This window comes from Anser anser (assembly GCF_964211835.1).
Source record: "Anser anser genome assembly, chromosome: 2".
NCBI lineage: Eukaryota > Metazoa > Chordata > Aves > Anseriformes > Anatidae > Anser > Anser anser.
In genome coordinates, this window is record NC_139721.1 from 29,484,839 (window position 1) to 29,556,927 (window position 72,089).

Sequence of the window (72,089 nt, forward strand, 5' to 3'; positions counted from 1 at the left end):
CTTTGTCATATATAACATGAGGAGTTCTTTATATTTATAACTAAGAGGAAAATAGAAGCAAAGAAAAAAAGGAACTTCAGTCTTTAACTACCATCTGTCAAAATAGATTTTTTTTCCTGTTTTTAAGGCTTTCCAAGATTAACTCATTGTGAAGGTATTGATAACAGATTATGTATTTTAGTCTCTGGTAGCTCTGAGATTCTTTTTTCAGTTAACTTTCATCACAATAAACAGTGTTTTGTATAAAACTGGTTCCAGTTCTATTGCAGAGGTTAGTCCAGAACGAAATGCTTCCATGTCTTAAAATTAATCTTTAATTCATGCTTCTGTGATAACTTCTATAGCTCATCTATGTTTTGTTGATTTTATTTCTTCTTTGATACTTTCATCTTGTCTTGGGAATCCGATTGGATTACAAAATTTGTCTCAATTTTGCCATATTGTTTGACTCCCTGTAAAGCCATTATACTGATTTAGTTGGGAATCATAGTCTGGAGTCAAGAGAGTCTGTAATATCTAAATACAACCATGAAATGAAAACCTACATAAGGCATCTACAATTCTTCTCACAGAACCACTGGTGATCTAAAATAAATGCTATCCTAAGTCACAAGCTAGAAACACCAAAATTTGCTTCATCTTTCTCAAAATCTGTGGCACTAAAGGCAAGTCTGAAATTGTATCAATAAGAACTGCAGTTCTGGATCCACCAATGAATTTTTAGAAAAGAATAAGATGGCTTCATCTTCTTCCATCTTTCCACTAACTTTCTGGGTGGAGCACAAACACAGAAGTATTCTTTACAAAGACCTACCTGACTTCTGATGTGGGTTGACCCTGGGCAGCAGACAAGCACCAACATAGCCACTCACTCTTTCCTTTCCCCCATTAAGCAGAGAAGGGAATAGGAAGAGCAAACTTGAGGGAAATTTTGGGTCAAGATAAAGACTGTAAAGGAAACAAACAAACATAAAACACCAAGTGATGCAAAGGTAACCCCTTACTACATTTCACAAGCAGCTTAATGCTCAGTCAGTCTAAAACAATGGGAACTTTGAAATCCAAAAATCTCCTACAACCTTTTTACTCTCTTCCAGTTTTTATTCCTGAGCATGGAATATACCTTTGTCTTCTTCAGTCCCAGCTGTGTACCCTCACAGCTTTTTGTGCATCCCCAGTCTACTTGTTGCAGCAGTGGCAAACTCCGGAACTGTTGCAGTATCAGAACTCACAAGTCAGATGGGGAGTTTCAACATCAAATGAAGCTTCAAGTAATGCTTAAGCACAGCACCAGCAACCACATTTTCTCAGGACCCGAGTCCTACTATATATTTCTTCATTTTTAAAAATTTCCTATCTGACATTGGGGATCTTTTATTTCTCAGCAAGAAAAGGTAACGCTAGGACTAGATGATCCTGGAGGTTTTTTCCAACCTTAATGATTCTACAATTCTATGGCAAGCCCTCAATTGGTCTAAACTCTACTCATATGTTAGAATAACTATGCCATCACATTTTAGGTTGTGCCTTTGAAACATTTGAACATTTACAATGCTACACATGCTGAACATGTCTCTATTCTCATCAAAGACATTTAAACTATTCAGAAGTAGACTGAATTTATATATATTTTTTAATAATTAATAAAAAATATGTCTTCCTTTGATTCTTTCAACTCTGCTGCATCAATGTTGCTGTGTGTTCTGGTCCAGATTGCTTTTCTGGAAGAGTAGGGAGTGTCAGGATTACATGCAAATGAAGTTTATTTAAAAGGACAAAGATACTTTTTATGTCTAGAGAACAAATTTAACTAGTCACAATGAGGAAGCTGTGGGAGACAGTCCTCATCTTCTTTCAACATTACCATCAAGAGTAAGGAAAAGAACAATGAGGAACAAGTGTCACAGATATGGTCTCTTAAAGTAAGTGTAATTTCAGTTCTGCAGTTTTAAGCTCAGTTTTATTTCATTTCATTCCCTCCTTTCTCCCCTGCCATCCTTTCCACCTTTCCTTACTCCTTCCCCCTCCCCCTTTATGTATTTTCAGTTTATGTAGTCTACAGCTTCTTCCAGCTTTTGAAGTGTTTAATATCCTGATATGTATATTCCACATGCAGTTTATGGAATTTACAGGCTCTTCAATCTTGAAAAGAGAGAAGCAGAGCTTGTAAATTTTTATAAACTAGTGAGTGTATATTTCACTAACTATATTTAGATATGTATTTTTACAGTTGCAGACATGTTGTGCAGTTGCAGAAGGCAGAGTTGCTGAAGACAGACCTCTGTCTTAATCTGAAGATTTCCATACATAAATTAGCCGATTGTTCTAGGTAAGATCAGGTAGCAGATGAACTAGTATATAGACCCAATCTCATAGTTTTTATATATTAAACCTCTCTCACAGTATTATTTTATCTAATATCTATACAGTTCTAAGATGAGGTAATTCCATTTTTTGTGGGGAAATTCTGTCATATAGACACCTCCAAGTGACTTATAAGAGAGGGAAGAGATGCATTGCCTTTTCTTTTAGGTTCGATACTAACTTCATAATTGAACTAATTGGTACCTGGTCCAAATTTATTGAGACATATAACATCCACTATCATGAACAATTCCCAGGCTGGTGAATGCCACTGCTTCTTGCCTACTTGAGTTTCCTTAGTTTAACATTAATTCTTCCCTTCCTCTCACTGAATTATTTTTGTTTGTTTGCTTGTTTGTTTGTTTTTGGTATTTTTCTTTCATTTAATTAACCAATTATTTTTTTCACTCTGCAATACTCCATCTCTAAAATCAACTGCCTAGTATGGAGTGTCAAGGAGCTTCTTTCTGAAATTATTAGTTAAATAGAGCCACCAACCCTCACAGTGACAATTTGGTTTGAACAATTGCTCCAAAGAGAGACAAATATGTCACTTTTGTTTTCCCTCTCAACATTTTGAAATCATCATCCTGGTAAGAGAAAAGAGGCAAATGCATTAATAATTGCTTTAAGTATAATCTCTTCTGGTGATGAAGTTTAATTGAGTGTCACTGTTCCACTTTTTAAATTTGATCCTGATTTACTAGAATTAGATATAATAAAAAAGAAAATTATGGATAAGAGAAAACATGGATCGATATGTTCTTCAAACAGGGAAGAATAGATCATAAAAGCATCTATATTACTAAAAGATCAACCATCTGGAATTCCAAATCTAGAAACTATCTACTATTTACTATAGTAGAAGTCTCCTTGCATTCATTGATTTCAACAGGTCTGTACAGGGACTGATTGCTGGATTCCAGCAGCTGAATGAAACAAGGTTGACTCAGTTCATTTCCTAGCCTAGTAGTCCAACAGGAGAGAAAGATGGAGTTAAGTTTAATTGTTACCTATTAACCTTGACTAACACTTTACAGGAATATCACAAATATACATTATAGTACCTTTTCCCTGTCCTTGCAGTCTGAATTATAGATGTAGTTTAAATCCCATTGACTTTCAGTACAATGAATTCTCACAAGTCCATTAGGCTTTGCTGATCTGAGCTATGCATTTCTACAAGACTTTCTTAAAAAAAAAAAAAAAAAAACTTTATTCACATTATTAAAACATTACAATCCACTTCACATGAGACAACCTAGACAGAACTCTCCTGGACTATTCCTGCTGAAAGGAAAAGTTGGACTTGCTCAAATTGAGAGAAAAAAATATATATATATACCAAAACTAATTGAGAAATTATTGTGGATGTTACCTCTATTTTCACAAAGTTAGGAACCTGTGAGTTGGTATGGGAAAAAGAAAAAGAAAGAAATAGAAAAAAGAAAAAGAAATAGAAAAAAGAAATAGAAAAAAGAAAAAGAAATAGAAAAAAAGAAAAAGAAAAAGAAAAAGAAAAAGAAAAAGAAAAAGAAAAAGAAAAAGAAAAAGAAAAAGAAAAAGAAAAAGAAAAAGAAAAAGAAAAAGAAAAAGAAAAAGAAAAAGAAAAAGAAAAAGAAAAAGAAAAAGAAAAAGAAAAAGAAAAAGAAAAAGAAAAAGAAAAAGAAAAAGAAAAAGAAAAAGAAAAAGAAAAAGAAAAAGAAAAAGAAAAAGAAAAAGAAAAAGAAAAAGAAAAAGAAAAAGAAAAAGAAAAAGAAAAAGAAAAAGAAAAAGAAAAAGAAAAAGAAAAAGAAAAAGAAAAAGAAAAAGAAAAAGAAAAAGAAAAAGAAAAAGAAAAAGAAAAAGAAAAAGAAAAAGAAAAAGAAAAAGAAAAAGAAAAAGAAAAAGAAAAAGAAAAAGAAAAAGAAAAAGAAAAAGAGATAGAGAGGGAGGGAGAGAGAGAGAGAAACAAAAAAGAAAAGCTTAACTATAACTTATATTAAACATGCGAAACCAGAAAACCAGTAACGACAAACAACACGACTCTGAGCCCCTCTATTTGTAGAGTAATACTGTAGAACTGATGGGCTACGAAGCCAGTGAAGGGCCCAGAACACAAGTCCTATGAGGAGCAGCTAAGGGAACTGGGGTTTTTCAGTCTGGAGAAGACGAGTCTCAGGGGAGACTTTACTGCTCTCTATAACTACCTGAAAGGAAGTTGTGGGGAGCAGGGGGTTAGCCTCTTCTCACAGGTAACTAGTGATAGGACTAGAGGGAATGGCCTCAAGTTGCACCAGGGGAGGTTTAGGCTGGAAATTAGGAGACATTTCTCAGAAGAAGCAGTCAGGCATTCAAACGGGTTGACCAGGGAAGTGGTGACATCACCGTCCCTGGGAGTGTTCAAGGAAAGGTTGGACGTGGTGCTTAGGGACATGGTTTAGTAGGGTGACATTGGTGGTAGGGGAATGGTTGGGCCAGATGATCTTGGAAGTCTTTTCCAACCCTAATGACTCTATGATTCTATAAATACTTCCAGAGGAATCATGCAGGGGTTAACTGTACAATGGATAAGTTTGCCCAATTAAGGGAGTTTTTTAGAAGTTCAAATCTTCTTGTTATTTTAGTAAACTACTTATTTACATTTTAGTTTTTTGTTTCATTTTTCTGTTTCATATGTTTATGTATACACAGCCCAAAATATCTGTTTGTGCAGAGAGAAAAATTTATAAAGGAAGATTTCAACAAAATTAACTAATATGTAAAATCTCAAGTTGCCTTTACCTCCTCTAGTAAGCTTTTTTTTGTAGTTCTCTACTAAGAATCCCAATGTCTTACAAAAATATAATACACTTTAGCCTTTTATTTTTTTTTCCCCCAGAAATCTTTTCATTGCTATATATACATTCTTATTCCTATGAAGTTCTTAAAATACAACAGCCATGTTGTATTTGTACACAGTCTTGCTGCATAGAAAACATGGAAGCTTTAAAATTGGTTTTCTTATTAAATAATAATAATAATTGTTTATATAATTATTAAAGGCATTAAAAATAATTAGGTAAAGCTCTAAACTTCCACAAAAAATAAAAAATAAAAAAATCTAGAATTCTGGCCCATATTCTTTTAACTCACTAACATTACTACTGTATTAAAACTAAGACCTATTTTTTTCTAAAACTCTGTTGCTACCTACATAGTACTAGCAAGTTTTTAAGAAATAATTTCCTTCCATCAGTATTAATGAAATATGTATATATTTATATTTATATATATACATATATATATTAAATATGAATATATATATTTATGTATATTAACCTGCATCAGCTTTCCACATTATAATCATGTGGAACATATTCATTTACAAGTACAGGAAGAAGAGAAAAACACACGAAATTTTAAACAGATGTTGTAATTGCATATTGAATTAATTTTCCCTGACAGAAAATCCATAGCCATAGTGGACACTTCCACAGTGGAATTTTCAATTCTTTCTCTTGCCCAAGAAATAAACTCCCTAAAATTTCTGTAAGATCATTGAGTAGATGGTTTAATAGGTTTTGACAGCAATTCAATAGCTATATCTGAAAGGCCTGTTGTTTGAAATTATTTCTTGGTGTGTGACAAGAGATTAATTTAGAATTCATTTAATATGAAAAAACTCAGTCCTACCTCAAGAGGTAAGCCACTTCTCATACTGTATTTCCTCCACAATTGTAGGTAGTCAATCAACATCTGAATCAATGTCAAAAACAAGGTCAGAATAGACACTGAAGCATTTCAGGTAGTCTCCAGTGGCAAATATACTACATAACATAAAATAGATATCTAACATTAAAAATAGATAATCTTGAAGGTTCCACATTTGCCCCTATCTTGCCACAATATGGATAACCTGAAATGTTTTAAAGGTAACATTGAATGTTGAATAGTGTAGGTTACCACATTTAGCAAAGGCATTTCTGATAACTTTTCAAATGACATAGACATCTTCGCCCAAGTTCTTTTCTGCTGAAATATGTTGACCAAGTAATTGGGACAATCCCATTGCTTTTCAGATTAGAAAGCTTTCTATCCCATGATGCAGACAAGATACTCTCTTCAAAACTACTCAAATCCATTGTTTCTTCTAATCAAATGGTTCTTGCCACCCTTTTCCTCTGCTGTGTCTCTGCTGCACAGTGCAATCCACAAAACCATGTCATCACATCATGAATGTACTCCCACATGACATACAGATCAACTGTATCACGTTACAGTCTGTTAATCCCACACACTGAGAAAGTAGCATGCTACTGTACCAAGTAGGCTGAAAGTCTTGGCCCTCATAAGCATATACTTAACTGTCCAGAGAATAGAAAAACCTAAAGAAAAGTATTTTGAATATTTAGTATCAATTACAATCTCAGTTAAACATATGCAGCTTTTCACAGTTTGTGAGGCACAGTATGTTGCAAGCGTTTCAAAAACAAAAAGAATGAAAAAAGTTTTGCAGTAGGTCTCGGCTTTCCTTTCAATTATATTATTTCAAGCCAAGAAACTGATTTTCACAACAACTTTATGCACCTGCCTTTTCAGGAGTGAGGTCACAAGACTACTTGTCCAGGTTAGAAGACTATGCAGTATCTGCTAACCAAATTCAAATTCTATTGTGTTTTGCTGAGCTATGACAAGTGAATTTGAAAATTGGCATTGACAGGTCACATATGAAAATGGGTAAAGTAACATTTTGTTTTCAGAATTTAATTTCAATATATTACATTTTTTTTACAAAGATGTCTTGAAAGATTGATTTATTTATTTTGTGAGCTTTGCAATGCATGTTTTTGAGCAGGATAAGGAAGAGTTGTCTATACATAAACATATATATAAATAAATAAAATAATAATTATAAAAAAAAAAAAAGAGCAAAAAGAGCAAGTCCAATAACCTAAGGTTCTCCAAAACTTTTTTCATGCTTGTTTTCAATTTGAATAGAAAAGGTAACAAAATTGAATTAGGTTCCTCCAGTTAAAGTGTTCTCATAATAAAGCAGTACATTTCTGTACTCTATTCTCTACATAGCTCTGTCTCTCTGCAAACTTCATTGGTTTCACTTGAATTAATTGCTGCAGAATAAGAAAACCTTTTAAGAATCTTCTTGGAAGAATCTTCTTGGAGATCTCTGGCAGTTGGAAAATAAATTATATTTGTCAATCCTAGCATGAAAATTTGTAAAAAAAAAAAAAAAAAAAAGGTTCAGGATAGATATTGGTGAAGTGATTTCTTTGCCTTCTTACTCACTGGTGATTTCAAATTCTCAGCAGAAACTCTAATGAAATAATTACTGAAGTTAGAATATATTCCACTGACAAAATAATATGCATAAATAAACATGGAAGCCTTCTGTTTTTAAATATTCCTCAAATTAAATCTCTGTTTCTATTTCAATTCTTCCTCAATAGCATAAAACATTATCTCACAGATAGAATATGAGATCTGTAATTCAAAAATGATAGTATCTTCATCTGTCACTGAATATAGTTGAATGAGCTTGAGTAAAAAAATTTTGTGCAATTCAGTGCCCAGTTAAGTCATCAGAGGGAGTCTCACTGACTTCAGAATGGCATTGGATCAGATCCATTACATTTTTACACTTCAGCAACTCTGTATCTAACATGAGATGGCAATCTATAGGTGAAAACAACAAATGTTGCATATTGCTCAATAGCCTATATGACAAGTAATAAAATCTCTCGTTTTCTGACACAAATTATTGTCACCAACAGCTCAGAACTTACCCATGTGTCCCTGACGTATCTACTAGGCTGTTTTCCATCTCCTGATTTCCTTAGTTGTAATAGTTTGAAAAACCATGAGTAAGAGAACTCTAAAGCATTAATGCAATTAAAAGCTCATCTTCATTTGTTCTTGGCCTCAAGCAACTTCACTCAACTCAGTTCTTCTAATATAATTTATTTCCAGTGTGGTGTCTTGAAAGGTTCTCTAGGATGCTCAAATATAGTCTGTAAAACAGTTTTCTTATTGCTGAAATGCAAACATTTAATTTTTTTGGAAAGTGGCAACTGCTTGATAGTAACACACAGTGCTACACAGTCTCTTAGCTGTACCTCTTGTATTTACATGGAAAAAGTCTACAGAATGAGAAAAATTTGGATTGTTCTTTGTCAGAGGCTGGCATTTATCTATAGCCACATAGGAAGTCTTAAATTAGCTTTCTCTTTCTTGTCTTAGATAGATTCAGCAACCAAAAATTACATAAACCACAATAAATTACTTGTTTGTGAAAAGTCAAGCAGGAAATCAAATCTGGGGTACAATCTCCTGGAACTGAAGTTCTTCTCTTAATTCTTATCCGTTCTTTCCTCTCTCTGATTACAGCTTGTTGTACTGGTAAGTAATGCATTCTTCCTGTTAGGAGTGATTTGTTTCTGCAAAAAGCCTATGTGGTGAATGAACTAATTTCTTCTTATTAATACATTATTATTTTGCTATGCATGTCTACAAAGTTTGTTCAGTGTCTCTCTGGCTTTATTTCAGCTCTATCTTTTCAATCACGAGAAGAGAGAAAGGATGACTATAAAGAACAGAAATCAAGAGACTTCTACTTCCCTGAATTTAATGCAGAGCAGGCTGTCTCATTAGAGTGGTCTTACAGGTGAAAAGAATGGAATTGAAAGTTTTTTTTATTTCACTTCAGAATTCTGAGAGCAAGTATGATTACCCTATAAAGTCACTAACTCAGGTTTGTTGGAAATAATCAACAAAACCAAAACTCTGCAACATATTTGAGATTAGTTGGTTTAGCACTTTTATTAGTTCCTTGTATAAAACATGGCTATGGAAAAGAATATGTCTTCTCAGTGCAAAAGAGACTATGGTGATGTAGGAAGACGGACCTACGGTTTACTATCACTGCAGTGTGAGGAAAAAATTTAGTCTTAATTTTCAGGTCTCTGTGTTTGCCAAATAGGCAATATTCCTGATAGTAAAGAAATGGACAAGTACAAACATAAAGCAAAGTGTCTCACTGATCTCTAGACAAGCAAAGAATGAATCCAGTCTAGTTCTCTTTTGGTGGAGAAGTGAAACAGAAAAAAAAAAATGGGAGCACAATAGAGAGACAAATATATCTTGCATAGTTTTTAATGACATTTTAGCTATATTTGTTGTGTGGGCATGAAGAATCATGGTCATCTGTGACAAAGAGCTGTTTGGAAAACCAGCTGATACCAGCCACCATATGCACCAGTTTAGCACCCTTTCAGAGGTAAAAAGCTTTCCCTGATCTGTTCCTTTTAGCCACTGTATCCACAAAAAGGAGAGAATACTTGGTCCCATATGAGACAATACACATTATTAACCACCTGCAAGCAGTATTTAAAAATTTACATGGACTTCTGTAGACTTTAAGCCAACAGTAGAACTTTGTGCCTAAATGGTTATATCTTTATCTCTAATCCTTTTTACCTCTAACAGGGCCTCTTTCAGCAAAACTGGAGTGCCAGTGGATTTTGCAGGAGCTCATGGATAGACTGAAAGGAACATACAGTAACACTCTGAACTTTAGTTGTGCCTGTGTTTGGCCATCTACTGTTTAAACATTTCTAACTGTTGATTCACCACAGTAACTTCTGAAAATATATGGTGAAATGTGTTGGAAATGCATTGATGTATTTGATGTTGAGAAATTGAATGATATGAGAAAAAAATCAATATGATTTAACTGTAAGAGTGAGCATGTCATCACTATCCTTGGCTGTATGCGAAATTATTAAGGGTTATTTCAGTGGGCACAAAATGGAACAAAATAGGTTCCATTTAAACATCAGGAAGCAGTTCTTTGCAGAGCGTTGGAACAGCTTTCTCAGATAGGTTGTGGAGTCTCCCTCTTTGGAGATCTTCAAAAGCTGCCTGGACATGGGCAGCCTCCTCCAGGTGGCCCTAATTGTGCAGGGAGTTGGACCACATGACCTCCAGAGGTCTCTGTCAACCTCAGCCATTATCAGATTCTATTAAGGTATACACAGGAAAATATAGGAAAGCATTAAAAAGCTGCTGGGTATGCATAGATTTTTTACACTGTGGATCTATATTTGTCAATTGACAATCATCTATTAAAAAAAAAAATATGTGAGAACATGCACAACCTTCTCTAATTCATATTAAGTGGTATGTCCACTACTCTAATCTGAACACTCTTTAATATTTCAGTGATATTAGTGGTGATTTATTGACCAGCCATGAATCCAGTAATGTGTCCAGCCATTACAATACTAAGACTTCTGTTAAGAAGTTCTTGAGTATTTTGAATGAATTTAGGAACTGTTAAGATATCTAATTTAAACCTCTCTGATGAGAAAGTGTATAAACGTAATCAGTGAGTTTAAATGAGCTATATTGATCATTAGAAAGCTTTTTTGCTGCTTGATGTCGATGTCATCTGTAAATATGGAAGGCAGCACTGGATATAGATTTTCTTGCTCATATAATTGAATCAGTTAGGATTATTTATAGCAATCAACACTAACTACTCTCTGTGAATAAAGAAGAAAATGTCAAAGCTGATGTCAGAAGATAAACTGATCTTTGGGCCCCATTTTCATCTGTTGAAGCTGACCAAACCCTATCAAAGCCAAAAGAGTTACCAGAAAACAGTCCAAGCAATTAGATTTCAAGACCAAGTTGTTGTTGTTCATCATCATCATCATCGTCATCGTCATCGTCATCGTCGTCGTCATCATCATCATTTCCTGTGCACAGAAACACTTAAATCATGGAACCATAGAATCATAGACTGTTTTGGATTGCAAGGGACCTTAAAGATCATCTAATTCCAACCCCCCCCCCCCCCCCCCCCTCCCCGCAACATGGGCAGAGACACCTCCTACTAGACCAGGTTGTTCTGAACCCCATCCAACAATGGGAAAACAGACAAGCTAAAAATCTTGCCTAGTATAAAGATAAAATATTAGGTAAAACTCTATTATCTAGCTTCTCTCCTAAATCTATCCTATACATAAGAGGACTCTTGCAATTACTAGTCCAGGCATTCCTTTTCAGTGAGAAAGTCTTGGTTTTAATGCTGTGATCTACCATTGACTTGTAGGAAGATATACTATTTCAATGCATATATCACCTCTATATATTCTGGCAACAGCCTGAGCTAGAAGCTAAAAGATTATTCCTCATTCTGTATACTCAGTTCGCTCTGTTTTCTCAAACATGTAATTGAGGTTTTTTATGTACAATGTAGCGATACTAAGACTTAGCTGTCTTGGGTGAGTAATTCCACTTGTATCTATCTATACATGACTACATCTGTATCGAGATCTAGTAAATTCCTTCCAGAATTATTCAAATAAAGACAGCTTTCTAAAAATAAATAAAAAAAATAAAATAAAATAAAATAAAAATTAAAAGTAAAATAAAATAAAATAAATAAATAAATAAAATAAAATAAAATAAAATAAAATAAAATAAAATAAAATAAAATAAATAATAAATAAATAATAAATTGTTTTTGTATAGGAAAAAAAATCTGAATAGAGAAAAAGTCGTTCAACAAAGTAAATACTGAGTTCTAAAAGCATAATTCACTTAAAATCATGAAGTGTTTTGGTGGTTCTGTGAAATCTCATGGCATTTCTGTAATAAAAAAAAATAATAATTAAAATTCCAACAGTAAAAACAAAAAACAATAGCTGAGAACCGGGTACTTATCAGGCTTTCCACACCTGGACACCAAGTATTGTGCTATGAAAGGGAAATTCTGAGACAGGTCACTTTCATGTTATCCTTAGGTTGGCAGCACCTAAATCAAAGTGTTAGTGCCTGTACCTCTTTACCTAGCTGTCCCCTATTACATATTTTACCTTATTCAGTAACTGGAACAAACAGATGTATTCCAAGAAGCCTAAAGTGGAAATCAGACCAGCACACTCTGAGCAGGGTGTTCTGGTTACTGACTTGCTACTTAAGTTGTTTTCCACTCATCCTACTTCTGTCCACATAAATATTGCATCATATGCTACATATAGGTCAGCTTCAGCAAGATAACTCTGATGTATTCTGAACAGGGACATTAAAGACTGGTTTTAATTCCTCTAATGCTGCAGCAGCCCGGAAACCTTTTTTTTTTTTCTTTTCTTTCTTCCTTCAGTGAGAAGGAAGTACTGGGGTCCCCCAGACGTACTGGGGGAAAAAAAAAAAAAAAGGAAAAAAAAAATCACCTGAGTGATTTAAATCCATGTTAAATCCATAAATCCATGTTCTTCTTTAAAGTTTTCTCCTCAGGACTGGGTCCTGAAAAGGGATGATGATGAAGGTATCTAATGGATATCTTTAAATTAGATGCCAAAACTTCAGAAAGGGGCAGAAGTTCAGATACACTGTTTTCGTTTCATATCTGCTAGAGAAATGGCCCTCTAAATACTAAGCTACAATGATACTACTTTCTCTAAGTACCGAACATTAATATTTGAGATCTATGAACACCATAGGTTCATGGACTGATTCAGATTACATGAGTCACAGACTGCAAAAGATGCTGTGCTAAAAGTTCAATTACAGAAAATGATGAACATTAAGAATATAATAAAATTATGAAATTCATTCTGGAATGGCTCAATTGTATCATCTTAAGTCTCCTGATACTGCTGCATAATTGATGTATTATGATTTTATTTTTAAGATTTTATCATCTTGCCTGAAACCTTAAATGAAAATCCAGCTGATTCTTTGGAACATTATTTAAAGAATAAATATACCTGGGGAGATTTTGTGAACAGAAACTTCCTTTTATGTAAGAGTGGACTATGTTAATGTGCCTGAACATGCTAGATATTAGAAGAAGGGATGACTGATCTAGGTTTTGTGGTAAATCCACATCATGTAGAGAAAACTAGAAGTCTTGGACATTGTTATTTTTGGTATTTCCTTTTTTTTCCTCCTTCAACTCAAAATGTTTGCAATAAGAGTCATTTTAATGAGATTCCCTGTTAGCTTTTGAACTCCTGTGTGTTTTCACACGGTTGCTGTCTTCTAATTTAAAACACAGACTGAAGATTTCTGTGCTTCTGAATTTCTGTCAGTCCATATCCATAACACCAGGATTCAATGTACACATTTTTTGTGGATGTATACGGACTTATATCTGGTAAAAGTAAAATTGTCGTTCCCTATCAACCCCACTGTATCAGAGACGGAATTTGCAAGACAAAAAATAGTTAAGAGAAATTTTCAGTAGGCTTTTTTAAATTTCCAGAGAATTTAACCCTGAAGAAATGAGCTTTTCTGCTCATTTATTGAAGAACAAAGGTTCTTCAATTTCTATTCCTGTGAAGTCCACCATTCACTTTTATTTTTCTTCACCTCCATCCACAAATTTGTTTCAGAATCTATTCCCCAGCACACTACATTGTCTCCGTTGACTAAGTCTCATCTTATTTTCTTCACTGGTGTAGTTAATACACCTTGCACTTTTTTCGCTTGGTTTACCAAGGTAATTCTGGTGTTTGAGGGATTTTTATCCTTCCCCCTCCACACACTAGGTTTTTTGTTTTGGTTTGTTTGTTTGTTTTCTGGCTTTCCCAGTAAACACTCTCATCTTTGTTCTCAAATTCATCTTCCAATAGCTAGTCCTTTATAGTTCTTTTCTTTGGAGCAGAGAAGGTCCCACTAAATATGCATGAGAGACCTACAACTATGGAAATGAAGAAGGTGTTCTGAGTGTAGTGAAGGCACAGCGAAGTAAATCATCAGGTTTTCTGCTGCTTGCTGACAAAGTATATTTGTGGGCCACTTCCAGTGGGATGGTTGAAAGAGCTTTAGCGGAAACACAAATAAAGAGAGAAATACTGAAAACATTTTGTGATGCAAACCAGCCTGATCTCTATTTCCTTGCTACAATGTGTGTAGTGTTACTGGATCAGGACTGAAAAAAATAAAAAAATAAAAATGAGAACATGAAGATTCTTTTTCCACAACTAGTGAAAGGAGCAAGTAAACCAAGATCATTATGTCATCAGTAAGATATAAAACATGAAAATGAGAAGACATATACAATACACTAGAATCCTGTCAGAAAATTATACTGTGAGTAATAGGAAGCTGCAAAGCCTTTTCATTCAATGGAGAAGCTGACACAGTCACTGACTAGAAAAAGTCACATAATGATTCCTAAGTACGCAAACAGGAAAACAGTTTCTTTAAATTTACCATAATGGTGGCTTTAACCACTAATTAAAAAAGGTACTGACTACTGAGAGATTTTGAGCATGGCTTAAAGCTGCTATCTTGATCTCAGCCTTGATGGGGTACTGAAAAGGACTGAACTGTTAGAAATTATATTACAGGCAGAAATAGTCTGAGGAAAGTTAACTATCCCAATAAGATACTGCATTAATACCAGTCACTTTTGTCTATCAAATCTGTATGGTACATCTTATTACAACACCATAAGCATGAGCCAGTGATAATTAAATATTATTCTCCTGGCTGCTTGGATCAGCATTTCAATCTGAAACTTTTAAATACATTGAGGTTAAATTCCTTAAAAATTACTGAGCTTTCTAAGGTTTAGATATCTACAATTTTTATTTATTTATTTATTATATACACAAATGTCTTTTATCCTCATTGGTACTTATAATCTTCTCCAAATACTTTGGAAACTAATAGTTCTTCTGGCAAAGAATTAAAATAAATGTAATGTGTTCCCTGTGTGCAGTGTTCTAGCAACATTTTTCTCCTTTTCACTATTTTTTTTCTGACAGATTCAAGCACTGAAACAGTGTGTAGGAAGTAATGGGGCATAGCCCAAGTCTGGGATGAAAAGTAACAAATCAGAAGTGAATATCGCTTGAAGTCAATTTCTTTTGTGCTCATTTTTCCTGGATGTGTAAGGAAAGCTGACAGGCAGAATTGCTTGCCTCACAGATCACTGGGTGAACCTTGATGAGATGGACTTATAAAAGAACACACGCAAAACAAACCTTAATGATTGGTTTACCACATTTTATAGGAGCTAACATGGAAGGTATACAGTAGCTCTAGGGTAGTTAAATAACATTTCATATGGTGTTCTTCATTTAAGCAGATTTCAAAGGATGTGACTTAGAAAAACAATATCATTTTATGCTAGGTTCCAGATCCAAATCGACTCTTTTCTGATACATGCTTGAGTAAAACTTTATTAGATACCTTTCAGAAATTATCATAATCTCCTTCATTTCTTAGTATAGAAATACCAGGAGGCCTCCATTTTTATTCAGTCTCAGTATCACTGACAATAGATGAATGAATCTGGAAAGTAAATTGTTTTCTTGTCCATTGTGGTGATCCTTTGAGAACAGAACTGTGACTGAGAAGAAAGGTATGACAACTTGTACACCACCTATTTTATCTTGAACAAAAATCAGGAAAACTGACAAATAGCTCCCTTTCTCTGCAGTAAAAACATGTAGGAAACTTGTGCTTATATGTGAAAGGGGAAAATGCGAGAAGATTGCAGAGGCTGACTACAGAGAGAAGATTATTTTATTAGATACTTGGATAGAAGGGACAATAGATATGTGATGACTAAGAAAACTTCGGCATTCAAAAGGTAACTTCTTTTCTGTTCATACTCAAGTTAATTATGGATGTTCCCAGCATTTTGTAGGGGTAAGCATTTAAATTCCATAGCTACTGAGTGGTGAAATACTCCGCGAAACATGTATCAAGAGCTGTGTGAAGCACTTAAACATCTGTGTGTTGATCTTGCATAGTACAAATCAAGCTCTGGTCTTTGGAATACTAATTCGTTACTAGAAAAAAAGAAACTGAGAGTTATAACTGTTAAAAGTAATTATGAATTACAATCTCAAAGTAAAAGCTTAAGTCACACAGATCTGTTGCTTCATGCTTAGCTTTAATCCCCCAATGTCAATAAGATTACTCAAATGCTTAATATGAAGCAAGAACAGGGCAGTAAATCAATTTGTTTATTTAAAAAAAAAAAAAAAAGACTGCCAATATTGTAATTTGCAAGTCTTACATAAGACTTTTTTTTTTTTTATCTCATATTTAGGAATGCAAGCCTTGGACAGTTTATCCAAAATCACAAAATGTATAGTCATTTCTGCTGAGATGTCAGCTTCTTTAGCACAATGTTTGATACTTGCATAATCCTTAGGTACTTTTAAATTCCAAACATGCTATGGACCTGTCCAAAAGAACTGAACAAATGTTTTAACAAATGAAGTAATTTGTTCTGTGGTGTTACATCCTGCAACCTCAGATTCCTTAGTTTCCTGTGTAAGTATTCTCATTACAGTTGAATGAAACATTTCATGACCAGCATTTGTTTGGACAGGAGGGGAAGGGAAGATAATCCTTTAATTGATGTTCATTCATTTGGTTGTCTTCCTGTATTCTGTGCCTTCAACACTGGGCTTTATATCCTTCCTCAATTTGCATTAGATACTCTATTTTGGAATGTTCGTTTCATGCACCAAACTCATTGAGTGTGATGGGGGAAGACGAAAAAATACGGTGTACATTAATGTATATTAAAAAAGAAATTCTATATTAAAATATTGAACTATTTTATTAGAGCAAAATTCAAGAAAATATAACTGCTAGAACTTTAAGAATTGACATAGGACATATATATCTTATTAGAGTTTAATAACTGTAGCATGATTTCTATAGGAATTAGGTATATTTTATATCACTTAGAGTCTGTAAATCAAATTTATATAGATTCTTTAAATCTTACCATAGCTTAGAAAAAAATGTTATGGGTTGGCTGTGATAATTAGTAGTTTGAAATTCTATAGTGAGATGTCAGTCAAGATGGGTATGGTGGTTTCTACTGGCCTGAAAGTTTTAAGAAATCTACAAAGTGCTCTTGAAAAACAAAAGTGAATTTGGTTGCTATCTGTTAAAATTTAAATGCAAGTACTAAAGGGCTTTAGTCTACAAAATGCAAAGAAATTATCTATCTTGCAGAATGTAAAATCCTGTCATAATTTATTGCAACAAGCGAAGGGTAGAAGTTAAGCATGACAAATACAAACTTTACAAATACAGGTTAAATACAAAATTCATCATTATGCATTCTAATTACTGATCTGTTTACAACATTAGTGTGTTTCCTTTTTCTTTAACATATCATTCAAATGGAATAAAAACAGGTATCTAACAAATGATTTTAAACATCTAACAAATGATTCCCCAGTGTTATTATTTTACAATTCTTTATTAGGTGTGTGCTACAGCACAGAAGTTTTTTTCTTGTGTGTAACCTTTTTGCAACTGTTCAGGTTCTTTGCCCCTTTAATAGTAGAAGACCAACTTGCGTTAGTTTATTTTACATATATATTCACCGAGAATCCAAAACTAAATGTAATAAAGACTTATGAAGTTTCATCCCTAAGTTTTCAGAGAGTCTAAATGAAACAATAAATGAATTTTGGAATAACATTGTGTTGACAGCATGGACCTCTGGGACAGGCTTTCTCTAGCCATACCTTGGGTCTTATTTGGGTTTTCACGTAGGTACTCTTACCTTCCAGGAGGAAGAATTAGTATAAAACAGCCATTTAAAATGCAATCTGAGTTATAGATATGTTTCTATACTGTCTATTTTAGTAATATAAGAAAAAGCAATAAGCAGTCTGAAAACTACAACTTGTTTTTGACGTGACTTTCGTTCATGCTGTGAACAATAGAATCAACAGTGCTACAACTCACTTCTTTGTATAACAGCAGAATCAAGTATTAGACTTTAACCTCCCCCCCCCAAGAAACATAATAATAAATAAATAAATAAATAAATAAAAAAGAGGACCTCTCAGATTAGGAGCTCATTTTTTTTTTTCATATCATTTTTATGAAATGAAGAGTACACGCTAAAGATCATATCATATAATTACTGATTCAAATGAGCTTTTAACAGTTTATGTACTGTCAAGCTATGAGTGGAATTTATTCCATCCTGATGAAACTCAGCATTTTGGTTACTTCAGTTTAACATGTACAGCCATTCAGTTCATGCATGTTTTTCTGGTTGCTTAATGGAAGAGAAAAATGCAGAATTTCCCATTTTTCTCTCAAGCTATCAAGGCAAAAGTTGCAGGATACTCATTTAGTATGTGGTTGTTTGTTTTTTTAATGTCAGACTTATCTATAATACTACTTTTCATATTAACCATATCCAATTCCTTTTTATACAAAGGCTGTTAAGTTTCCTGAATTGCTTGTGAGTCCTAAATGTATTTAAATCAGGAAGATTAAAAATGTGCTCTTACTATGCACTTTCCTCTGAAAGTACATTCTAAACAAACTCGTTAACCTCAGAGAGTAAACCTTTCAAAACTGCTCAGCAATAGCTCTTCTATTAGTGTTACTGACAGATAAAGTGGAAACCACAGAAATCCTTTCTGTTGCTATATCAAGTATGTCAGATATTGTCCTGCTAGTTAATCTCTAAAAGTAAGAGGAAAGCTTAATAAAACTATAGTTGGAATGCTTTGACATGAATCCTGCTTTTACCTGTGGATTATAATGTAATCCCATTATGGATTTTTAATCCATAGATATCCTTTATCTAACATGAAAAGTAATGTGTTAAAAGCCTTCTTATTTCTGAATGGTAGAATGCATTTCGTTTTATTGTCAGAGAACACAATTTACATATAAATATGCTGAAATATAACAGTTCTTAAATCTAGGTGTTTTAATAAAATTATGGAAAACATTTAGATTTTCATTATCGAACAAATTTGACCACATAATCTTGAAGGTTCTGTCTGTTTTTGACAGCATATTCCTCGTCTTTTGGTAAGTAAGGTTTGAGTCAAAGGTTTCCCAGCAGCTCCTGGAAACACTATAGAGAACAGAATGATTACATGAACCAAAACGTCAGGTACATGTTTCTATTCACTGTTACATTTGGTATTTATTTTATATATTTCTCCAGTCTTTCACCATTTGTACTGCATGACATGTGAACGGAATACAAATGTATACTTTCAAACTGAAGTTGTTTAGATCAGTAAATAGAAGGAATTAAGGAAGCTGTCTGTACAAACAAATATCAACTTTTGATAATTGCAATGGCCAGTGTTTTCTGCTGCCTGACATGATATCATTTGTCTGACATTATCAACATAAAGTTGGAAGATCAAACTTTTCTCTCCACTCTGTCTAATACAAGGCTTTTCAGTCACTACTTTTTTCTGAAGCTACTAATAGAACACATTTTTTCTGCCTTTTAGATAGAAACAAAATACTTTTAAGAACAAAGATTAAGCTTCTGTGGTCAAATTTCTCTTGCCAGCAAAATGTTCAAAGAAGACTTATGAGAAAAAAAGCTGTTTTTTGCTTTTGTTTATTTTTGCAGAGTAACTGATGTTCTTCAAAACATAACAGGTTATGGGTAACAAAAAAAAAAAATAACATCAAGATTTTTATATATTTACAGAAATGATGGAAGTATTTTCATCATTTTCAAATGATGAAAATATTAAAAAATATGACCTTTTCTCATAAAGTCTTCTCTTGGTAAGTCCATTATATGGCCAGAACATGTTGTGCTGTTATTTTATCCTAAGTTTAATATGTTTGTGATATGAGGATTCAGAAGATTATGTATATTTCAAATGTGCTAAAATGAATAAATAAATAAATAAATAAATAAATAAATAAATTCAATGCGTGTTAAAAACTAATTAAATGAAAGATATCTTATGCTTAAAGCCCAAACTAGGGCTACATAAGAGAATACACCATGACCAAAGGCAATTTATTCTCAACTAGTCTGAGACAAATCCTCTTTCCACATAATCCACTGCAAATATAGCTCTACCCTCAAATATCTAATTCATCAAGGATACCTGGTGTCTGCTAAAAAATTAAGTTTCTGAATATGTAGACCCTGTTCTACCTAAATTATTGTCTCTGTATGTTGGCCCCTGACTTGTCTGCAAACACCTAATTACACTTCTGAAGTACTCCATCCAGATTTGAACTGAAGCTAGAAGATTACCTTTTTTTTTTTTTTTTTTTTTTTCTATTATAGGGCATGAAATGGAAGTCCTGAGTGGAGAAGATATACATCATAGTACTGATTCAATGATGATTGACTTTTTACACAAACTTCATTTGTTTTATGTTGCTTGTCAGCCTGCAGCAAGATCACTAAAGTTAGTGTAGAAATATCACAGTTTAGTCAAGCAAAACAATTATCCTTTGCTTTTTCAAGCTGGTAAAGTCATAATAATAAGCTTTGGGGGATTGATAACAAGCTTTGTCAAGGATTTAGTTTTGTTACTCTTTGTTGTTTGTTCTTGTGTTATTTAGCTATGGCTTTGCTTCTTTTTGACTACATCCTGGACACTCAAACATAAATATAAACCCTCCCTCTGCTCAAAAAGATGAGGCACCAAAAATAAGGCAGAAAAGGAAGCAAAAAATAAAAGAGATAAGGATGCCTTGTTATTCCCTGCCTTCTTCTTGGGAAGGAATGAAAGGAAATAAACGGAAAAATGGGAGGATCTGAGCCATTTTGCCTCATGCCTTGAGTAGCTACAAGAATCTGAATGACCACAACTGCTCACCCTTACAGGAGCTGGGATTAATGAATGTAATGCTCTAGCTACTATTCTTCTGCTTTTCCATCCCAGGAGGGAAACGGTCATAGCTGGCATTTCAGGTAGCATATCACACATTCTGCTCTCAGTGAAACAAATGGAAAGAGAAGGAAAAAAAAAAAAAAAGACAACAACAATGATAACAAAAAACACAACAGACTAGAAGCATTCCAGGCTTATGCTTGACCTTGGAATGTGGAAGCAGTCAGACACTCTATGTAGTTCTCCCTACTAACAGTTTGCTGGCTGGGGCAGACATAAAACTAATGAAAGCACTGTCCTTGTTTCTGCTGTCACAAGTACCAGGGAGAAGATGGGTCAGCAGCTGATATCTATGCAGAATCTCCTGCAGGTTCAGTTTCTGGGCTAGGTTGAGGACATTAATGACAGCCCTTTCAGCTGCTGCTCTCCATTCTGGGACAGTGTGAAGCTGCTCCAAGGCTTCACCTTTCGTAGGGCCACAAAGCTCCCAAGATGAGACCTCTGTGTCTATACATATAGATATAATATAACAGCAATTATATATAATAATAGAAATATCATTATATAGATATCAATGTAAGATATATTAATAAATAATCATTCAGTACACTAATAATAATTAATATATTAAGTAACATATTTAACATGTTTAATTAATAAATTTAATAGAGTTATTTCACTTATGTATAGATATAACAGGTATTATATGCATTAATAATATAATTTATTATATAGTTATTAAATCAGATTTTATTATAACATTTGGCAGCACTTGCCAAGTTGCAGAGGTCTCATCTTGGGAGCTGTGTGGGCTGATACTTGTGACAGCAGAAACAAGGACAGTGTTTTCATTAGTTTATGTCTGCCCTTACCAGCAAACTGCTAGTTCAGGGAGCATAACCAACAAAAATCAAGTTGTATGGTTTGGTGCATGAGCTGGAATAAAACAGTAATACACAGCATGTATGTCTTGCCAAATAAATTCTCTTCCCCTTTCAAAAAAAAAAAAAAAGGAAGGAAGGAAGGAAGGAAGGAAGGAAGGAAGGAAGGAAGGAAGGAAGGAAGGAAGGACGGAAGGACGGACGGACAGACGGACAAGGAAGGAAGAAAAAGGAAGGAAGGAAGAGAAAGAGAGAAAGAGAGAAAGAGAGAAAGAGAAAGAGAGAAAGAGAGAGAGAGAGAGAAAGAGAGAGAGAGAGAGAGAGTGTCCTGGTTCCAGTTAGGACAGAGTTAAGTAGCTCATAGTAGCTGGTAGGATGCTATGTTTTGGATTAGGATGAGAAGAGCGCTGATAACATGCTGATGTTTTAATTGTTGCAGAGCAGTGTTTACACCAGGCCAAGGACTTTTCGGCTTCTTGCTCTGTCCTGCCAGCGAGCAGGCTGGGGGTGCAGCAGGAGCTGGGAGGGGACAGACCCAGGACAGCTGACCCAAACTGGCCAAAGGGGTATTCCATACCATCTGACGTCATGCTAAACAATATATAGGGGTGGCTGGCCGGGGTGGGGGGGCCGGCTGCTCGGGAATAGGCTGGGCATCGGTCAGCGGGTGGTGAGCAATTGCATTGTGCATCACTTGTTTTCTTACACATTATTATTGTTAATACTATTACCATTATCACTATTATTATTATTATTGTTATTATTATTTTACTGTCTTAATAAACTGTCTTTATCTCAACTCACAGGCTTCACTTTCCCGTTTCTCTCCCCCATCCCAGAGAGGGAGGGGGGAGGGTGAGCGAACGGCTGTGTGGTGTTTAGCTGCCAGCCGGGTTAAACCACAACAGAGAGAAAGAAAGAAAGAAAGAAAGAAAGAAAGAGAAGAGAGAGAAAGAAAGAAAGAAAGAAAGAAAGAAAGAAAGAAAGAAAGATCTTTTTTATATCTATCTTTTTTTTAACTTTTTATCTTTTTTTTTTTTCAATAACTTCTCATAGTAACTGTAAACTTTCAGACTCTATTTTTTTTCTGGTGCTATGACAAGAATTTTATTTAGGATAAAATAAATACCAGATGAGAATACGTTTTGGAATCATGATTACCGTTGTCTAACTGGTTGCTTCATGTAAAAAGGAGAAAAATTTTTAGATGGGGTCTATAGAGGATTACTCCTGCTTATGTCTGCAAACACTAAAAAATGTACATCTAATATCAGGTAACTGCCTTTGAGTGGATGACTGAGCTAATCCCACTGTGTTCTGAGTTTCCAATTAAAAAAATAGGCTTACCATGTCCTCAAAATATTATTTCTTAAAATATGACTCATTGGATGTTCTATAAAATATGACCTACTAAAGATACTGAAACTGTTGAGTTCCTATACTCTAGAGGAGAGAAGACTGAAAGGGCATTTGTTAACAACCTTCGGATATGTAAAAAGCTGCAACAAAGATGAAAGTAGTAAACTAGTTTATTGTGTATAGGGAGATAGTGCAAAGAGTAATTAAATAACTGCAGCGGTGTACATTTATCTTTGATACTAGAAACAACCATTTAATGATATTCAAGTACTGAAATATATCACATAAGGAAACAGCAGTATCTCACTCATTTTTGAGAACAGGTCTTTTATATGTCAGGAATTGTTTGATTATATTTGGCAGTTGATCAGCGATCAACAGGACAGTTGTTAATGCCTTGAGACAAACAGATCAACTAAATTTTTTTTAGAGACATCTTCCAGACTCATTTTCTATGATACAAGATTAATTATAAATTTAATGCTACCTGTAGAAGTTTAAAGATTCCTTAGCTTTCTGCATTTTTCTCATATAATTTCATTAAGAAACAAGTGACTCTTTTTTAGATCAACAATGAGAATGACAGTGGGATCAAAAACTATATTTCTATCTTAAACTGAGAAAATCTGAACATTTGGTGATTCTCCTAGTACCATGCAATGGGAGATCCAGGCTATATTTAGCAGATTTATAGGTAGCATTTACATGTCCTGAAGTCTTGATACATCTATGTCTATGTCAGAGGTAGTCAGTGACTGGACACATGACTGGAGCTTTCCATGACTCTGCCCCACAGACACTGCTGTAGAATCAGGGAGATTACATTTGATCAGTTCTTGTTCTAAAATTTAGCAGGGTGCAAACAGAGAACATATTAGAACCTGGAAGAACTCCATCTCCTGCAGTTTTTCCCTGGTTTATAAAAAACAGGTCTCATTAAGCAGACCAGAAATGTTCAAATTTTTTTTTTAAACTGTGATCCAGCTTACTTTTATCTTAAAAATGGAGAGGTCATTGTACATATAAACGGTAAAAGTGAATATAATACACTACAAAAATACTGAATTCAGTAAGAAGTTTGCTGCATTGTTTTGCTTCTTTAATGTACCCTCTCTACACTATGTTTTCCCAGCTACTGTTTAGACAGTTTTCCAGGGAGGATACATTTTATGGTACTAAACTGTATTTTTTTAATGTGCATATAAAATACATGTAACAATGTTTTATATTTATATTAACAAATAATTAAAAATAAATTGTTATTTATTTAACAATTTATAGTTTGGATAGGAATTATATAATTCTGAATTTCCAGAGGAAACTGGATCAAAAGTTTTTTGTGTTCTGATGAGGTGCACTGAGTGTATTATTTTAACATTTAGTCCTTTTGATATTAAGCTACTTCTTCTACAAGACCCTGATTTTCATGAAAATTGAGCAAGAAGTCAACAACACAATTTGCCCAATTTTCTTTATATTGCATATTGAATATCATTTGCTTATCAATAATTTTAAAGCCTAAACTGATCAAGTACTGTTAAACTCTGAAATGTATGTTGCATTACATAGCTATTACATTAGAGTATCTAGGCAATACAAGACAATTTTTTCTTTTCTCAACATATGTCGGACTTTGAATGTTCTAGATGATTTTGCAGCAGAAATTTGAACCAGGTATTTTTTTTCGTTGGTGTACTTATTTACAGATCTATTTATTTACAGATTTATTTCTTACACAATGGCAGATATAGTTCCATGAGCAACCTCGACACTGATAACTCTCTTTCAAAGCACCAGAAAGGGAAGGACTGTTATTCTGTTTTACAAAACAGCTTCTGGTTTGTTTGTCTTTCCTCATTCTTTCAGAAATCTAAATCTCTCAAAAGACAGCATTGAATTCTGTTCCTCAGTTCTTGACACAATGTCATCTTCTTTCCCTCAGTTTTTGAACTTTACCCTTGGAGTGCTTGTCTACCTCAAAACTCCTTGAGTAACAGTCTTCAAAGATTTGCCTGGATGTCTACTCTATTTTGAGCAGCACATTTGCTGTTCAGAGGAACATCTCAACTTTGCCTGGCAGATAGTAGAAGGTTTCAGAGACACATTAAAAGTATATTAATGGAGTATCCAATTATACAATTTATGGCAACTGACATATTTAACATACAACAAAGTGGTGTTGAATGCCTCTGTACTGAAAACATTGCATTACGGATATATACAAGAACCTAATTTTATTGATGTGTAGGTTTATCAGAGGCAAGGGTTATAACTACAGCCATATCTGCATTTATGTGACTGCAATATGAAGGGCTAAGGACTGTTAACATTTATATTTTTAGCTTAGTAGTATAGCAACAGATATCTAGAAAAAGCAATGTAAAAAAGTAATAGAGTAGAGTTATAGAGCTAAGAATAAATTATTTTATTGAGTCTAAATCCTCTATTTAATAGTTCATCCACTAAACAGCTTAACTTTGTACCTAAAAAACTTCACCTTGTGCCTGAAAACTCACTTTCTCAAGAAAAGGGATATACTTTCTCAATAAATTTAAAACAAGCTTACCTGAACACAAGGCATATCCTTTACAAGGTCTAGCACAGAAATTAGTGAAATCAGGACAGGCAAAAGCACCTGTGAAAGAGCAGACTCTTTTGTTCCAGATACAGCTTAGATTAGCATGAATGTTATGGTGTATTTTCACTGTGTCATCCATGTCTGGCTTTCACATTGCGAACTACCTAATCTATGGAAGAAGTAGGCATTGAGATAGTAGCCTAGTCTCTGTGCCAGCTAAAAATTTATCCAGGAAACATCAATCTGCCTTCTTTAATTTATATTTTCAAAGGCATTTTGTTTAGTACTTAATTCTACTACCTGACTGCCAGAAATAACCACAGAAATAGCAATTGTTTCTATTGCGATTGAAAGATGAAGGAACCATTAACAAAGCAGCCAGATATTTGTTTTCACATACCTTTTTTTTTTTTTTTTCCTGTCATGTACACACATATTTATTGATCTTTTCTTCCTATTTCATGCCATTTTAGACGCGTTTCATTGTGTGCTACCTCTTGAGCCATTTTATCCTGTCTGGGGATGTGTTTTGATTAATATGTGAGGCTGGTTCAGTATGATCCTATATTATGCTAATCTATCAGCAGACTTGTCAGACTAATGATGTTATAACTCAGTGTTATAACACCTGCTGACACCAATGTTTTTGGCTGACTTGGTCTTTCCTTATATAATAATATTAAATTATTGCAGATAGTAACTGCACAATCTAGCTATATGAACAGAGTAGTAACAGAAACACCGTGCAAGCCTCTGTGTCTTCTGATAAATGTAGTTGAACATTTCTCTCTGCTTGTATACAGTGATTATTGCTGAAATACAAGTTTCATTTTTTAGAAAACATTAGTTTTACTGACAAAATGTGCTTCAAGGCTGAGGAAGAAAAATTGTGGAAATACTCAGTAGAGAAACCATGTTTGCCTTTTATTTTTTTTACACTAACAGTGAAAAGGAATACTTATGGGCTTCACAAGCAAGTTCTATGATGTTTCTCAAATATAAGATTGTTTCTTTATTTCCCATTTTCTGATTCCAGGGAAAGGAAAAAAAAAGGGGGGGGAAGGGGGGGCGGGGAGGGAGGAGATGCATTCCCATACCTTTTCCTCATACGTTATTATTTTATATACATACTTTGATAGGTTAATAGGGTAATAGGTTAAAGAAGAAATAATGGTCTATGTCCTTTGTTTTTTTTTCCTTCCTTCTTCTTCATTAGATTTCTCTAAATATGAAATACAAATGAAGGTTTATTTGAATTTAGTAAACTTGACTGCACATGAACATTCTGAAATCTATTTTCCAAAGACTACCTCACATCAAACATCAATCTGAATTGTTATTTTTAACAAAGGTATATAAAGCAATCTTCAGATGTTAATATCCTTTCTGAAAATACATATGCAGGTATATTACAGGAAAGTTTGAATTCTCAGTTTTTATATTCCAGCTGGAATTTAGAACTACTAGAAACATTTTCCTGTTGGCTTTGACCTCAAGCTATTTCTGGCCAAAGAGACTTAGATGAGCTTGAACAACCTCTATTTGGAAGCAAAATGATCAATATTTAGCCAATTTTTTTTAAGGTTCAAACATCAATAAACTGCTACTACAGGCTTCTAGTCTTATGTGACTTGTCAGGACAAAGACTGATAGTACACAGTACTTCTCTGTTGGCTAAATATTAGCATTGAAATGTTCAATATATATCTAAATTAACAACTATTGAGGTGCAATGTGAGCAGTCTAGTAGAGTAGAAGACTTGGTACTGAGGGCCTGGCATAAACACCATGTTTCATTACCTCACATTCTGGGATGATAGGGGTTATGTTGGAGCACCTCCAGACTGTTGGTAAGGACAGAATTCCAAGACAGACTTCCAGTAATAGCTAGAACTCAACTTGATGGAGCCACTTCAGTAAATTTTCATCCAAGAGAAATCTGTGTCTCAAGAGAACTATGTGGCACAAATGGTGCAGGGTAAGTGGTAAGAATTGGAAGCATTTTTTCCAAAGGTTTTTGCTGATCCAAATTAAATTACTAATGTAGATGCACTCTCCACACAGCTGGTAATGTTTTATTTTCCTACTGTAACTTCTTTATTTAAAATTCTAACAGGATAAAAATGTATTGCATTGCAGAAATATTTTCTTTTTAGTTGATCTTGATTTCAATGTTTATTTCATTTATTTTTCTATTAAGAATTTGTAAGTTTCATTCCTAAATGAACGGAATAAAGAATATAAGTGCAAACAGATTACTTTCAAAAATAACCTTGTTTGTGCACATAGTAGATTTCAGCAGGATTTTCATGGGGTTATGTAGGAGGTTATTTCACTATGAACATTTGACTAAATTGTAGTTTTAAAAGCAGAAACATCTGAGAGTCATAATAGCACATTGTATCTATTAACAGTAACCTACAAAGGTCATAAATACACTGTAACTCTCTATATGTCTAAAATCTGCTTACTAAAGGATTTGCCACAGCCATAAACAGCAGCAAAGAAGTCCATAAATATGAATTTCCATGATGGATAGTGAATATTTGGAATGAGCTGTTTTCCTTTACCAGGTCAGCAATCTGCATTTTTAACATTCAAATGATCTGCCCAGCTAAATATTCTTAAACACCATAATATTGTGTATTTTAAAATCTTATCACTATTCTAGTTCTCTTTTATAGAATATCCTATTACTTTGAAATTTCACTTTGAATTTTAAGAAAATGCAATGTAGAGCATTTATACTTAATTGCCAAGTCATAACTTTGGGCTTGTGATTATGTTTGTTTGCTAACATTTAGTGGGGAAATGAATAAGTATGGCCAAGATAACCCTGAAATTTTCATATTAGTACTGGATAATTATGTGGATACAAAATGTCAAGGAATGTTAACTGTTTCAACTCTGTGTTGAAAAAGAAGTATTATCACACTTTTTTTCCCTCAAAATTTTACTTTTTTTTCCTAGTGATCTTTACCAGCACTAAATATAGAATATAAACAAATACATGAACTGAGGGAGTGATTGTAAAGATTATTGTCTTAGAATTTTAACTTCAGCCTCAAGGTTTTGAGGTCAATTTGTTATACTGCAATGGTTCCTTAGATTTTTCTGGACTAGGTGGTCTCACATTCTTGATTCATTTTGTATAGCCAAATAAAAGAAAATAAAATAGCTCAGGCTCGCCAAATTTAGAAAAAAAAAAAAAAAAAAAGTAATTTGAATGGAAAAATTCATTTCCATTTTTTGACCCTTCAGTGTACTGTATATTTATGCAACAGTTGCAAATAAATATATTGTAGTAGCAAATACACTGAGTGAACCTGTAGCACCCTTAACAGTTTCTCAAAATTAAATTGAGCTTCTCTGCATCACATTATTGTTTTATTAGGTGTCACTAATGCTAGGCTAGATTTGTTCCTGTGATTTTCAGTAAAAAAAAAAAAAAAAAACATTTGCAAATTCCCTTCTCTCAATACGAAGATTTTTTCATACTTACCAAAACACAAATTTATGTAGGATAAAAGCCATTTAAAAGAGACCACTGCGCAAATTTGTATCCTATGTATGCTATGAGGGTAGGGTAGCTGATAGGAGACCACTGTCTGGTCTTTCCTTGACTAGGGAACTGCCATTAAGATCCTTAAAACTGCATATCTACCAAAAGATGAGTCAAGTGAAGGACATTTCTAGACAAAAGTTGAAAAGCATGAAATAAATTATATGAGTTCCGTCCTTTTTTCTGCTCTAGATCTTGTCAGAAAGAATATATATATATATATTTCTAGAATTCTAATTTTCTTCTTTTTTTCCCTCTTACTTTTTTTTTTTTTTCCTGCTTCTCTGCAATGATATCATACTTGTCTGTCATTAAAAAATGAAAAGTAAGATCTATTTTTTTTAGGCTGTTACTTATAGATGTAGTTGAAGAAAAGAAGAAAAAACAAACCAACCAAACAACAAAAAAAAACCAACATTATTTACACAGATTAATGTTGGCAAATAATTTCTGCGTGGAACTCCATTGGAATTAAGAGAGACCAAGACAGAGTAGCAGAGCAGAAGAAAGCCAGTGTTTACACTCTCGTTTATAAAGATCAATTTTCACATATTCTAAAATGCATAGAACTATGATTTATTTCTTTATACAGTGATACAGTAGGTAGTTAACATATCAGCAAGAATTATAACCTTTAGCAGCATCAGCACTTTGTTGATGAAATGAAGCATCCTTCTGCTTTGCTAATTCCAGCTATATAATAAATTTCATTTTAACTAATCTTCTGTGATAGTGTTATTTATGCTGCTTACCTAATGCATTCTCTCTTTGGTTCCCCATCAGATGGTAAGAGCCATGTAGCCATGACTCAAAGTCAGTTTTCGTCTCTGCTTTCACAGCAAGATGATAAGAGTTACTGCATGTCAGCTCACACAAGCCAGGACTCACTTCATCAGGCCAATTTGGAATTTAATAAGTTAGGAAACTTTAAGGTAGTGGATCTAGCTGTTGGTATAGCTGTGCTTTCACTTCTGCTTTTCAGTCTTAAACATGACTTTTCCTTCACTGTGAGTCTTACAGGCTCACAATAGTGATTCTGAAAATTCAAAGGGTCTTGTCTGATCATGTCTAAATCTCTAGTGAATCATTCCCTACAGTTCAGGAAATGAACGATCAAAAAAGGAAAGTTTATGCCAAAAGAAAATAATATGGAAAGAACCACTATGACACCAGTAGTTACTATGTAACTTTTCTCTCCCTAAATGGCCTTATATTTATATTAGTAACATTTCTTATTCTGTTCTATTGAACCAAAGGAGTTTCAGTTGTGTTTGGAAAGGAATGGAACTTGATGCAGCAATGGGTTTTCATTAAATTGAACTTATAGTAGCTTATGGTGAGTGCCAACAAGGCATAAAGGGAGAATTAACTGAGGCCTTAATGTCATCACATTTCTTGAGCCAAATATTCACTGGAGATCACTCGGGAGAAAACAAATAATATATTGCAATGATTTCATCATAGTCTGTCAAGCAGAAATAAACACAGACATTAAGTCTCAGGGAACCTTAGAGAAAATATAGACAGGAGTAAGCTCTACAGTAATGTAACTTTCAGAAACAAAATATTGCAACAGAAGAAATATATTTTAGAAAGCAAGGCCTATCACAGTTCCTCTGCTCCTTAGTAAAGATAAATACTTTTATCCACTACAATTTAGGACATTCATTAAAGGTCTAGATGTTGGTGATTGCTTCTTATCCAAGTGTTAGAAGTGCTGAAAGTTATGACAGAGACTTTCTCATTTATATTTATGCCTCTTGAGCGACTCTCCTCTTTTAATAAACCTCTCTTTTGCTCATCTCATTACTGATCAGACAGCCTCACTTGTCAGTATGGACAGAGCAATGGGAACTTGAATGAGCTACAGGCTAAGAATATAAAACAGAATGTATAAGTAGGCATAGAAATTATAATAACAGAAATACAGATTCTAAATAATAATAATAATAACAATAATAATAATAATAATTTTCTGTGAAAATCTCAATTAAAATTCCGTTAATTCCATTAGATTGGAAGATGGAAACCTCATAAAAGTTTATAACACATATTTTAAAAAATCACTAAAAAAGTTAAACTTGCAGTAATTTAACTGCCATATTTACTTACAATGTTAAAACTAAGCCAAGTAAAAATAAATAAATAAATAAATGGCCTAAATAGTAAAAGATTAACATTTAAATATTGTTAAAACTTTCATTCAGTTTAATGTCACAGCATAAAGTCAAGAAATTAAATTAAACAGAAATAATCAGTGAAAGTTTCATTTGACAGTTTGTAAGTTAAATTTTGCTAAGCTTGTCAAAATGCATTCCACAATCATCAAAATGATATTGTGCATTTCCTTCTAGTGGAACTGTGCAATATTAGACTATATTTGTTGGCACTGGTGAGTTCAGCTTAGGCTATAAATTTCCCTATTCTTTTTTATAATCTGTTGATCTTATGAAAGAAACTTTATTTTCTCTATAAACTTTATATCACCTTTACCACTGATTTTAAAGGTAGAGCAGGATTTGCTTTCAAGTGTTTGCTCAAGGACCAGTGGACTTGTGGTTAAAAATCTCCAGTACATTTCAGCTCTCTTTTCCTCTCATCTAGATTTATTATTCAAATCATCACAGAGAGCCAAACAATCTCAATTTGTACTGTACAATCATCATGGAGTAGAGTCACAGAGAAAACAGAAAAGAGAGAGGCATTGTAAACATAAACAAAATGAGCAGTAACTGTATTAAACTGATGTGTTTTAAAATTATTAATGTTATATTTTGAGGATTGGTAGAGTTTATTTAGGCAAGGGTAAATGGTGTAAGAGAGGATATTTGGAGAAAGGAGACAATGGTTGGAGCAGAGGAGGAAAAGTGGTAGTGAAGCTAAAATTATACTAAAAGAACTTGAAGAAACACAATTGGGTAAAATCAAACAATCATGACAGAGAAGGTTTAGTACAAATTTACACAATGTGAAGTAATTCTTTGCTGAGATAACCAGTCTGACAGGGCATGAACAGAAACATCAAGCTAAGAGCTTTTAATCCAGTTCCCATCTGGACTCCATCAAGATCCTGGTAGCATGTGGGGAGGTACATCAACCCCTAGAAAGCAGTATTAATGCAAATGGTCCTTGCACTGTTACCACAGACACTTCTGAGCTGACACAGGGAATCTCATCTGTTGTCTACCTTAAATACAAACAGGGCATACAGATAGCTTATCCTATTTGAAGTTAGAGCTGTTATTCAGGCAAAGAAACAATAGATGATATCTTTAATATGGGAATATTCAAGGACAGTCAAATTTATTCTCCAGGAGGGAAAGACTGAGGCTATATCCTTCTGTAAAATGGAAACATTCTAAAGCAGAGCACAAATTTGTACTAGAAGTTAAGCAAGGAAGAGAGCTACTGAGTCTCTTTACCATCTTAGGGCACTTAATGGAAAAGGTGTGAATATCCAAAAGTCTCCTCCCTGTTCTATCACTTCATTTGGAAAAAAAAAAAAAAAAATTAAAAAGAAAGAAATTTTGCCTTGGAATAGCAGCTTTGCTTGGAGCTATCCAGCTCTCCTCTTGTACATCACTAAGACCCTAAACATTTCTACTAGAGACAATCCAGTCAAAAGAGTTGTTTTCTGTTTAACCTTTAATGGACAACATTAAAAAATAAAAAATAAAAAAATCTTCTCTTTCATTTTGTCTAATAGTGTGGTAACTTGCAAGACTAAAATCATTCCAGAATTCTGTAACGATTCTCACTCCTAACCACAAAATTTGTCATTTTTAATTATATGCCCTGGCTTCTGCCCACATGAAGATGTCCATGATCTTGAGCAACATAATGTAAATGGACTTTCTTTCTCAGATGGAGAAGGCTTGAGAATTCTGATCCCTGTAAACTACTTCACAGGTTTGAGGTTGCTTCTTTTAAATCCAAGAGTCCTCATTGTACTGAGCTGAGCAGGAAGACAGATTGGTCTTCCTTCAGAAAGCAATTTCAAAAATCAGATTATTTTATACTTTCAGAACATAAATTTGCTTTTGCCAATACTTTATGTTGATTAATCATTCTTTTTTTGACTGGCTAAAAAAACAAAACATGTTTTGACTTTGTAACTGTTCCTCTTCTATGCTAAGACTTCACTCAGCAAACATCAGATATGACTTTAAAAAAAAAAAATGCACAAAGAAAATCCACAAAAAATCCCAACAAATTTTGCATGTTACAATTACAGGCAATTGTAATCCAGAACTATTTAATTTGGATTACAGGCTCATCAAATCTTAGTGCATGCATATACCCCTCTTGTTCTATTGCTAAACGGGACTTGTAGGCAGTATTGGCTAGAACAATAAACCATTTTTGTATAAGAGCTGAAAGAAAAGGCACAAAATCACAATGTAATAAATAAAAGATTAAATATGGGTGCTGTTCACAGTACCTATTTGCAGATCCCTAAAATCCAACTCTCAGTTTGTGAGTTGAAGAATACCCAAAAAGGATACATTAACATCCCAGTCAGTCTGGTAATAACGTTGCAGAGAACTGGAAAATAGCCAAAGAGCATTTCAAAATATATTTAATGGCAGTTGGAGCAGAAAAGTGAAAGTGAGGGCACCAATCTTTCCACGTTGCAGGAAAAACAGCAAAAACATTTTCAATAACTCTATTTTTCAGGAGAAAATATAAATTAAATATCTTGTACTTCACAACAAATGACCTTTGAATAGATCAGTTTCTTTGTTTTCATGAACTGACTGGGCAAACAACAGATCAGATCTGAGTAGAATAGAAGGATGTGGTGATTTCCCCCTGCTGGACAGCTATTTTCCACCAGGACTACTTTCTCAATCCCCCTCTGAAAAGGAAGAGGGGGAGAAAATACATTGAAAAAGGTCTCAAGGTTTAAGATAAAGATAGGGAGATCACTCACCAATTACCATCACATGCAAAACAAACTCAGCATAAGGAGGTTTATATAATTTATTGCTAACAGACTAGAGCAGTGAGAAACTAAAAGCAAACTAAAAATAGCTTTCTTGCCCCTTTGCCTACACCTTGCAGGAAGTCCAAGGAAGTATTTGGACACAGAAGAGCAAATGGCCGTGGGGAAGAGCGAAATACCCAGGAAGAGGGAACCAGTGCATGCTAGTGCAGGTAGTAGAAAGCTATCCAGCTCTCCATCCACATTCCTTGTCATTTAGCACTGTGGGGTTTCACACTTGCTTCACTCAATACAAAATTTAAACAGAAAATCTCAAAACTACTTTACAGAAAATGAGCTTATTTTCTTATTGTCTATGTAGCAAAAAAGTGTTTTTATCCATCTTTGATGTTTTAAGAAACTTCTACTCACAATTGCTTTTTGTCACTCACTGGGTAAATAACAGTTTTTCCAATGAGAACCTGTAAGCACTTAGTTTGAGGACTGAGTCAACTAGGTTACTCATCATAGAATCACAAAAGGGTTTGGGTTGAAAGGGACCCTTGTAGATCACCTAGTCCACCCCCACCTGCCATGGGCAGGTACATCTTTCACATCTTTCACATCATCAGCAAATTCAGCTAGCCCACTTGACATTTCTTTCTCCTGCAATTTAGATTTCAGTTTATTTAGCTGCTATAGGAAGCAGGTGAAGAACAATACAGTCTTCAATAAGCACTGCTGCTTCTAAATTGGGCATGTCCCTTTCATGTACTGTCTTAGGCTGTATTCACACTGGGTACTTTTGGACATCGTTCTTTAGACAAGTTCTGTGATTCCCTCTTTCTGTCCTTTGTTTCTAGGAAGTGTCAATGAAAAGACTGAGAGACTATATTTTTTTGAAGGTTAATATGCACAGGTTACTATTAATCCAACAGGGGCCTCCTTTTGGGATGATTTATCCACAAAATATATTGTACAGAATATTAAGCATTTATATTATGTTGCCTATAGTAACCCAGTGTAGTTTTCAATATCTTTTTTTATTATTATTATTAATTAAAAAGCAAATAACACTGCAAAGAAATTGGGTGTTCATGGGAACACAGAAGAGAGAAATCCATTGAGTGTTGAAAACATTCAAATTTGGCAGTCAGCTGGGAAATGACTATTTCAGTCATCAGTTCAAAAGGGATACAAAGGAGGGATAAAATAAGAATACAGTCAACTTTCCATCTCTAGAATTTTTCAACTGTTTGTTTCTAGTCAAAGACAACTATAATAAGAACCTACTTAGGTGCTGCACTTTACACTTTCCACCTTAAACAAAGGGAAACTTAATTTTTGCTATTATAATGTCAGACACACAAATAATTGTAGTTGGCCACTAGTAAGTTATTATTTTGTATTCTGGAAAAAAAAAAGTCTAAATATATTGTCTGTGAAAGCTGTTAATGAATATATCTAAATAGCTTTTTTATAAGTAACATGAGATATTAAATTATTGTTCTAATAGTTAATAATAAAATCAAGCAGCTAATATCCTTAGATCAGCCTTAGTGTGCAAATAAATTGTGAGATCATATTTTTTTATTTACCATCTTTCTAAAAACATGCAAAATTATTTAATAGTCACTTGTCAAATAATCCTTGTTTAGTGTATTCCTGTACATGGGTGATATTCAGATAAGATTAGGTGTGTGCTTAAAATAATAACTAGGAGAATAACTGCATTTTTCATGAATGTTGGTATCAAATTTAAAGTACCTTATCTTCAATTGTTTTCATGCTTCCATTACAGGCAATCTTGCCAAATATTTACAAAATGCACATAGGTGAAACCTGCAAATTCCCAAGTGAATTTCAAAATGTAGAATTAGCAGATAACATAGATTGGATGTTTTACACACGACTCTTTGAGTATAAAATAAGATTCCTTTTCAATTAGTTGTGTTGATCGTTCCATGAAGGAAAGAATGAACATCACAGCTATCTAATTAACAGACATAATTAAACATACATATATATATATATTATCATTACAACAAACTAAATTGTTTTCTCTGTGGTAAGTAAAGTATCCAACAGGCAGTCTGATAGAGCAAACCCTTCTGTGTCTCCCACAAAATTTATTCTCTGATTAGTCCTCTCCCTAGAACTCCACTTAGGGTTAGCTCCAAACCTGTCCTCTTCCCCCTTCACCTACTCCAGGCTGGAACAGTACTCCTCCCTTCTCACTGGGATAGTGGAGTAATGGAAATCCCACCTCCTGGACCCAAGCCTGGATCCTGCCACCACTTTGGCCTTACCCCCAGCAGGTTGTTTGGAAGTCTATCATGTCCATATAACCAGTACACCAAACACTGCTCATCAAAAAGACTGTCTACAGTTGAACAGCAAAAAAAAAAAAAAAAAGTGTAAAAGGTGTTCAGGAACATCTTAATACTGTACAATAAATTATTATTTATTAGTTATTCACTCATTGCTAGTTATCATACAGACCTCCTCCATTTTGTCAATTAGGCGAGTTTTTCCATACATGAGATAAACCTATTGAAAGCAAGCACGATGAATGTTGTTGGGATCAACCTGTCTGTACAATGAATTGCAAGGCTTCCATGCAAGAAATGTAAGATTCACTCTTTATACTCTACTGTGTTCACAACAACCTGCTTTGAAGTATCACTTCAATTTCCCTGAACTGTTACTACCAATTAAAATATAAAAACTTGGAAGTTACAAATATTTTCTTTTTTGTCCCAAGATATTTTTAAAATCAAGATGGATGATTTCTCTGATTGACATCTGTAACACTCTACAATACACAGCAAGTAATGTGAACATAAGGTAGAACTATTAATGTTCCTGAGTTTTTGTGCAAAGGCATTAAAATAAATGTGTATTAATAACATTTGAATAAAAACTGACATTATTCTGCCCATGACATTAATGTTTTGACATAATGGATATAATATCTTCCACATAATGTGATCAAATTATATTAAAAAGGAAACAAACAAGCAAATGCAATACAAAGAAGAGCCCATATCTATTAAATCATGTCATCATTTAAACAGTAGTAAGATCTCATACGTTAAATGATGTGAAATATAAACATTGATAGTTTTTAAATAGCAAAGTTTGTGAAGAATTTTAACAGATGACTGCAAAGATGACATTTGCATCTTTTCCTTGTTTTTCCAAATTATTCAGTTCTCAGTTTATTAATGATAAGCCATTTGTTCTTTCCTATGTATTTCTGAGTCAGATTATGAATAACACTATTTCCTACTTTTTTAAAAACTGTATAACTTCTGATATGTAGTTTCTGTAAGACAGTAACAAGGATAGTGAAGTCAGTATATAGTTTTTAGATGTTTTTGTAAGAAGATATTTGAAATATACAAAACACTATGTTTTCTAGTAACAAAAGATTTGCTTATGAATTATTCAAGGTAGAACAAATCACACCGACATCGACTAATATAAGGTTTAGTTCTACTATATACTGGTCATCTGACCATCTTTGTTCATCTCTGCCTTCTTGATTTTGCTAAGCTTTTTCCAAACTATGTCATCTCCATAAATATACCTATTTTATCACAACTGTTCAGTATGCAATTCATGTCAAAGCTCTCCCGACCTTCTTGCTTTGTTGTTTCCTCACTGGACAAACACTAGCTGTATACAGCTTACTATGCCACAAACCACACCCCCCAAAAAAAGATTTTTTTTTTCATATCAAACATGTCAGATGCTAGACCCTAAGACTGTCTATAGAAATAGCACATACAAAAATGGAATTGAATTGTAGTCATGGGCTCTGTTTTCCTGAGAATTCCTGCCAGAAACCCATTAAAATAACAAAACTATAGAAAAATAAATGAGATGATCAGCCATATCCCTGATAATTCTTCACTTAGATTAGACACTTTTTTTTTTTTTAAGTAATTAAAATATGTCACTTAAAAAACGCGTAAAAAAAATAAATCCTTTTCTTAGAGACTTCTAGGGGGAAATTTTTACCAGTAGTTCCAGCAGTTTTTATTATTCTGTTTTCCAAGGAAGAAATTGGGTTATAGGCAGTAGGTATTCAGAAAAAAACTAATACGTACAATTCTAGCAAATAAGCAAATAAATAAATAAATAGACAAACAAACTAACAGTCCAATCACATTTGTAAGTGATCATGAAGTAATTTACCGGTATTTCAAAGCACTTCATCCAGTGGTTATAACCTCTTTGTCTCCTCTAGGGTAGACAAGCACTCACTGAAACATTTTAGCTTGAATATTGGTAGCAACACTGTAAGATTTACTGAATGCACACTTGATGTTAAGATCATCTCATTTTCTTTAGAGTTTCTTTTAGGAGGATAGTGACCTACTGCCATTCTATTGTACTGTGTACAATTTATATGACACCAGAATGCCTCCAGGTTCAATATGCACTATTGAAAGTAAAACAAATTATACCCATAGGTTTTCTTTCAGCTGTTTAACAGCATAGAATGAGTTCAAAAGGAGAAAAAATAAATAATAGAATAAAATAAAATAAAAAAGAATAAAATAAAATACAAAAGAATAAAATACAAAAGAATAAAATAAAAAAGATAAAAAATAAGATAGGATAAGATAGGATAAGATAAGATAAGATAAGATAAGATAAGATAAGATAAGATAAAATGCCAAAACAGAAAAGTAAAATCAATTATAACATATTTCATGTGGGATTCAGTTTGGAAGAATACATACTTATTTTCAAAGATCTATACTTTCACTACTGAAAAAGGAATTTATCAAAACAAATCCAGATAATTAAAAAAAAAAAAAAGTCAAACACACACAAAAAATAAAGTATCAAAGCATGTTTTCCTGAATATTTTTAGATATTTTCAATATTATTTTTTTTCAATTGTGATTTTAATTAGATACAGAGACATACATGCCTTTCCACTATTTTTTAAGGATTAAATCATGAAAGTGAAAATATTTCCAGAAAATTTGGAACAGAATTTGTAAAAGGCTATTACCAATACTTAACAGCAGTTATCATTATAAATGAAAGCAAAATTGGGAATGGATCAAATTTAAAATGTCTAGTAAAGGAAACCTTTAAAACTTTGGGAAAAGTGTCCTTCAGTGTGAACTTATGGTACACACTTCACTGGATCGTAATAGATAAGAAATAAAAGCATCACTATGGAACTTGAGCTGATTTCTCATTTATTTACTTATTTTATTTACTGTGGAAATATACAATATTATATTCCTGAAATATTAGTTAATTTCTTGGGATCAATTAGATATGCATGTGGTGGGTGGGCAGAAAGAACTTAATAAAAGAAAACAAGAAGGTTGTGGAGATTGACTAGGGACACATGTAAGGACAGTACAAGCTGCACCAACCCTAGGTAGCACGGGGCAAATTTCTTGAATCTTACCAACACAGCTGTTATATTCCCCTACCAACCAAGGAAACAACCAAGGAAGCAAGTGGGCCTATGCTTACATTTAAGCTATACAGGCTGATGTAGGGTTATAAATTCGCTTCTATTGCAGTTGTTTCATACAGCCAGAAAGTACTTCTTGAAGAAGTAATTTTTTAAATTTTCACAACAGTTTGCTTCAATGCACGTGAGACATTCTTGTGGGTACAAGTATGACAATCACAAACAATCAACCAGATAATTTACCTTAATAGGCCAAGAAGCATTATGGTCAATCCTGAAGTAATGACTATAGCTTTTCAGATTATTTTACACCAATTTCCTATAATCTTTTGACCATATTCTAATTTGCTATAACAGTATGGTTTTCACTAAAATAGAACTTTTTAAGTAGACAAGCTTGAAGTTTTACACTTTTACTTTCCCATGAGAATAATAACAAAAACAACAAAAGATGGAAAAAAGACCAGCTTACTACCTGCATTGGTAATATACACAACTTATGTATGGCAGTTATGATGTTTACTCAGATTCACTTTATTCATTTGCTCTTCCATGCATATGTTCCATATAACATGTACAAAGACATATATTTTCTCCTTAGAGTGCGACTACAGTCTGAATCACCTGAAGGTCTTTGGAAATATGTGTGAAATAGTAACAGACTGTGAGAGTCCTGAGAACAGTAACTGGGCTTAATTGCACTGATCAGACTCACCTGGAATCCCCAGCCTCTGCCCAGGATCTCCATTTATGTTCACGTTGTATGACCTGAGTCAATTAGTGATTGACTTACTCAAACACATATTCTTTAAACATTTTACTATGTTTTGACCTTTCTTTTTTTTTTTTCTCTCTATAGAAGTTGTTGAGGAGATGCATTATCTCCCATCCATGAAGTGAGTTGAAGATAAAAGGCAAGTGGGGTGTCCTAGATGAGGGAAAGCCACTGATAGCATCCTGTTCAGTGATGAATTTCCTATAAAATTAGATGGTGGTTGGTTGAGGTGTTACATTGGTCTTACATCCTACATAAATTACAAGTGCTTTAATTTGAATGAGTTCTTGATATCATCCCAGACAGTGATGCTGGACATGCTGTCCCTAGAATACCTCAAAGCTTCCCTTCATCTTCTTCCTCTTACTTACGGAACCTAAGAAGGGAACTACAAACCTAGGATGTGGGAGAACAGTGCCAACATAACCTAACAAGTTGTTAAAACAATAGTGATCATAGTTGCCAAATACATCAGTTTATGATATTTAACCCTATTTACCTGAAACTCTAGTGTTTGAGCTAACTTTTTCTTTGAGGTGCCATGATTTAATTGGCATCTGAACTGGAGGAAACAAATTGACACAGCACAAAAATTGATATTCCTTTTAATTTTTGTTGATTCTTATACAAAATTATGTCTGTATAAATGTCTAATTTAGAGTATACATCATAATATGTGTCTATCATTATTATAATTATAAATATTCTGTGAAACAAGGACATAAAAATCTTTCTTCACATTGCTGTTGGTTTCACAATAAAACTAATTTAACTTTAAGATATAGTGCATTCAGAAATGATCATCTGCATGGAAATTGATTTTAAAAAAAATAAAATTTGGTAACAATATTTGGACTTACTAATCAAGTTAGTTTACAGAATGACATACCAATTATTACCAGAAATTGTTACAGACAAATCTAGTAGCTATATTTAGAAATTCTTCAGTAATCTGTGCAGATGTTTCATTCTCTTCCTCAAACCCCTATGCTTATAAAGGAGGCACTAGGGTAACAGAGAAGTGGAGTGCAAATGGCCTGTTGCAGTTTTGCAGAAAGGTTGTTCCTTTTGACAAGTCTAAGAGAAGCTAGAATTCTGAAAACAGCTGTGGATTAACACTGCTGTCATTTAGTGCTAGCTGAGTTCATTTTGGCCGGAATGGGTATCTAACTGCTGAGTTTATCATAAAATTTCAGAAAAGGATTGCTAAAAAATAAAAATGAAAAAAAAAAAAAAACATGATTTCAACGTTTCTAAGTTCTTTCCTGTTGTTTGCACAAGGAAGTTAATTTTGGGGACATATACTGAAATACACGATATTTCAGCTGTGACAAATGAAGTATGAGCACTATATTCCGATAATATTTAACACAGAAATTCATTTTTAAAAAAAAAAACGTTTTTTGTTTTTGTTTTTTTAGTTTTCACAAATATGAGCATTGTTTGACCATTACTCTTAGGGAAATTCCAGCCCCCATGTTTTAAAATGTATTCTCTTGATTTCTTCCCTACAAAATCAAAATCAATAGTTATTATTGAAGAATTCTCTTTCTGTTGTTTTCCTGGCAGACAAAAAGGGAAATATTATAAAGGTACAAGCATTACCAGATTAATGTATTTTAATGACTGTGTGCTCAAATGGAAAATGTTCTTTTTGGAATGAACAGTTTCCTAGTGGATCACCCAAAGTTCATGCAGCAATTAACATTAATTATTTCAAACATATGCTGAAAACTTTATAACAGATATTAGCTGGCAAGGTTAATTATGGAATGTGAAAGCAATACACTGATGTAATAAATACAAGGAAACTAAATTCTAAGGGGAACTGTGCCAGCAACCAGAAGATGAAGCTACAATCCATTCCCATAATAGCAAGTGCTAATGCAACATGTCACTTTCAGAAGTCCTTGCCCAGCTCTAGTACCTCACAAGACTAAACTGGGATTATATCCCTGTGGAGTGAATTCCTAACTTGTAATACATGTCACATTCATTTCCCACTCATGAGACTAACATCTGACACAAAATATGGCAGAAAATCTTTTCAGATTCCTCCTTGGTCTTCACACTAAGTTAGAAGAAATAGAGTTCAAGTTATGTTGAAGCTGGACTGTGCTTCAAAATAAAGTCTATTTCAGAATAATTACTTTTCTAAACCACTGCTCCTTTCCTACTAACAAACATTATGATGCTAAGGACACTTTTGATGCTTACCTCCAAAACAATAGTTGCAGACTAAAATGTTTGATTACGTACAAATTATAGAGAACATTTGGACATCCGTTATTAAAATGATTAGATTTCTGTGATGCCGCTTTTCTTTTTTCTATTTTGATTAGTTTTGTCAGAGTTATTAAGTGCAAACAAATTCTAAAATAAAACAAAACAAAAAAAAAAAACATATTTCCTGCAAGCAGTCTTTGAACTTCAATAACTATATTTTCCTGATATTGTACAGTTTAACCTGGTAGGAGTAATTGGTTCTGTGTGATTTCCTCAATTGCAAGTCTTGTAACTATGTTTTTCAGCTTTTTTCCAATACTCATATTGATTTTGAAACTTTGCCAATGTTTTGGGGTTTGTTGCTATGCAAACAATTGAATGTTAGCTTTTGAAATTATTGATCCATTTCCAAGAAGGCTGAGAAAAGTTTTTATTTTCAGCTTTTATATGTTATAATAAATATATTACTTCTAAGGAAGAGATATAAATAATTTTATAATCATATTTTATTTTTAACAGATGGACACAAGAAAGACGTATTGTCTTGGTCATGTTTTCAGTTCTTTTTCTTTAATAAGAACTAATTCAACTAGTAGAATATCTATTTTCAAAAGTGTTCAATATGCTCAACAATTCATTGGCATACATCATTTCTGAATGAACAAAAATTAATACAAAAAAAAAATGTGTAAAAAAGTTCACAAAATTCAGTTCTGTCCTGGATTTGAAGACCATAAAGAGTGAGTTTTTCAATACAAGGATTTTGTCTCATTCTGTCTCTCACAAATACTGAAATTTTCCTTCTTTTAGCTGTAACTTCAGAAGTGCTGCAGTTTCCTCCTGTTCCTTTAATAAAAACGCTTGTAAGTTAATGAAAGCAATATTTTATTTGAATTACAGGGAGATATACTTTGTACATTTATTCAGATGTAAAAGGGAGCAAGGCTAAACTGGAAGTCATGGCATCATATTACAACAAAACATGGTCTAAAAAGTCAAGTTCTGTAGAAAGCGATTAAAAAAAAAAAAAAAAAAGAGTGAGGGAGAGGGAACAGAAGCACAACCATTGATGGAAAAATAAATAAATTCCCACCAATTTGTATTCAGACAAGCTGAATTCATAAGGTCCATCAGAGGCACTGTGGAAAAGAACCCATGTTGTAGCATGTATTCTTTGGCATCAGATGTAAGCAGCCAGCATCCTGTGCACTGATATAGGCAGAGCTCATGGGGGGGGGGGCCTCATTGCAGAGCATGGAGAGAAATGATATTTTCAAAAAATAAAAGTTTTATATTTTTCCTGTCTTTTTCTCATTAGTAGTAGTAGTAGTAGTAGTAGTAGTAGTAGTAGTAGTAATAATAATAATAATAATAATAATTAATAACAATAGAAAACAGCTATATAATTTTAGATGTGCGTTAAAAAGAAATGGACTAAAAGCAACCTAGACTGGCACATTATTTATGAGACTAGTTTTTAACACTGTCATAATAACTTCCTTCTGGGATGGATTCAAAAGAATAAGCTTCTTTCCAGGTTCTGTTTAGAAAAAGCTATTATCCTGCCAGGACAGCTCATGAGAGATATCACTACAAAAACTATGTTTGACCTGAAATACTAATGCTAGCTTAACCCTCAGCAGGATCCAAACACTTTGCTTGGTCTACATCTAATGAAATACTTGCGCTTAATTATCTACTTAGTTCATACAAATGAGTACTTCTCCACCTCCTAGTGTTCAGAGGATGTCTAATAGAGGATGATAACACAGTAACTGATCTTCCACTACGGTAAGTTAAAGGAGCTGTGTCAGCTGAAATCAGCCATGGACCTCACCAATAGATAGGAGTGTTTTTAAGGGATAATGAATACAACTTTAATGTTATTGAGCTTTTATATGATGCTGGTTTTAATTTTCTGTTTTTAAATAGTAGTATAATTTGCATTGATAGCATGCAATTATATTGGCAATGGAAGATAATCTCCAAATCCCTACATTAAAAAAAAAAAAAAATAGGTTAGCATATTATTGGATTTCCACAGACTTTCAGTGACATTGTTTTACCATTATTTTGACATGATAATGTCTCATAACATAGTTACATAATCTTCTATCAGCTTGACATGACATTGTCACCATGGATGTGTACTGACACTTGAAACAAATGGAGAATTACTGTTGCCATTTTGTGCGGGAAAAAAAAAAATGCTGCACACACAAAGCAATTTTGTTTTCACAATACAATGATCTGCTTTAATAACAGCTTTCAATTTTAGATGTCTATTCTTTTTTTCTCTCCCTTTTCTCTTTAAAGCTTATTGCTATATTTATATATATAAAATAAACTACAATGAAAGCACAGTTTCAACTCTGTTCATCTAAAATGACTTCACATATAGAAACAGATTTAGTTTAAAATAAAAGCAAAATTAAAAAAAAAGTTACAGAAGTGATGTTCACTGTTCATATAGAATAGGACAAAAAATGATTTTAAACTCTGACTGATCAGAAGATACATTCATTTATTCCTAAAGCTTTTTGTATATATCCATACAGTTGTACAAAAAGTCTGAACTTTTGTATCTTCCTTTGACTTGCTATTTGACTGAATATCAATATACAGGTAAGAACACTTTTTTCTGAAATTTATTCAGGAATTCTATCACCGATTTTCCCAGTTGTTTTGTTGCTGTTGTTCTTTTTTAAGAAATGCTCAGATAAGGAAGCAACCAGATATTTAGACAAAAGTATATGCAGAACTACATCAAAACCTTGCAGTTCCAGTTTCCATGATTTTGATTTGCCATGACAACCACATTTCTGTTACTCTCATACTCTAAGCTTCAGCCAAGATTGTGAGACATGGTCTAAAAGAAAGATAATTAGAGTGAGATCATTTTCACATCTTAGTGTTTGTCTCTGAGATCCTTTTCATTAGTGACCTTGACATAAAAACTGCCAGCTAACAAAATTTGTTAATGGCTCGGAGTTCAAAAGTACTGTCTAAACATATAAGGGTCAGACTACCAACAAACACTAGGTAACATTAAAAACTGGGAGAGAGATGAGATTTAATAGCACAAAATATAAGCTATGTTTCTGTAAAGGTCAACAAAGATGTGTGTTATAAACCTGGAGCTCAACACTGAACATAAGATCTGTCTGTGTTTTATAAACATGAAAAATAAATAACTCAATAATTCACCAAGGCTACATAAGAGCAAATATTTCAAAGAGAATAAAAGGTTAATAGCATTACGGAAGAAACTGGAATACAGGACTCTGGGTTTGTTGCTAATGTCCAAAAAAAAGATTAATTCAAAATGGAAGATAAGGTGGCAAGCTTTACCAGGAATCTTCCTAGGAGCAAGACGAAGTGCCTGAGTTACACAAGGAGAGAAAATCAATCGGGCCCAGCAAAGTAAGTGCTAGCAGAGAATATGATTTTCTCATCAAGTTTCAAAAAGAACAAGATTATCTCGTTCACAAGCACAAAGAGGCTTCTGCTAGTTGTAAACACAGTTAGGCTGGTGCTAGAAAATGGTTTCTTCCTATCAAAAAGAGAGGACAGTCTTCCTGTAGGTATAAGGCCATATGACAGTGTAGCTAAATAGAACTGGATACCAAACCACATTAATCTCAGATGCGCAACTTAAGTGCATGGCTTCACAGAATCATAGAATCATTAAGGTTGGAAAAGACCTCCAAAATCATCTGGTCCAACCATCCACCTACCAAGACTATCCCCTACATAACATGTCCCTAAATAGAACCATAGAATCATTAAGATTGGAAAAGCCTTTCCTTTGCTTTTCTTGTAGAAGAGACAATGCAGAAAGTTGGACAGACTGTCTTGGAAACTGAGGAGGGTCATAGAGTTGCTCCCCAGGGTCTTTTTCATATTCTGTCTACTTCTTGTATTCTTAAGTACCCTTTGTTATAGGATTGGGTAGAAAATACCTTTCTGAGGGCTAGTCTTCTCAAATTGCACTGTTGATTTCTGATTTGTTTTTGCCATTGTTGATGCTCACAATCTGCCTGTTCTGGACACTTCAGGACATGTTTACAAATTTTGATGATCAACAGGCTGTGTGCGTAATTTGGATATATAGAATCATAGAATGGCTTGGGTTAGAAGGGACCTTAAAATCACCTAGTTCAACCCCCCCTGCCATGGGCAGGGATGTGTTTTTAGCGCGACTGTCCAGTGATAATCACATAAAATAGAACAAATCTGTGTGTTTTTCAGTGCTGGCCAGCTGCCATTAAAAAGAGAACAAAATGTTGTAACACTAACAGTTCTGAAGAGTATCTAATGGATACATTGATGACAGAGCAGTAGGTCTCAACTTACACACACCACACGTTTGGTCAAGGTCAACGCTTGTGTGATTTTCTTGTGAAGCATTTATGAGAAAACAGTTCTGGAGAAACTCCCTTTAAATACAAGCTGACATATGTGCTTTAATACAAATCAATTTGTATTGCCTCAATAATACTAGTTGACACATAGTCCAGACTTTGCACAAGACTGCTTATGTTGATCAGGAGCACGAGGCAATATTTTAATGATGAAGAAGCCCAGGAACAAGTTTTTGCAAGACTATAAATTTAATCTTAAACAGAAAGGTTAAAGTGACAGCTGACAAAATCTAAACACTTGTTTTTTTCCCCAAGTAATGTACACCTCGGAGTGCATCTACAAGTATAAAAAGACATTTCAAGCAGCCAAGCCAAAAAGGAGAAAGGGGTATATTTAAATGCAAACCTGCATAATTCAGTACTTTAAAACAAAGAGTCAAGTCTCCCTGAACCACACTGCTTTAACTGATTGAAGTAGCTGGAGAACTTTAAAATGAAGTGAGCTGACATTTCAGGTTAACATTGGGTTAACACATATTGGCCTACATGAACTAACATTGAACATAATAGAATGACAGTATGTTATATATGACTGAAAGAGATGGGTCCAAGTTCTTTCTAGAACAAAAAGAATGCAAAGTTTTAGTCATAATATGATAGACTGTCATTACAAGTATCATAATATTACAAACATAAAATGTAAAGAAAGAAATGAAATGAAATGAAATAATAAAATAAAATAAAATAAAATAAAATAAAATAAAATAAAATAAAATAAATAAAATAAAATAAAATAAAATAAAATAAAATAAATAAAATAAAATAAAATAAAATAAAATAAAATAAAATAAAATAAAATAAAATAAAATAAAATAATAAAATAGCTGAGGTCACAGCATATACTGAGAACACATCTGGAAAATATTGTTTGATTAGTTCTGGATATTATTTTAGTAGAATAAGCAGATCCATACTTGTGAGGTTTCTGACAGCAGGCAGAAAACAGGTCTTATTTGATTATGCTTCCCATTATAACAATCATAGGAACTCTGAACAAAGCTTTTCAGAATCTGTCCTTGGTATGAGAGAATGTGGCAAAAAATGTGTAGCCATAGCTAAAAATCTAATATAAATGTAGAGTGAGTGATCAAAACAAGATAAAATATACAACAACAACAAAAAAAATGAAACATTTTTCAAAAAAGATAATTATTGGAACAGTTTATGGAGGAACATGCTGGATGCCATGCTAAAAGATATATCCAAAAAAAAGTTAAATGACAAAATAATGATCTATTTTTTAATGACAGGTTAGATTTCCAAAGATTATACTAAATATTTTGACAAGCCTGCATTGCTTACTAGGTAATAGATTGAAGCATATTTATTTACATAGTCATCAAAAGACTAAAAAGCACATTTGACTCTCCTGACAATGTGCTCAGGTAGCTCTTCACATCTGTGTGACCCAGACACACCCCTCTCAATGAAAATCCAGATCAAAATTTAACCTCACACTTTTAGACCTTATTCACCTTGCTGCTGTGTTAGAAAGAAGGATTGGGTGACCATAATTCTCTCTCTGACCCCAACATCTGTATTGGGTTTACTTGGTTTCGTAGCAGTGGGCTGCAGGGGTGGCCTCTGTGAGCAGAACCATCTATGATGTCAGAACAGAGCCAGCTCCAGCTGGCTCCAAAAGGGACCCGCCTCTGCCAAGAGCCAAGCCAATAAGCTGTGTTAATTGGGCCTCTAGGAGAGCAAATTTAAGATAAGGAAAAAAAAACTGCTGGGCAACATCAGCTGGGAGAGTGAGGAGTGAGAAACAGCCCTGCAGACACCACCATGGCCAGTGCAGAAGGAGGGCAGGAGGTGCTCCAGGCACTGAAGTAGAAGTATCCCTGTGGCCTGTGGAGAGTCCCGTGGTGGAGCAGGCTGTCTCCCTGCAGCCCATGGGTCCCACACGGAGCAGATCTCCACGCTGCAGCCCGTGGAGGAGCCCCCGGTGGAGCAGGTGGATGTGGCCTGGAGGAGGCTGCGGCCCATGGAGAGCCCCCACAGGAGCAGGCCCCGGGCCGGAGCTGCAGCCCGTGGAGAGGAGCCCAAGCAGGAGCAGGGGATCTGGGGGGAGCTGTCACCCGTGGGGGACCCATGTTGGAGCAGTTTGCTCCTGATGGATGGACCCCATGGTACGGAGCCTTGTGGGAGCAGTTCTTGAAGAGCTGCTGCATGTGGGAAGCCCATGCAGGATCGGTTTGGGAAGGACAGCATCCCATGGGAGGGATGGGAGGGACAAGCCCACACCCCCCACCCCACCCCCCAACATACACACACACTCCCATTAGAAGAGGGAATGTCATTTTAGTTTGCTTTTCATTCTCAGCACTCTAATCTGTTATAGGCAATACATTACATTAATCTCCCTGTTTTGCCTGTGATGGTAACTGGTGAATGATCTTCCTGTCCTTAACTCAACCAATGAGCTTTTTTGCATCATATTTTCTCCACAAAATAAGTAAGTAAGTAAGTAAGTAAGTAAATAAATAAATAAATAAATAAATAAATAGAACTTGGGGATAATAAAAAACAATAACAAACAAACAAAAACATATCATCATTTCTTTCCCCCCATAAACCATATTACATTGAACTAAGAACATAGCCAAAAGGAATTCAAACTGAACTTCAGTAAAAATAACATTTTTAGATTTTCCTCTACTTCTACGGAAAAACAAATTTCACACTGCTCTGCAGAACTGCAGAGGAGGTCTGAAACAGAAAATTGCATTATATAAACACCTCCCATATATATAGGAATATTTACATCATTCTGCTCCATATTATGATATGAATCAGTTTCCATGTCTTGTCAGTGAAGTTTCAAGTCAAACCTTTAGAGTTGGTGGAGGGTCTATAAACTTCTTACCTTTAAATATGGCCCTGTATTTAAATGTATATATTAAAAAGTGAAAGCAATATAGAACTGTGAAAAATGTTGGTCTCACATCTCAGATCAAAAAATTGTGATAGGGATATCATGTATCATGTTATTGCCCAGCATACAGCTGTTGTACCTATACTTTATACTGTGTAAGCTTTCTGCCAGCTGGAATCAAGCACATCTAAATATTCAAATCTCTGCTTTCAATGAAGGTATTATGTATAGAGTCTTTGACTTTTTGCAGGGGGGCTGATTTTTTACAAACAGTCTAAAATAGTAAATGCACTACTGAACAAGCTTGTGGTCAGTGTTTTTTGACCTACAACATACTTACAAATTAACCAATGGGAAGGTGGGCAGGAAGGCTGAAGGCTGAAGAGATTAATTGATTATGATGTCACAGGGATCAGGTTAGCTCACACTGCAGTGGGTTTAGTCTGTCATTGTAAATGGGAATGAAGATAGAAACAAACAAAGATACAAATCAATCTGTTAAAAATGCTCCCTCGATGCTAACTTTTTCTTTTAAAAAGGGAAAGCCTTACAAAAAAAAAAAAATAATAATATTTTCGTCCCGATCTAATCTTCCTTTTGAGGATAGAAAATTCTTCTCTTTGTGGTTCAAGATGAGGTTATTCTCTCTGCCTAGGACACAACAGAGTCAGATGACTTCACAAGACCAAAAATAAAAGCAAAAAGTTGCTATCGGGTATCCATATGATTTCACAGCTAATTGTTATCTTATTCAAATCAGGTTATGTATAAAAAAATAAATAAATAGATAAATGGAGATTTGCTAAACATGTTTTACCCATACTATATTCTCATTATAAACACAATAGTAAATAATACATTTTGAAGTGAAAAGCTGAAAAAAAAATCTAATTTTTTAACAGTTCTTTTTTTCTGAGCATGTTTTACTGACCATAGAGTTTAAAGTGTGAAGACAGAACAAAAGGATAACAACTAAGGCAACATGAAGACAATTAGAAATACGTATGAATGCCCACCTCCAGTTTACTGATGCCATTTGTTGCAGATGTAGCACATTGAAGACAAGGTAACATCACCATACCATAAATGTAAGGCATGTTCCAGGTAATATAGGTGGACAAGCTGAGAAAAACTCAGCACAAATTTTGTATTTGGTAAGTACATACATTTTATTGAGCATTAGATTAGTAGACTATCTGGAGACCACATTCCTACTCTGTTTAAAATCTTGTGTTGTCCTTAGTTGTCCTATGTTAATGAAGTAAGTCTAGTGTCAGAAAGACAGCCAAACTCATTCCTTACTATCATTCTCAGCACACATCTATGTTATAATTCTATAATATAAATGATAAAATATGCATTACACTACTATTATAACTATGTTATGTTATAATAGCATCAGAATGATCTAATTAATACTTAGTAATTAATTTTTTATGTTTAATAAAGTACACAATTTCACCCATTAATTGAATGTGAAGTGTTGATTTGCAGACGAAAGATTTTAAATCCAACTGCCAAATCCCAGAAGCTGGCACATACTGTAATTCTCAGTCCTTTCAAACTTCATATCCTCTCATCCCTTTCTTTAATGAGAGAAAAGAGATCCTATCTACCTCATTTTTTCTTATTACCAATGTCTTTCTGAATTAAATAGTTGAAAATATAAGCACATTACATTGACAGTTTTTCTTTATGAGTCACCTTGATAATTGAACTTCATAAGTAAATATTATGAAGTTTTGCACTTACTTCATAAGCACATAAAGAAAACCTCCTATAAATAAAGGCCATTATAATAGCAATGAGTTCCATGCTATAAGATCATGAAAGTTCTAAAATGTAACTTTTCAAAATACAAAGCATGATTTAAATGCATTTTTTTGCTAAAGAACTCCTTAGGTTGTTCTCTGTTATGAATCATAGTTTTTTAGACAAATATATCTACAAATTGCATTTAACTGAGCTGTTTTGCTAACTACTCTTATTAACACCTCTCCCACCCATATGGTCACAAATGAAAAGCACTTTAAATCAAATAGTCATGTAAGTCAAACAAAATATGTCTGCTTAATTATGTTGTTTTATGCAAAAATGAACAACTTTTCACACTAGTTGCAATCTCAGTGTGATTTCTATATTACAAGCTTAATTAAGCATAGGCACCTAGTGTCTCTAGAGACACTCTGTGGTACCTGAGATTCTGCACAGGGACAGTAAACACAAATCAGAACCTATGAAAGATCTTTAGCTACTTATAACAGAACAGCTGCTAAAGTCCAGGCAGGATGTTATAGGACTTGCTACATTTGCCCAATTGATTTTCCCAGATTGATGCTTTATTCTGACAAATGAATTGAGTCCTTACACATCCCTTCCCAGAGTAAGCATTTGAAACCAAGACCCGATATGCAAATTTAAAAGCTGCCACCTAAGAAAGTATAGTTGTATTGGGTTTACACGGTAAAGTTTCGGTAGTAGGAGGATGCAGTGGTGTCCTCTGTGAGAAGAGACTAGCAGCTGCCCCATGTCAGATCAGAGCCAGCTCTAGCCAGATCCAAAATGGACCCGCCGCTGGCCAGAGCTAAGACAGTGAGCGACGCTGGTTAGGCCTCTGGGAGAGCAGGTTTACAGAAGGAGGAATCTCCACAGCCCATGGAGAATCCCACAGTGGAGGAGGTGGATATAGCTTTAAGGAGGAGCTCGTGGAGAGCCCCCACAGAAGCAGGCCCCAAGGCAGAGCTGAAAGCCATTGAGCAGAGCCCATGCAGGAGCTGGGGATCTGGGGGGAGCTGCCACCTGTGGGGGACCCGTGCTGGAGCAGTTTGCTCCTGACAGATGGGCCCCATGGTACAGACCCATGTTGGAGTAGTTCTTGAGGAGCTGCTGCCTGTGGGCAGCCCCCGCAGGATTAGTTCAGGAAGGACGGCATCCTGTGGGAAGGACCCCACATGGAGCAGGGGCAAAGAGTGACCGTGAAGGAGCAGTGGAGACAAAGTGTCATGGACTGACAGCAACCCCCATTCCTCTGTTTCCCTGCACCACTTGGGGGGGGGAGGACATAGAACAGGCTGGATGGGAGGAAGGTGTTTTTCATTTGTTTTCAGTTTCTCACTGCTCTAGCTTGTTAGTAATAGGTAACATATTATATTAATCTCCCTATGCTGAGCCTATTTTGCCCATGACAGTCACTCACGTTGTTGAGTGATATCCTTGTCCTTATCTCAACCCTTGAGCCCTTTCCATCATATTTTCTCCCCTTTTACCTTTGAGGAAGGGGAATGAGAGAGCAGTTGTGGTGGAGCTCAGATGCCCAGCTGAGTAAAATTACAATAGTACACCACATTTTTTGTTCTAATACTATTAATTCTGTTATTGTTATATCACTATCTAAATGCACTCTCCCACCTGTGATTCTTTAATTCTAATTTGAGTAAGTAACTGGATTTTTTCTATGAAAATGGTGATCTTAGGGTACCATGTGAATTTGATGAGGTTTTAATGCTCTTATAACATTGCTTTTCTTTACTTCAGCTACTAAATTCTTCTAAGTTATAAATATACTGAATAAAGCTACACTAGCACTACTAAACATTCTAGAAGTGTAAAGGTGTATTATTTAGGTGGAATTATTTTGAGTTATAAAACCAAAAAACAAACTTGTTTTAGTAATATGTTTAAGATGACTCTGACTCTCATTTTCAGGGCTGGCTGGCCATTCCTTTCCTGAATTCATTTTGGCATGAAAGTCAACATAGTGATAATCTAGGTAATAATCAATAATCATTATTAAATAGAAATACCACAAGGTATGGAAAAGTTTGATGAAAGAAACAGGAGTTATAGAGAACTGTGGTAGAGTAGCTCTTTCCCCAACTCACCTATGGTTCAAGATTAACTAATGTTACATAATCCCTCTATTGTCGGTGGGCAACAGGCATAATGGGTGAGCACTAACTCCCTGAACACATCTTGGACCCTGCGAACTGGATTGAAGCCCAGTCTGGGAAGTACTAGAACTGTACTTTCTGGAAGGTACAGGCATGTCACTGCTGGTGGTGGAAAATCCCAAAATTGCCTTACCTGAACCACAGCTAGGATGGAACAGTACTCACAGTCAATCACCTCATGTGAAGAGTGGTCTTAAGCGAAGAGCCTCTCGAGATTGCAACAGGCTGTTACCTCTGATCTCTTCTGAGCTGGGATGCATCTCAGGGTACCCCTGAGGTGGTATGTCTTTCAGGGCTGACTCCTTGAGGATCAAGGCTCGTCTGCAGACAAATGTTGACAAGGGAGAAGGGTCAATAATTCACTAAAAGGAGGAAAATCTAATATGTGCATGACTGAGTTTAGAACCCCCCCAAAACTCTGTGGTAAACCTCATGTGAACCTTGCCATTCTCAAAACTTTAATTAAGTTGCTGTTTTGATTTTAGTAAATTCCTTTGAATTATTATGTTAAATTGGCTCATAATGAAGTGCTGTTGAAAATGACACAATCTAATCTTGTGATTTACCATTAAAAATAATAATAAACCTTAAATTGCTACTAAATTAAAGTTGTGTAAAAATCTATTCATGACAAGAACACATGTCACTGGAATGTGTTTCTAATTTTTACTACACTTTTTAACTTCAGCAGGCAATCAAAATAAAACGGACAGTAGTCATTTGGGAAACACAAAATTACCAGTTAAGGGGACGCTGTATAATCTTTGGTAACCTTTAGGCCTAGTCAATAAATTTATGTCAGGTTGCAAATCTCCAAACTAAAGTATATTTTTCCATACATTATTGACTGCTTTTTCCATATACATATAGCTTTGTTTCTCACCCAACCCTGCTGCCATAGGCAGCCACTAGATCATGTTGGCCCCATCCAGCCTGGCCTTGAACACCTCCAGGCATGGGAGAACCAAATGTACATACATTTAGAAAAAAAAAAATGCTTTAGAAAAAAAAATACCGACTTATAAAGTTTTATTGGCTACTTAATCTTTGTTATAAAGAAATATTGGAAAGCTATTCCACTCTATTTTGTTCAAATGAGTACTACAGGAAGACTGAATTAGCCCAAAAGTTCCTTTCCAGACCAAGATGGTGATTTAATCAAATGACTCAAAGTAAATTATTCATTCTGTTAGATTTGAATATTTGTAAATAGACACATCTGGGCTTCTCTGATTTACTAGCTGAAGATAAAGGAAAAGAAATTCTGCCATATTCTTTGCATCCTTGGCGTTACATATTGTATTTTAGTGTTTTTCTCAAGAATCAGACTCAAAGAGTGGGCACTAAGCCTCCCATGAGTTTGCATTAAGAGTTCAAATTTTTGATTAAATGCTGCAGTTTAAGAACTTTCTGAACTTTGATTCAGCTCTAATAACTGCTTCTGTCCATACTGTTATATCCAGACTTATGACAAATGGAAAAGTTAGCAGAAATACTGCTGCTTTTATATTTGCACAAACTTAGCAAGCACACATGGACAATCACTGCCGTCAGTTGCCATATAAGAAACTGCTAAACTACCAAAATTCAGCAAATAGGTAAAGCTTTAATGCAACCAGATTTCATAGGTTATTAAGCAGAGAGAAATAAACATGCCATACACACAGTTTTGATCATCTCTCTAAGACTGAAAGTCAGAAAAGAAATAAGTGAGACCATAGCTTTGTCTCCAAAGTCAAACTACTTAGAGGAAAGATTAGGTACCACACAATGCCCTTCAATGACAATAAAAACAATAAAAAATAAAAATAAAAATAAAAAACAGCTTAAACAGTATTAAGCAGCAAAAAAAAAGCAGAGTACAATTTCCAGTCCAATTATTTTGTGGGATATTTATTACATGATGAGCCTACTCAAAGACAAAAATGCAAGTAACAAGGAAAAATCTTCTCTTGCATTTCAAATATGCAAAGAAAGAAACTACAGGCTATTTTCACAACACAGGGACATTCTATTTAGACTTATATTTCTGTGGACAACATGACAATGCATTCAATCTCCTGCCTACGTGTGGAACATATACGTTATTTTAAAACATTGGGGGTTTCCTTTACAAAGTGAATAAAAATATGATCATACGAGAAAAGAAGGTAAAGGATGGAAAAAGAATATTCAATTTTGCTTTATCTAATACTACACAAAATCAGAACCACTGTAGAAATTCTGATTATTTTATAAGGATGTAAGTAAGAAACTTTGGGAAATATTTGTAAATATGAGAAACAAATTGTTATTTGGACTTCTACTAAGATGGAAGTGCTGGTTGGAAATAGGAGCAGGCTACAAGCAAAAGAATGAGAGAATCTAGATACTTCCCCAAGTATGAAACTCCTCTGTTTCATTGTGTCTTTGCAGGAAGCCAATATACACAGATGGCTGGTCTGCAGCATGACCTGGAAGATGGCCTACTGGGACACACAGTAAAGATCAAGCTCTTTCTGCCAGAAAATGTTCTAGTTGTCCATTGCTGGAGTTGAGTACAGGTTTATGATTTACAATTTCAAGTATCTCATTACCTTTTAATGTGGATGAGAAAAAGAAAAAAAAAATTGAAAACCCTGGTTTTGTTTAATGAAAGTTTCAATAGCTTGTAGCTCTACAGATATACATTGTAATTAGGTACCATAATGACTTGCAAATTTTCAGATTCACAAAATCTGGTTAATACACTTACTACATACCTAACATTGATAATCATGCCATATGAAACACATTAAAAAGGAAAAAAGAATGACAGTACATGCATTTCAGCAACATGCTTCTCTGTTACTGACCCTAACACCTTTCCTTCCTTTAGCCAGCTTCCTTAGCCACTATAGTTTTTTTGTTTTGTTTTGTTTTCCTTTATCTACCAGAAAAGTGCAGTGCGTGTTCAACAACAATTGTTTCCCATGGAAAATATAATGGCTGGTGACAGAATTTGATGGCTCAATACAGAGCAGAACATGCACATGGAAAGAAAGACACAGAAAAGGAGGGAGGGAAGGAGGAGACAAGATGTCTGTAGCAGAATGGACACTGATTTGGTAGATGGGACAGAACAGCATTAGCTGTTGTATCTGGGTAAGTGGATCAAGTACTCTCCTAGCAAAGAAATTATTCTGCCATCTTGCAGGCCAGAGTTTTCTGAGATTCATATGTTTGCCTCATTTATATTGCTTGAACTTATGTTATTTCCTTCTCTAGAAAACCTACCAGGTAGAGATTAGAACAGAAATGTACACACTGAATTTCTCTATTGTTGTATCTGGGGAAGCATTGTGAGGCCTCCTGAAAAGCTAACATCAGGCTCCCAACATTTAAGTCACAGAGGCTGACAGAAGAAGAATACATATTTAGATTTAAAAAGAAAATTGTGAGAATAAGGAGGCTTTGGGGAACTACAATAAGGTAAATCTAAATGTCACAGGAAACTGGAGACCTTTTATTACTACTAATAGCAAAAACATAAAACAACCAGGCATTATGAATACAATAAATATTCTTGATTTATATAAGTTAAAAGCATTATTCTGCTGCCAATACAATGGTACAAAATACTTTCACTGTTTTTATGAGCTGTCTGTGACCTCTGCTTTCTGAATCTTCTCACCCCTAAAGTTTCCCAATTATTTTCTATCTATGCCTATCAATATAACTAAAGCTAAAGTGGAAGTACGTTCTTGGCAAAGACTAATAATGTTTGTTAGATTGCTATTTTTTTTATTATCTTGTCTTTTAAAGTTATCTTATATAAGCTTTTCTAATGCTTTACGCTGTGTAACACAGTTGTTTCTATTAAATATTCCACCACCACCACCAAAAAAGACTTGCTTTTGTCTTAGGTTTTGAAGGCAGAAAGGAATTATAGTGTTTTATTTTCTTCCTGTGTAGGTCATCTATGTGTGAAAAGGCACAGCACCACAGTATTATTACTACTGCTGTGAGGAAGAATTGTGTGAAAATATCAACCATCTGTTCCATTACATTAAGGGAAATCTTTTTTCCTTCCCTTTTAATTTAAGAGGCTTTATAGACCAGGTGTTCTGAGATTTCTTGTTGAAGTATGCAGAATACTTGAAATTTAGTTTGTGATGAGGCTGCTTTGAGTACCTGTAGAAAAAGGGCTCAGACTGCATCATGTTTGAGTGTAACAGTGCCTATTTCATTTTCAAGGCTGTATTTATATACTTCAGAATTGGAATTTGAGTTGTAACATTTCATTTTCCCTTGCATTTCTGCTTTGATTTAAGATGATGGGTACTTACATGTCTGCATTCCTGAATGAATTATTTTTGTTGACAGTTTGAAGTGAAGTGTATGCATTTGCATGCGTTTAAAAAGTGGATATAGTAATTGATAACACCTGTTTTGGGAAGAAGGAAGGGGCTTCTAGTGTTTGGGTTCTTCTTCCACCACTTTGTTGGCCTGAATTATGCTATCAGCTGTTTGGAGAATGTGTAGAATCTGATTCTATATCTTAACAGGTGCCAGAGGGTTTTTTTAAGTACTTCTTTTCCTTCCCTAAAGCAGCAGACAAGTTGCTGTCACGATGTTTGGCTTTGTATCACTTTTTCTCTATGTAAAGATGCAGTTTACTATGTAAGCAAGTCATTTAAAAAGTGACAGAATTCCTCATTGCCGATTTGCTAGTTTTTATCAAATGTCTTTTGAAACTCAGATCTTGTTAACTTAAATTTGCTGTTTCTTATGTCACAGTATAAGATAGCAAAAGGCTACTTGTAGGTTAAGAAATATTGACTTTTTTGAAAACCAAATAACACTGTCAAAACATAAACACAATTCTGCTTTCGTGGATCCAGGTCAGCTCAGAAGTGGAAAGAGCTTATGCTTACCTGACCAGACTTCATAAAAATGTGGGAGACTAGGAATTCGTCAAATTTGAAAGTAGTCTGAAAATATCTGAACTAAAATCTGCTGCACGTACTAAACTAACACTGGAGTCACTTACTTAACTTCTTATGGATCAGCAAAAAATAAAACTTTTGCATTCATTATGAGATTCCTCACCTACACCGTCTCAAAGACAGTTACGCCTACTGCAAAATTAACCTTGGTAACAAAGAAATTAATATACAAGACTGGAAAAAAAAAAAGTAATTAGATGAATCTTAACAGACATATATGTTGTAAAACAGCAACTGCGTACGTAGTAGAATCATGATAGCTGCTGAAACTTTCAGATATTTTCTAGTTTTGTGTTACCTAATTAGATACACACCTAATATGTCTTAACTTAAAATATAATTTCTTGTCACAGGGGGCTTGAATTCCTTCACAGGAAATATGCATATCACTTTTCTTGGTCACTGAGGACTGCATACTGTCAACTTTAATATCTCTATCAAGTATTTTTTGTGATTAGTTTCTTCCTGTATTACTATCACTGCAGTGCTAGGATACAATGCACCTTTCTCTTTAAGTCTTCTGTTAGGTTCAAGGATATCTGCATCATTATTGTCCATACTCAGCGCTAATTCCAGAAATATTCCACAATCCTTTTTCACCTGAGTAAAAGGTGTTTCAGTTACCAGACTAATAGGATCTCATGAGAACAAGTTAATTCTTTTGTTTGTGTTACCTGGTATGATTCTTCTGTCATTTCCTAGCAGTCATGTTACTATCTCCTTTAACTTTCAGACAATTTATGGAATTCTCCTGCCTAAGGAGCAGGCAGAAGCTGTTTTCTTACATTTTTAACATGTATTCTCTTCATTGGAATATTTTTCTTTCATATACTTTATATCTTTTCTTTTTCCCCTGTAGGGAATACCTCTTTTCTCTATGCTGTACATACAGACTTCTCAGAAGACAATAAATAGACCTCCTGTATTCTGCTGAACTGTTATTGTATCAAAGAATGCAGCTGTTATTTCCCAGAGGACCAGTCATTCCATTTTATAATGGTCACCTTAAAAACTAGCTATTTTTTATAATTTTCCCAGTCTCTTCATTGTACTTAAAAATAGAATTAGTCGAAGTCATGTTTCTCCCTTTCGAGTTACCCCAGGAGTCACTTCCTGCTTAACATAATCCTTCATGTAATAGTATCCCAAAATTATTATTGTAATATTTCTTGTAATATATTCTTGTAATAAAGGTGTGCCATTTTTTATATTGGTCCATTTCTGTAAGTATATATTAGATTATGTAGATTTAACATTTTTAATTACAGATCTCACCACCTAACTAAAATTAATTATGACATATATCTGATAAATAATAACTTCACTGATAATTATCTGTCCATGGGTGGAAACTAACACCATACAAAAAAAAAAAATCTTGCTTTTTTCCTTTTTAATACTGAGAAGGAAAAAAAAAGGAACAAAAACTCAGCACTCTTCTATACACTCAAAGCTTCTCCCTTTTAACGTTGTTTCCTCTTAAGTAAAAGTGGCAACAGTGTGGCCCTTTAAAAATAACAGGACAACAATACATGCTGTTTCTTTCCTACTTTTACTTTGTCCTATTGTTCTTCGCTGATGCTTTTTACCCACAGGAGAGTTTTGTCTCCTTGTGACAAGTGATTACTGTAAAAGTAGGCATGGGTTAGTAGTCTTTCCATTTAAAGTTCTTTCCTTCAACTTTCCACTGAAAGTTTGCTTCAGAAAGTGTTTCAGCATTTTGCTTAATAACCCTGCAGATGGAGTGGCCAATAAGAAAGTATTTCTGATAAGGCAGTAGTAGTTCTGACTACAATGAAAGAGCATTTAGGACCTGAATGGTTTATTTCTTGGGTCTACCACTCGTGATCCACAGTTTAGTATGATTCCTTGCTTACAGTGGTATAAGTGAAGAGGAGAAAGTTTGTGGAATAGTCACATAGTCTCTATAAAAATGCAGAAGAAAAGTATATCTCAAGCTGGGTGAGAAATCCCATTTTTATTACTAACTTCACTCAAAAGATTCTCTTAAAATATGAAATCGTTATTATGTGTGATCGTAGGATAGATAAAATATCTAAATCTTCCAGGTAAACTAACAGCTGCACTCTCAGACTTCTGCTGATATCTTGCTGTACTGGCACCCAAGGAATTAAATATATTTTTGTTCTGCTTTGAAAAAGGCTGAGTTCATTGTGCTAGCTTGTCTTAAACCTTGACGAAAGCTTCCCAAGCCTGGGGACAACAGGTATTATTTGTCTGGGGTAACTGATAACGGAAATACAACAGCCATTGGAAAAGTACAATAAACAGAAAGGATGATTTGTTGTTTGTTCTCTAAGACTGACAGCTTAAGACAGCTTTTATGCATGGAAAAAACAGCTTCATTCACAGACACTTAGAGCTTGGCTAGGACATGCAGCTGGAGACTGATAGAACAAAGGACACTTAATGGGTATCGCAGATTGAAATATTTAGTTTGTTAAAATGTATCTCTTCACAAATCCTATATCTAATCAGAATTTCCTATATACTAATTTGTCTCTGCTTCTTTTTATCCTAGGGCTGTGCGCCTCTGTGACTCTAGACTAACATTAGGCTTACACTAGAGAAAACCTCTACAGAAAAAAAAAAAAAAAAAAAAAAGTTTTGGTGGTGGTGTTTTTTTTGGTTGTTCTTTTGTGGTTTTGTTTTTTTTTTAACTTTGATGTTGAAACTTATCCAACAAAATAAATAACTTACAATCAGGCACAATTTCATTTTAGTTATACTGCATCAATTCTTGCTCTAGTTCAAATACACATGATTAGTGATCAGAAAAAAATATTCATCATCTTGATTGCAATAATTTACTGTTCTTTTAATTATGTAACTGCAAAATTGTGGATAAAGTGATCTATTTCAGAGGCTGTTGAAATTTTCTTATTGCATCCTTTTCTCATTTGTTCATTTACTGATATGCCTCTCACAAAATTAGCTAGTTCCATGTTGATTTTTGTGTGTTTCTATTTGCATAAATTCTATGTATTTTGCTGAGCCTTATTAAATTAATCAAAACGAAGACATTTTCCAAAATATCTGTGAACATTACATGCAATGGAGATAGCAGACAAGCTGAGCTACAAGTTAAGGGGAAATGGAAGGAAATATTAACAGGACAGTAAAAACATGTTCTGTCAAAAATGTACTTATGTTCCAGGCTAATGTTATTCAGCAGTGATGGCCACTATAGTCAGATGTTTAGAAGAGTGTGATTAGAGAAAGGCAGTTCACTCATTTCAATATAAATAGACATAGTACTCATATTCTAGGGCTTTGGGGGCTGCATTTTGAGTTGATTTTTTTTTCTTTCTTTTTTTTTTCTTTTGGTAAGAAAGTGAAACTCTTCCATACTTTTAATCAGGGATATAAATAGGTCTTTATTCATCCACTCAAGTAAATGTGAACAAGTTTAAAAATTTATGTATTATATGACTTATACTTAAATCTACAAAAAATCATCTAAACTTGTAGCAGTGAGATATAGTGACTGTTAATTTTAACTCCTGCTGACTGACTGACATATAACTGTTATATAAATTATACCTTTGGAGTTAATCATTGATTAATTTCTAAAATACTGCACTTTTTGAATCATAGACACTCAAGCTTCAATTACTTTAAAATATTTCCATACATTCCATTGTCTAGGACATGTAAGATACAGTGTTTTTTCCTATTACAATTTGGCTTTCTTTGGTTTTACATTTTGAAGGTTTGGACATTTTATGAGGTATTAAACATACTGTTATAGCAGCTGCCAACTCCATCAATTGATAGAATATATCATATAAAAATTAGTCTTCTATTTTGTGAGCTTTGTAAAAATATTCTGAAAGTCAGCAGGGATATTTTATCTTATCTTATCTTATCTTATCTTATCTTATCTTATCTTATCTTATCTTATCTTATCTTATCTTATTTTATTTTATTTTATTTTATTTTATTCCAGAGGAATTAAATTTCAGATGAATTCAAAGCTAACTATTTTTAATGAGAGGAAAAATATTATTTGTAATGTGTCCAAATCTGTGTTGAAAATCCTTAGAGCAAACTTCAGAAAATGAGTTAACTTTTATTTGGTAATCTTTGATAGAAGAACACTAAAATTATTATTGCTTCCAGAATGCTTCTCAAATGTGTCATTTATCAGTAGTTTTATATTTCAAAATAGATATTCTTAATTTTAAAGTCAATAGACTATGTCACAAAACCTTGTATTGCCCTTAGTTTTGTCCTTCACTTGATTGGAAGTCAGCAAAATCAAAGTGGTTTAATTATTTCAAATGTGTTTATTTAAAATATAACAGTAGAATAATAAACATAAAATCGCTATAGAGCCAAATAGGCCTTTAAGGTCAATCTATTCATGAAAGGTTTTCTGAATTATGACTTCCAATTGAAATTAAAAAATATATTTCAAACCAATGACTTATAGCCAAATTATTTTGAAAATACTAACAGAAGTAACTAATCTTTTTATACTCTTCTTCCTTGTACATTTTTACCTATTTAAAACAGAATTACAGTTTCATACTTACAAAAATTAGTTCTTCATTTTAAACAATGAAAAAGAACCTTTTTTTGGATTATTTTTAAGAATTTTAATAGGAAGAATATAATAGTAAACATTGTTGATTGCTACATACATATTTCAAAATCAATGACTTCTAAGATTTAAATAAAACTATTCATTTATAAAACTTATCTTTTATTGTCTTTGAGAATTGAGAATGTAATGAGAATAAGCAGTAGTATTTAGACTCTGTGGAGGGGATTCAAAAGCAAAAGTCTTAAAATACATGAACACCTCTTCAGGTAATATTAATTTTAAGCATTCCAGTGTACTTCTGACATCCTGCATTTTCATCAGAAGAATGATTTTCTCCTGAAAAATTGCCAAAATATTTGGTAATGATGTTTTTCATGCAGCTATTGGACTCCTAAGAATTGGAAATCGTCATCATGTCTTTGGTGCGAGTGAATACCATAATAAAATATTCAGGAAAATTAGTCATGTAGGTGTGACTTCTGGCTAATGTAGGGGTATTTCTTAATATATTGTTCACTGAAAAAGTCCTGAAAACCATACCCTAGTGAGAATATTCCATTGCTTAATATATCTTACAGACAGAAACATTATATTGATGTTAAATCTACCTTTTCCCTTTTAGTGTCTTTTTTCGAAAATCTCTGAGTGACTTTATTCTGAAAGTTTATTTCTTTCATATATTTATATTCTTTTTCATATATATATATGAACATATATATATGTTCATTTGTATTTTACCTTCTTTTTTCAAAACAAACTAACAAAAATAATTTTATTTACCAATAACTGCGAAAAAGTTTGTGGCAATTTATGCTATAAAGAAGAATATGTCATACATGACTGATAGATATTTCAGCTTAAAGGTCTGTTCGTGTTACTGACAGCCTTTCTGTTTTATATGTACTCAGTCTTGCAAAAATATGCTCCGTATATCATCTACTTAAGGTAGTAGAAAATAGAAATGCTTTTCCATTTTTTAGTGCTATCAGAATCTGTATCAAATTAACTCTTTTTTTTTACTTGATTTCCTAATAAATAACGTTTCTTCCAGTTATTACAGGTTTATTTGTTTGTTCATTTGGGGGGTGGGGGGGTGAAATGGGTGAAATATTTTGTTATCAATAACTGGTTAAAGTTAGATTTCTGAGAGGAGCTATCAGTCATGTGGTATTTCATAGCAGTGTTGTTTTCAAGAATACTACAGTAAATGAAGTTTTTTTCAACCTGCAGTTGATATGTTGTTTGGTTTTTGTGCTTTCACCAACCACCTCTAGTCCAGAGAAAAATCTAGGTGCCCAGTTTTAAAAGTGAGGGGAGACACAAAGAGATTTGGGTTTCAAACTGGAAAACTTTTCTAGGACAATTAGCTTGGGCCATGCCCTAGTGCTGCCAGAGGTGATACTGAAAGGGACAGTCAAGGAAAAGAAGACTGTAAGGAGGCAGTGGCAGGAGTGCAGGAAAAATAAATAAATAATAATAATTAAAAAAAAAGAAAAGAAGCAGGGGCACAGGTTTTAAAGCTCTGCAGGCAGACCAAGGTAACAACAGTGCTGAGGAGAACTAAAGAAGAAACAGCAGCCCTAGAAAAAGCCCTAGAAAAGAGAAAAATAAAAGATTAATCAGAAGTTCAAGCGTCTGATGAATACAGAAGGGGATAACAAGAAAAGAAAGAAGCCATAAGGAAGAACATATACCGACACAAATCTGAGCAACAAACAAGGGAGGTAGTAATAAGAACAAAACTTGATCAATCTTACAAATTGCTAAGAGCGTGTGGAAAGTGAGAATGTTCATTTCAGAAAGATTATCTGATCAGGGACCTTTTCAAATGTAATGCTAAGGAAAAGGAGGAAGACATAAACAAAATATGCAGAGACACAAACCTGACAGACAAACATAATGGAGACAAAAACAAGAAGCAAACCTTGGCAGTCACACTAATTGATGGGCTATTGAGAAACTGCAGGCAAAATGAAGCTTTGCAGCTGATACGGATGCAAACCTGAGGGTTGTTGGAGGGTGGTCAGCGGAACTATGTGAACTGATGAGGAAACCTGCAGGGAAAGTAAACTAAGAAGAACTAAGCAGGGAATAGTCAGAAAAGAGTATAAAAAGGGACAGTCATATGTAAAACAGGCAATATGTTTGTCTGACTAAGACCTGTGCTTGCTCACCACAGTCTGTCCTTTCTTCTTATTAAATTCTTTCTTAAATATAATCTGTATAATCTCACTCTCTATGTGGTATGTGTGCTGCAAGGACTAAGTTCCAGCTACTGGTAGACCTGGGTGAATCGTCCGGGTACCAGCTACTGTACTCAGACTGGGGGTGTGGGTGCCCCTGGTCTGTGTTGTCAGCACACTGGGGGCTCAGTCCCAGCCACTGGTGTGGAACAGAGTGTGTCCAAAAAGCCAGCTGCTGGGAGGCACTGGCATGAGGCAAGAAAAGGGCTCGGTGCCAGTGGTACACCCCATGTGCCTGGTGCTAGCTGCTGGAGAGGTGGAGTGTCTGTATCATTCCCAAACGTGTTATGTGGGTGGTGTGCATGTGTCATTCTCCCACAATTCTCAAGCTGGACTAGGTGGCAAGAAGTAGGTCTTAGGTCCAGTTAGGGGTATAAGGCAGGCAGAGTGGGTCGTGCAAGTGTGGGATGCCTGTGTGTGAGTACAAATGTGCTTGTGTTTGCTAACAAACATCGAGCTGCACTACCCTGTGAACAGGAGACCTGCAGGGCAGGTAAGGGGGTCTGGGATCCAGGCAGGGGTACTGGGCAGACAGAGGGACCATGCTGATATTCAGGGGTTCCACAAATGTGTGTGTGCTTGTGAACATGGAGAGTGTCATACGTGTACCTGTATATTGACCTTCTGTCTCTAACCAGCCAACATAGAGGAAGGGGACTTGGGGACTTGGCTGTCTGTGCTTATCTTTTATGTGGGTCCTATATGTAGGTGCTGCTAAAGGTAGTGCCTTGTCTGTGGCAGTCTGTTTGACTAGCCTTGTTAGTGTTTTGTATGTGTCTGTGTGCCTGTGTTATACGTGCCCAGCTTTGATAATGGCTGAACATGCAAATTGGAAAGCAGCAGTTGCATCCCTTAGCATGGGCAAACACCCTGGCAGCTGAGGCACTAGGCTGGGCTCCAGCAGCCATCGCTCCTAACATCCTTTAGCAAGACCTAAACAAGTGACACTCAAAGGAGATAATACACAAGATCGGCTTAAAACAGAGCAAATAAAATAGGGTGGGGATGGGGGATTGCAGAGGGTATTGAATTTCTCCTTATTGCCACAAAACATAGTGAACTCTGACAGTCCAGAGAGTCTCAGCAGTGGAGGAAGTAGAGAAATTAATGAGAAATGGTCCATAAGGGGATGCTAAATGGCTGGGAAGAGATATACTTGCTATCATACCCAATACAACAATTGTGGATGATGAGTAGCTGGAAGAGAAGGGACAACAAAGAGGCACTATATTGATGTGGTCCCCTAAACCACACCTCTTATCATTATGTTCTGAGGCAAAATTCCAGATTGAAAAGACTTTATCTTCATATTTTTGTTTAGTAATTAACTGTAAGTAGAGGTATAAAGAACCACCCTTTCTTCTTGGATCACGGGGGTGCAAGAAGGGGGAGCATTTCCTCCAGCAATCAAGCTGTCTGCTTGAGTCACTTGTTTCCAAAGAAAAAAGAATATATAGTGCAAAGGCTCTTAAAATCACCTCAAGTATTTAATTCCCCTATCTGTAATTTCTGGCTTGAGCAGCAGGTGAATATGAACATTTTTTTAGCATAAGAAATGCCAGGCTGTGCAGAAAGTATGCAGTACACTAAGTTTCTTGAACGTGAAACCAAAATCCCTGCTTCTGTGTTTGTCCACGTAATATGATGATTTTTTCCAAACATTCTATCATACTTATCACTACCTTCTTTCCATGAATTCTGTAAAAGCTTGTCTTAATTACAGGAAAGTAACTCTTTTCATCAGTTTTCTTTTTATTCAGTTATTAAGGTAACTCACTAAATAAACATTAGTGTGCCTATGACAATTTACACTGCTTAAGGATTTTAAACTGTTTTTAAAACATATATCTGTTCTCTGTTTGATTTCTCCAGTTAACTCCCCCTGCAAACTGTCACATTAATCGTTCTCCCCCAAGTCCCTCCCTATATTTCTAATTTCAGAACTCACTATAATACGCTATCAATTGTAATTGATACTTATCACTTCCCTGATTCAGTATCTACTATAAACATTATTAACAAATGACTTCTACCATCTTCTGGATTATTAATGGTGAATTTCATCCATTCATTCATTCACAGAGTGTGTGTAAAAGAACTACTCATAAATGCTGAAACAACTCCAGGAAATTTGTTAGTCTTTCCAGTCTCATGGGCCTATACAAGCCTCAGGATAATTTTTTATGAGGTAAAACCCAGAGACAGATCACAATATTCAGTGAAATTCATTTTCAGTTTTTGGGAGATTGTATTTAACTGTTTCTCTTAATTTTAAGACATGCTTACGGCAACTACATATGCAACAAGTTTGCATGTTCTCTTTAAACTACTTTTTCACAATAATGGAAAAGTAAAAATAAAAAAAAAAAAATGTTTTTTCTGACTCTATTCTTCACCTGTTTTTGAGCCAGGAAATCTGTACTGCTATTCAAAGCTTTTATTCAAAGCTTTTGTCATTCACTTATTCACTTCTTTGGAGGTGGAGGCTTTAACCTCCAGACTTTTCCACATATCTTGTGTAATAATATGAGAAATTATGTGGACCAAGTTAGTCGCACATCTTAAATAGCATAAAATCTTGGGACACAGTGGACAATTTTTCTCTGAGATCATCCCGATCATTCATTTCTGAATCCTCTTTAGGTCATTTAGCTTATAACAAAAGGGAAGAAACTGTTAAAATAAAAAATAAAAAAATGACAGTAACTTGAGAATCAAAATTCTTTTTTTGGTGTTAATACAATTTACCCATATTAAAGTGTATTATCACAGATTCCTGACTGTTGTAGGAAGTATGAAAGGATGAGGCTGATCTACTGAAACAGAGAAAAGTTATAACGATGCTAACAGTAATATTTCTAATCTCACTTGTCACAGCTAGTTCTTTAGTAGGGTTACTTTAAGGTAATGCTTCAGAACTTTCCTTTAACCTTTAAAATAGATAAGATACATACATTTCCTAAAGAAGGTTGTGAAGAAGGTTGTGTGAGTAGCATATAAATAATTATCCTAGCTGATAATAAAAGTCACCAGTAAAATAGTGAGTGTAACTGAATGATGATAACCTTAATGCAAATAAGCATATGGCTTTCAGAAAAGGCTTCAAAGATTTTCCCAAGCAGGAAAAAAAAAATAAAAAATAAAAAATATATAATAATATTTTGCCTAACCAAAATCAAATTTCTCTTTTTTTTTTTTTTTGGTTTGATCATTAAATGAAAGGCAGTCTATACTTGCTAGTGCAGTATAGTTTAGAAAATTATTTGTATTTTTGTTTCTAGTTTGATATAAAAGTAGAGACGAACCTGAACACAATGGAAGGGGAAAAACAAGGCAAGCTTTTACAGCTTACAAGAATTGTTTGTGTAATAGGTCCTCTCCTGAATGGCCAGATACAATATGAGGTTGTCTGTCTCCGCAGTTGCAGAGCACATGTCCACTAACTCCAGCAGAATCAGCTTTTACTCTTTGATCTAGAAATTACTTCAATATGTTAGCTAGGGAATTAGCATCTGCCACACCCATTAATCTAGGATATTAAAAAAAAATTGCAAATAATAAGTGGTCTGACATGGACATCATGAAGTTCAACAAGTCCAAGTGCAAGGTGCTGCACCCGGGTTGGAGTAATCCCAAACATCAGTATAAATTGGGAGATAAATGGATTGAGAGCAGCCTTGTAGAGAAGAATTTGGGGTTCTGGTAGATGAAAAACTGGACATGAGCCAGCACTGTGTACTTGCATCTCAGAAAGCCAATTGTATGCAGCCAATTGGCTGCATCAAAAGTGTGGCCATCAGGTCAAGCGAGGTGACTCTCTCCCTCTACTTTGTCCTTGTGAGTACTCCACCTGGAGTACTGGACCCAGCTCTGGGGCCACCAGAACAAGAAAGACATGGACTTGTTAGAGTTGGTTCACAGCTACAAAAACGATCAGAGGGTTAGAGACTCTTTGTCAGGGAGTGTAGTGACAGGACAAGGGATAATGGTTTTAAACTGAAAGAGGGTTGGTTTGAATGATTTGAATTAGATATAAGGAAGAAATTCTTCACTATAAGGGTGGTGAGGAACTGGAACAGGTTGCCCAGAGAAGTTGTGGAACTCCCTGGAAGTGTTCAAAGCAGGATTGGATGGGGCTTTGGGCAGCCTGATCTGGTGAGTGACGTGCCTGCCTATGGCCGGGGGGCGGGGTTAGACTAGATAATATTTAAAGGTCTCTTCCAACCCAAACTACTCAATATTCTATGATAATACCACCACTGATGAGCTAACTTCACAGGCAATTTGTATGAATAAACACTCACCAGCATGAAATTGTACAAATATGAAATTGATATTTTTTTTTGAAAAAGATTTTCATTTGATAGAAATCCACATTTGTTCTCACTCCCTTTAGAATAAAATGTTAAAGATTAAGCCAAAGAACTAAATGTGATGAAATTTCTGACAGAACTGAAATTTCTGTCTTAGAGAAATTCTAATAACCACCCTCCAGAAAGATATTTTCATTTTCTCAGGGCTCTGCTTGTACTTGCCTGGCCTCCCCCACCCTGCCTAGGGCCCAGGACCCCATGTATGCCCCTAACCGGTCAGCCCCTAACCTGCAAGACCTCAGGAAGGCTGGTGTCCAGCTCCCCACAGCCCTGCCATGCCCAGCTATGGGCCCCATCAAGCCTGGCCTACCCATAAGCCTACATCCCAGCCCATCCTTTGCCTGTCCCCATCCCCAGAGAGGCTTTTGATACCCAGGCCTGGGGCTGCCCTGGTGCCTTGACTGCCTGGCTCCTGGTCGGGGCAGTGGGACAGGACAAGCTGCCAGGCCCTGTCCAGCCATCCCAAGGGTCCCCTACCACCGGGCCACAGGGAGCCAACAGCCCCCATGGCAACTTGACACCATTGCAGCGTAATTCATTCTGGTTTTATCCTTTATTCAGTTCTATGTTTATCTAGTGTAACATTTATTAATTTCCTTTATTTGACAGTGCAATTAAAAAATTCATTTATAATAATTTATCAGATCTTCTAAGGAAGAAGAGAGAAATTAAAGACATGGCTGTTCTTTTATCAAACGTGTTATGTTATCAAGGAAGTCACATGGTGAATTCTATCTCATTTTCTTCCTGTTTCCATATCTTCCACATCTTCTCCCTTCTTTTTTCTGTTTTCTTAGATCTTACTCAAATTAATGAGTAAATAACAAAATTAATTGTTGTTCATTTTCCAAGTTTAAGAATTCTTTTCTTTATTCTATGTATTATCGGAGATTTAATTTTAAAACATCTGGCTGCTGGAAAGGCAATTTCTTGTACCATTTCTGTCCAAAGGCTAAAGTAGGAATTACCTGATCCTTCCACATTTCAGTTTTGCTGTTTCTGTGTTCTGCTGGTAGTTTTCTCAAGCTATCATGACTTAGTTGCTTTCTCAGCATAACTGTCCTTGTGGAAAACTTCAGACAAAATATTCCTTTCTGGGAGCTTTCTATACATTACATGTATATTAAATTTCATCCTCATATTGTACTCACTCATACTTGTCTATGTTCTGTCCTAATTATTTTTAATTATATCATTTTATAGTTATTAGATGTGCATATTATTTGTTTTAAACACCTTTATGTGGTTGAGCACTGTTTTTGTCAGGTCTCGCTTTAATCCCACTTCATTTTTCTGTCTTCAAAGTGTGTTCCTCCTTCTGATCAAACTTAAAATAAATAAATAAATAAATAAATAAATAAATAAATAATTTAGCTCTTAGCACCTTCTTAATCCTATTTTTTTAGGCAGTTATTCATCTATCTCAATTACTAACCATACCCTGTTCATTTGCCTTATGCTTGCAAACTAAGCACTCCTTCTCATTATCATGTAACTGTCACATGCAGCTGTGATGTTCCAAACAGACAAATCATAGCAAAAGTCAGCTACAATAAGCTTCAGACTTCAATGTGCACTCTGTGTGTGTGTTTTATGTTTATTTTTTTGTGGGGGATATACAGCAGTGTTTTGTTTTTAGAGTTACTGAATACCAATACCCTGTATTCAAGGACATATCCCAGATATAGGGCCATAAAAAAAGATTACGACTTACTCATATTATTCAATGGACAGTCAATGGATAGAGAAGGGTATCTCCCAATGGACATTTCCATTCTAACGAACATTTCTTCCACTGATGCTAGTGAAATTTAATCTCATAGCTAAATCAGAGTGGCTGGTTCTGAGTAGAGATTGTTTTGAATATATAAAAGGAACTATTCATTTCATTTATGGACTTTGTATTTTGACTGAGAGGCTCTACCTATGTATTTCAACTTAGTTTTCCAGTAATCACACAAACC

The 72,089-nt window shown here is 34.5% G+C and overlaps 1 long non-coding RNA gene across 1 annotated transcript; it reads left to right on the plus strand.

Moving 5' to 3' along the window:
- The first annotated feature begins 52,207 nt into the window (after window positions 1–52,207).
- Window positions 52,208–57,894, plus strand: LOC310893833. The gene is made up of 3 exons (XR_014579350.1): window positions 52,208–53,791; window positions 56,388–56,515; window positions 56,888–57,894. It is a non-coding gene; the product is annotated as an uncharacterized lncRNA (long non-coding RNA).
- The last annotated feature ends 14,195 nt before the right edge of the window (window positions 57,895–72,089 follow it).